The 72,089-nt window shown below is 39.0% G+C and overlaps 1 protein-coding gene across 1 annotated transcript; it reads right to left on the reverse strand.

The window, feature by feature from the left end:
• Positions 1 to 1,509: 1,509 nt before the first annotated feature.
• Positions 1,510 to 41,458, reverse strand: DBX2 (developing brain homeobox 2). The gene is made up of 4 exons (XM_036866361.1): positions 40,726 to 41,458; positions 26,015 to 26,110; positions 8,335 to 8,522; positions 1,510 to 2,175 (listed from the first exon to the last, which is right to left on the reverse strand). The coding sequence occupies exons 1-4, from the start codon at positions 41,123 to 41,125 to the stop codon at positions 1,843 to 1,845; spliced, it is 1,017 nt and encodes a 338-aa protein (XP_036722256.1). The 5' UTR covers positions 41,126 to 41,458; the 3' UTR covers positions 1,510 to 1,842.
• Between the last annotated feature and the right edge of the window lie 30,631 nt (positions 41,459 to 72,089).

Raw genomic sequence — 72,089 nt, forward strand, 5'->3', positions numbered from 1 at the left:
TCAAATCCCATTTATTACCCTCAGTACCTTGGGCAAATCACCCTAACCATACTGGTCTGGGTCCCTTGTCTGAGTAACAAGAATCCTAATAATAATAGTCTCTACACTTCATAGGGTTATTGTCATGAGGATTAAATGAGTTAATCCACATTAAAGGCTTATTAGCAGTCTCCAGCACACAGAAAGGACCTGATAAATGTAAATGAGGTTAACATTATACAAAGAAAAGAAACCGTATCATAAATCATTTTAAGACAGGTTTTAAAATTTAAATTGTTGTCAGCAGATCCCTGCCTCTGCTTCCCACAAAGAGGGACTGAGACAATCTTCTTCTGAGATGATTTTTGACCTTGTGATAAAGACATAAGCTAGCACACACCAAATCAAGTTCCATTCATACAAAATAATGCCCTGGTGTTGACAAAAACCATTATCATCTGAAATATTACCTTTGCTAAAACTCTAAACCCTCAAAGTCTATAGCTAAGAACATAAGCAAATTAGAAGCTACTCTCTTTATGCAGCTTTCTCACTAACAAAATTCCACATCATGAACTTCTACTAATGTTTCTTGCTCACAGATTAATAACAACCTAGTTCAAAACCACATCATTTCCTTTTTCTGCCTCATTTCCTTCAAAGTGAAACATAATTTTTTCTTGGACCTGGAATAAAAAATTCTAGATGAACTAAGCAAATCGTTACCAGAAATGCAATTTTATAATAATACTATTTCAGAATACTCAAAAAACATAAAACATCTGTGCTGATGTTTTTGTTAATACATAAAAAATAACCTAATATATATTGCATACCACCTAAATGGAAAATTGAGTCTATAACTAGAAGTGCAAACAGAAATCACTATAGATCTCATCAGTATCGGGTTTTGAAGCCCAGTTGGGAACATTTTAAGAACTGTGACACTTCTTTAAGTCTTGGCTGGAGGTCACAAACCGCTTGGCACAGATGTTTTGTTTGGCCAACACAGTATTTTAAAAATTATTAAACTCAAATATCTTTAGGTGAGTCATGCCCTCTATTTACCTGACAGGCCCTTAAAGGCATTTTATTTGGCAGACCCTGATTAAGGCCCATCCTTACAGAAAAGAGATCAAATGATAATCATTAGTTAAATGGGTCCCTCCCTCACTGATGGCCTGATAAAGTCCAGAGCCTTGGAAATTAAAGATACTAACAGTTACATTCAGAAATTCTTCTAGTTGCTTGTTGGATTAATTTTAAATATATACTTTCAGTGCATGTATCTAACAGTGGCTCATTTGATTAGGATCTCTGAGCTGAGCTGTTAAAAATCATTTACATCTGGATACTGAAAGAAACCAGAAAGTAGAGAGTTTTTAAAAAATGTTCTTTTGATATGAAAATTTGTACTGAAGTCCAAATTTCACATAATTTTCAAAAAATTAAAAACATTCAGTCATCGTTGGTTTTTCTTCATATAAAAGGAAGTGAATTTGCTCAATGCACTATTTAGAGAGAAACTAATTTCTACTAATGTATTTTGATGAATATTTATATATATACACATAGAGACACACGCATATATACACATATTCAGAGCAAGGACTGAGCTGACCATTATTCTCGTTCTTTTCAGTTCCATCGTACTTTCTGGGAGATTCTGTTCCACTTACAAATTAAGTCTGAGTCTAGGACCCAAATAAGAGAACACTGGAGAGGGTTTCCTAAAACATTAGTCCATGCTTCACTCCAAAGGTGTTAGGTTTTAGGCACTGATGAGACACAAGCTAGCAGGCTTAAGAGTCCAAACATTAATAGTTAACTGTTCTTTACGTTAACGTGGCAGAATGCTTCCATTCACACTGAGCCAGTAAGTACACCCTTGTCTCTGGCATCCTCTTCAGAACACAAATACAAGGCACCTTGCAGTGACTTTGCTTCTGGGGCCAATGCCCCTGGACTCTCCAGGATTAGTCTCTCTGAAGGTACTGGTGAATTCTCCCTCCATCTTGGACTCGAGTGCTGTTGGGAGATTTCCCAGAGTGAAGGACATGGAGAAGGGAAACCCAGAGCAGATCGTGAGAGGGGGTCCTCTTGAAGGACTACTTCTTGGATGCATCTGTTGGAAAGCACTTCCTTTTCTTTGGAATTCCGCCATTTCATCCTTCTGTTCTGAAACCAGATTTTCACCTATTGAGAAAGTAATTGGACAGAATGATCACTGACATCACGTTACTTCACTTTGGCATTTTAAACTGTAATTTCTTCCACTGTGCCTTCCATAGAATACCTTATCCTGAGAGCCAGCCTAGCAAAGTCCTTGTGGCTTTTTACTTCAGAAATATCTGAGAAATTACTTTAGTACAGCATCTCCACACACTTATGAAACAAAACAACTGTGGTAAGCTGGTGACATCCTGAAAGTCAGACATCTTTCAAGACTGATTTAACTCTCTTCGATATTTTAAAACCTCATTTAGTCTGTGCTAAATTATTTATCCAAAGGAAATGTTATTGACTAGTAATAGCATCTGAGCGTTTATTTTGTGCCAGGTGTCAGGCCAGGCACTCATCGTGGATTATACAATTTGATCCTCACAATGACTGCAAGAAGTCCTTATTTCACACATAAGAAAACTGAGGTTCAATGCAATGAACTAGTTCAAGGTCACATAGCTAGTAAAATAGAAGCATTTAGGCTAGAATCCGTGACAGTCCCACTCCAGCGCTGAGGCTCTTATAAACATTCAGACATCATCAGAAACTTCTGGAGACTAAATTAAGATTACATTTTATAATGCTTGGATAAATTGCAAGCTTTATACAATGTCCAAGTTCTAGTACTTCCAGGATTTATCAAACTCAAAGAATTAGGCTCAATAAATAACAATTGATTGTAATTAACATAAAAGTGCTTATGATGGTAGTTTCTAATTTGAGCCATACCTTCCCCCACCCCACTTGAGTCTCTCTTTACTACTAACCTCCCTCTGACTGTGTAGTCAACTGTGCCTGAGCAGGAAACTTCACAACTGGTTTCCTGATAGCTTAAAAGCCAATCACATTGCTTTCCTGTGCATTACATTGCACCCTTTTTTAGTAGCTTTCTATTTTTAAAACAAAAACTGGAAAATTTTTACCTAAAGAAGTAATTACTAAAGTGTACCAACCAGATATTTCTCCCAATGAAGTAAAAAATTCTACCTGAGATGGTCTTTCCAGATCGGGAGAACAATTCTTTCATTCTTTCAACGTGATGGGCAATGTCCAAAATGGCTACAAAAGAAACCTACCACAGGCAGTTGAGTCCGAAAGACTGCCATCTCAGCTGTAATCCTGTGATTCAGGCTTTTCACAAGAAACCAGTCCTAATGCATACATAGCAGAGCATTTGCTTCTGTTCACAAACTCATTTATTATTTGCAGTAGGCATTTACTCCCAGAATGCCTGCCAACTATTTCTAACGGGTTTTCACCAAGACAGTTATTTGTTGCCATTAGTGATTTTTGCCTTTCTCATCACATTAATTATTTTCTTCTCCTCTTAGCTTTTCTGTATATCTAGAAATTTTTTGAGTAATATCTCAATTTAAAAAAATCATGAAAGGAGTTTCTTCCTAATCAGTGGTATTGGGACAAACGTACATATTTGGGAAAAATCATAAAATAAAATTTCTGCCTCTCAACAAATACAAAAACAAATTCCAGATGGATTAAACAGCTGAACATAAATACAAAACTATAAAAATTCTAGAAGAAAATATAAGAGATGATCATTACAGTCTTGGGCAGATGAATGTTTTCTTAAGCATGACATAAAAAAATAAGGCTACAAAGGGAAAACTAGATCTGACTACATTAAAAAAAGAGAAATTTTTGTACAAATAAAGATGCCACAAGCATATGAAAAAGCCACAAACTACCCAAAAGAATTAAAAGCAGGGATTCAAGGAGATATTTGTACACACAATGCTCACAGTAGCATTATTCATATTAGTTAAAAGGTGGAAGCAACCCAACCCAAGTGTCCACTGATGGATGAATGAATAAACAAAATGTGGTATATACATACAATTGAATATTATTCAGTCTTAAAAAGGAAGGAAATTCTGACACATGCTACACCATGGATGAAACTTGAAGACATTATGCCTTGTGAGATATTCCAGTCACAGAAGGACAAATACAGTATGATTCCACTCGTATGAGGTGCCTGGAGTAGTCAAATTCACAGAGACAGAAAGTAGGATGGTGGTTGCCTCATGCCTGGGGGGAGGGAGGAATGGGGAGTCATTGTTTAACGGGTGCAGAGTTTCAGTTTCGAGAAATGAAAAAAGTTCTGGAGAGGGATGGTGGTGATGGCTGCTTAACAAGGTGAATGTACTTAATGCCACTGAATCGTACACTTCAAAAAGGTTAAAACGGTAAGTTTTATGTTATGTGTATTTTACCACAATAAAAAAAAGCCACAAACTTGGAGGGGATTTTTGTGACAGCTGTTAACAGGAAAATGTTACAAACCATAATATTCCAAATATTTTGATTAACAGCCAAAATAATTGCTGCATATCTATCAACAAAAAGACAATAGAAAAAAAAATGGTGCAGCCATGAAAAGGTTAAATTCAGATGAAAAATGACCAGTAAAGTGATTAAAAGATTCCCAAGTTCTGATAATTAGGAAAAAATAACAAATACAACTGCCCATGAGGTTGGCAACATTTTCAAAAATTTAAATAGTGGAGGGATTGCAAAAAAAGGACTGTTTTATTAGTAAGAGTAAAATTTGATATAATTCAATATCTTGATACAATATTTGGAAAGGAATTTTTAAATTGATCACAACTTAAAATGTACATAAACTTTAATTTATAAATCCGACTCCTAGTTCCCTATCTTACAGAAATATTTTTAAAGTGCATAAAGATATGCAACAGTAAAAACTAGGAAGTAACTTAAAGCTGAGGATGGCTAAGTGAATTACAGTATATCCATGTAACAGTCTGCTCTGAGACACTCACTAAAAAAGAATGAAGTAAATGTGTATGCAGACATGGAAGGATGTATCCCATGACATTTGAGTGGGGGAAAAAAAAGCAAAGTGCAAAACAATACTCATTGTCAGCAGCATTCATCATAATAGCCAAAAAATGGGAACAATCCAAACGCCCACCATTAGAACGGATAAACCCTGGTACACCACGTAATCCTACACAGCAATGAATGTAAATGAGCTACTGCTACAACACAGCCACATGGATGAATCTCGCAAACATATGGTAAGTGAAAGAAGCCATATACCAAAGAAAATGTACTGAGTGATCCTATCTATATAAAGCACAAAAACAGGCAAAACTAATCTATGCTGTTCAAAGTCAGGAAGGAGCAGGTATTGACTGGGAGGGGGCACGCAGGGGGCTCTCGGCCCGGCGGTAATGTTCTACCTCTTGAGCTGCGTGCTGGTTACACAAGTGATTTGTATTATCCTTCAGAAAATGTTAAAATATATGCAGAGTGTGATGCCATTTTTATTTAAAATTATATACACGATTCTAGGTCTCAGCTTCTTCATTTGTAAAACAGAAATAGCAAAAGTCGCTACTTTTATTATCTGTAAATAACATCAAATGTAAGGGCACAGAGTAATCATTATTAAAGTATCTGTGTTTTTATACGTTTGTGCATATATGACACACATATAAGTTTATTTTAAAAATAATACATGATATGTCAATAAACTCAAACAAGAGCCATATATAAATGACAGTAGTAACGAGGGAGTTGGATTGGAAAGGGAACAGATATGTTTTCATTTTTAACTTTACCAATCTCCCTTTTGTTTGAATTTACCGTAATAAATACCATGTAGTAACTGTGTAATTAGATATAGTGTACACGCAAATAAGAAAACGTTAAATTACTTCCGAGCTGTTCGCCAAATTCAATAAGGTAAAAAGCGTTCATTCCTGCGGCACTTGACTTTTAAAAACGATATAATCGACTATGTAAAACCATGTGCCTATGGAAAACAACTGGGAGATAACATACAAATATGGAAACAGTTTGTTATCTCAGAGTGGAAATAATGGTCATGCCCTCATAAATACTCCTTAATAGGCTTGCTGCATTCCCTTTTCAACAGTTCATTTTAAAGAAGATGCTATGTACTATCACGGACTTTCACACTTTCTCAGAGCACTGTCAGATCAATCCTAGCCACTTTTTTTTTTTTTAATTAATTAATTTATTTATTTTTGGCTGTGTTGGGTCTTCGTTTCTGTGCGAGGGCTTTCTCTAGTTGCGGCAAGCGGGGGCCACTCTTCATCGCGGTGCGCGGGCCTCTCACTATCGTGGCCTCTCTTGTTGCAAAGCACAGGCTCCAGATGTGCAGGCTCAGTAATTGTGGCTCACGGGCCTATTTGCTCCGCAGCATATGGGATCTTCCCGGACCAGGGCTCGAATCCGTGTCCCCTGCATTAGCAGGCGGATTCTCAACCACTGCGCCACCAGGGAAGCCCCCTAGCCACTTTTGATCTTTTAACACCTACCTCAAGTTCCAACTCAACCAGAAGCCCCCAGCCTCCCAAACCTGCACACTTTCTCCCCTCTGACTCTGGTGTGTCTTATCCATACCAATGCGATGCAGGCCAGGCCCACTGAGCCCCCCACGTGATCCTCTCTCAGGCCCAGCAATTCCTCTGAGGATCAGGTAATTCCCATCACTAGACTCCCCAGGGGCATAGGAACCAGTCCTATGACCATCCTTTCCAGAGATGGGGATTAGTGTAAGGCTCCAGAGAGATACATAAGTTCTAGGAGAACCACTGATCTAGCTCCTTTATTTGGCAGTATATCTAACCTACCAGGGGCTGTTTCCTATATTAATGTCTTATATTGTTATCTAACTGTTCATGAGCTTCTGCTTTGTTTTCCCAGTTGGTTGTATAAATTCCTGGGGTGCAAGGAGTGTTATCTTAATCAGTATTCATCAATATTCCCTCTTACCTAGCACAGTGTCTTACACACAATAGACCATCAAGATATACCTATTGATTTGTCTGTCACAGACACAAAACTGCTCTGTGACATAGACAGAATTCCTATATTTGTCCCTGTTTTTAAAGTGAGAAACTGAGGCACAGAGCAGTCAATTAAGGATATGGGCTCATTAGTCCCACACACGAGGAAAGCACAGACTGGCTGATCTAGGCCAATTATCCTCTACCACACCTTGTACTGCTTCCTACGACTATAAAAAGTCAGGGGACAGGGGGACAGATCACTTCCCTAGGGAAAGGAAGCAAGGTTAAGAAGGGTTTCATCCAAAAATAACTGGTTTAATAACATCCAAAGTTAGAAACCAGGTCATTTGTATTGAGGGAAGTATAGTAGAGCATGGTGGTTAACACAGAGCCTCTGCTAGCCCTTCAATGCCTTTATGCCGATTCAAAAATTCCAGGTGGAAGGAGCCTTGCACCTGGAAAGTCAGTTTGACAAGCAGAGTACCTGCTGCATTTCAGTTGCTGCCATCCCTCTTAGCCAAATGCCCTTGTGCAGTGAACATCCTGCACAACTGTACGTGGTGGCTCCAGGTTAAAGAGAATGCAAACTCCAGAGTCAGATTACCTGGGGTGGGAGCCCAGTTCCAAAGCAGCTTCACTCTGTGACACTGGACCTCTGTTTACCTCTCTACATTTCCTCATCTAGAAAATGGGGATATTTCATATGGTGATTTTAAGAATAGGAAAATGCTAGTGCCTTATACTGTTAATTGTTTATAAGTAGGCCAATCTTTAAATGGAGTATGCTGCACTTCCCAAAAGGCCAGAAAGTCTCTTTCAAAATTATATGAAATATCATTGTACAAGAAAGGTTTGTAAAGGTTGCAAATGTGAAACTACTTGACTGTACTTGACATAAGCCCACAGTGCAAAATAATGAAATCTATTAAGAGGTATTTATGAGTCACTCATTCATGCCTTGATTTTGGACTGGAAATGAAGAAAAAGACAGGAAAATTGGTTCCTGCTTTTGAAGGCAATTATGTAACCTGTTTCCCTGAAAACAGAGCAAACAATGTAATGATGTAAATGCCACAAGCCTTTGCTTTTCTCTTCATTTGGGAAGAATTAATCAGGCGAAAACCTAGACTTCTTCAGCAAAGGGACCGATTTCCAAATAGGAATTGTGACATATATTTCCACCCACTAAAAAAATTATGAAAGTCATTTCAATAATGCTTCAGGGTCCAGTGCTATGCCTACTACAACAAATAGTTACCAAACGAATGCATATCATTGGATTCCTTCAGAAATCAGGAGCAGTAGATATCTTCCTGCTCATTAGTACCTGTGATTCCTTTAGTCCCAAGTTGACGGCAAGTTTCTTTCGGTCTGTTTTGCTGATATATTTCTGCTTCTGAAACATTTTCTCCAGAGCCTTTCTCTGGTCCTCAGAAAAGACAGCTCTTCTTAAAATACCCCTCCGAGCTTTGGAATTAGATTCCTGTGTCAGAAGAGGAAGCACACTCTCTTCTCCTAGAGGGGAGAAAAGATACAAAAGGCCCCATTAGCTGTATGGAGAATTCCATCTGTCTTTTCCATGACAATATCCTCCTTCTCTGTACCATGGCCAAATTATCTCATCTCTGAACTCTGCACATTTAGAGAGCTTCTTAACCTTTTTCTGGTCATGGACTCCACTGAGAATCTGATAAATGTTCTTTGCTCCCCATTGGGAAAAAAAAGTACATATGCTTGCCTTCCCAATTTTGCATGCCATGTCAGAAAGTCCATGGTCCCAGGTTACAAAGCTCTAATGCAGAACTAGTAGGTGGTTTAAATACTTAATTTTTCTCTAATTCTTCATTTATTTATTCATTCATTTATTGTCTCAAACTGTTGAACACTTACCATATGCCAGGCACTCCTCTCAATACTACACACTGAGAAATAAGACATATGTTTTATCATACTCATTACCTATAAAATCAAGTGGGAGGCATTTATTGAACCAGCATCACAAGTGTGATGAAGGATTCCTAAGGAGAGGGTGCACTGGGAGCACAGAACGATGGGCTTAATCTTCATCTGGGATGTCAGGGAAAGCTTGCAAGAGTCAGAGATGTTTAAACTGAGAAGGAAGGTTTGGAAGACCTCCAATCACCCCCTCCCTGATTCAGTTGATCATCAACTCCTTCAGGGCAGAGACATTTACTACTTTTTCTGCCTTTCTACGGCTAGCACAACACTGGTTCCCACCCTCTGTGAGTTTCATTCATCATTCGCTATTCATTTATTCAGCTTCCAAGCTGTGGTAGGAAGAATAATGTCCTTTCCAAAGATGCCCATGTCCTAATCCCCAGAGCCTGTGAACATATTACATTATATGGCAAGGGGTAATTAAGGTTGCAAATGGAATTACAGTTGCTAATCAGCTGAACTTGAGGTTAGGAGAGTATCCTGGAGTATCCAAGTAGGCCCAATGTAATCACAAGGGTCCTTATAACTGGAAGAGGGAGACCAAAAAAGGAAGTCATAGTGATAGTTTTGAAGATGCTACACTTCTTCCTTTGAAGATGGAGGAAGGGGCCATGAGCCAAGAAAAATGCACTAGAAACTGGAAAGGCAAGGAAACAGATTCTCCCCTAGAGCCTCCAGAAGAAATGTAGTCCTGTTGACACATTGATTTTAGTTCAGTGAGACCCATTTCAGGCTTCTGACCTCTATAACTGTACGATAATAAGCTTGTATTGTTTTAAGACATGAGGTTTGTGGACATTTGTTACAGCAGCAAGAGGACACTAATATGCTGGGTATCTGCTGAGGAAACCAGACAAACAGCACATGGTCCCTGCCCTCAAGGAGTTCACCTTCTCATGGGAGGTCCAATACATGAACATCACTCCAGAATACAGGCACCAGGGGAGCAGGGACTCCAGTTTATGACTGTATCTGGTATGCATTTTGGTGCTTAATAATTATTTCTAAATAAAGAAGCAAATGCATGTCTTGAGTACTGAAATAGAATGATCCCTACAATGCTCTGGCATCACAAAAAAGGAAGTGATGAGTTCGAGAAAATAGTTAGGTTGAGTCAAGTCTAAAAGGACAATTCAGTTCCAGAGAGAAAGAACCAAGGCCAATCCAGGCAGAGTGACTAGCATGTCTCAAAGCACTAAAGCACAAAGGAATAAAGTCTCTCCAAGGAAAAGTAAGCAGTCTGCAAGGCCTTGGAAGGGCATGAAACAGAGGATGCAAGCTGGCAACTGTATCCAGCCTGCAGACGGGTTTTGTTTAGAATGTTGGTTAAAAATTCTGATTTAGTTGTTCACATTTAGTAACTGGGAGGTTTCATATGAAGTCCAGGTTTCTAACATCTCTTCAAAGGTAACCACACTAGGCTCACCTTCCCATAAAGCAAAGAGCTACCAGAGTGAGTGGCAGGTACCCCCTTTAGATGGAGCATGTGGTCCCCAGTTTGCCATAGCCTCACCTAACTTGCTTCTTATCTGACAGGCTCTTGAAGACATCTAGACCTCTGGCACAGAGATTATGGAGTAGAATCGAGCCAGACCATAGAGGACTACAAGGGTTTGGAACATTACCCAATAGTTAGTGAAGACCAATAGAATATGTTTAAGCAGGGTGTGACATGATAAGAATAAACCTACACTGAGCACTTCCTCTGTACTCATACTTACTATGTTAAGCCGCTGACATGCATTATTTCATTTAATCCTCCCAACCTATCTATGCCATGAATGCTACTATTATTCTTCCCATTTCACAGATGAATAGAAAGAAGCTTAGGTAGCTTACGGAACTTTGTCCAAGGTCACATGGCTAGGGCTTCAAACCCAGGAATACTGATTCCAAAACAAATGCTCTTAACCCTACAGTGGACTGACACAATCTGACTTGTATTTTAGAAGAAAAATGTCAATAAGTGGATAAATCTCATCAATTTTACCTCTGTAATATAATAGCTTCCCTTCCTATTTGTTTAAAAGATTGTAAACATCTCCCAGCTAGTCTCTCAGCTCTGGGTTGTGCCTCATTCTGATTCATCCTGACATTCCCAGAACTACTGGCCTCTCCCTCTTTCTTCCAGGTCTGTAACACCTGCATCTCCGTAGAAATGCCAGAGCCCCTGGGATGTAATCAAGCCCAGTTCTTTACAAAAGTCTACTTTTACTGATGCCCTTCCCATTCATCCTCTCATAGGATCTTGGTTAATTCTCCATCTACAGAACCAATTATTTTTGCCTCTCTCACACCGAGGTCATATCTTGAAATCAGGCTTTGGTACCTGGATTCACTATTTCTTTCTTAGAGATTTGAATAGTTTTATGCAATATTTGTCAATAATAAAAATAGTATAAACATCTCAATATGTTCATATCTTTCTAAATGCTTTTCTTCTCTGAACTATCCTTTGTAGAGAGACCATGGAATTGGCCCTTCTGCACTATTTCAGATCACAGAGATTCATCTGCTGAGATGGTGTCTCTCTAGGAAGCCTCAGGACAGAAGTCTCTGAAGGATGGAAGAACTGGGTTTGGATCTCAGCACTTGGAGTGAGTTACTCTTTCAGTTTATTTTACAAAGTTTCTTTAAGGATTTGATGAAATAGCACAAAAAATTTCCAGTGCCTAGCCCACAATAAGGATCCCTCAAATCTATTTCACTTGCCCCTGTTGGATTTCAGTTTATTCTTATAAGAATCATATGCCACAGACATCCTCTGTACAGACGGAGAAGTGTTCAGAGCAGTGAAGATCCAAAGCAGCACAAAGGACACAGATCTCAGGGGTAGCAAGACCTTCTGAATCCAAATTCTTAGCTCCTTCTTATGCTTCCCCACACTGTTTCTAGGTGGGTCAAGAATGGGAAGAAAGAAACATTTATAAGCATAGCCAGAGCTCCTGTCTGTGTCTATGGGCTTCTGCTCCCTGTCCTGGGTCAGTCTGTGAGCCTGGACCATATAGCATCTCCTATACAGCCTGCTAACAGCATCCTCAGATTCCAGCACGCCCTTCTCACTTCATATTTTGATCTGGAATTCTTAATTTGTAACTGTATATGATCTACCATTATTACAGCCATATGTATTAAAAGTTAGGAAAGAAATATCCAAAGGTAAAGAAATGCATAAGCACATTACGCTATATCTACTAGGTGAAATTTTAAAGAACCACTAAAGATCAGGACTAGGAAGATCAGGCAGCAGCAAAACAAACAAACAAACAAACAAAAACCATTATAATACATATGATATTTAAGATACATACTATGCTCACAACTAAGTAAAAATGCAGAGAAAAAAGACTGAAAGGCAAAAAAACCCCACTAAGATAGGCTACTGTTGTAGAGTTATGGACAAATAATTCACCTCCACTCTACATTTTAAGTCTGGCTCAGTCTTCTAAGGAAGACAAGCAAACGTTGTAGTAACCTTTTGGGGAGTAATCTGGCCAAGTGATTGAGTCGTCACTGAGTGACAACTGAAAATGAATCCACTCCATCCTTCACGGATGCTCACAGCTGATAAGGAGAGGTCCGAGAAGAATAGAGACAGCCAGGGTACAAGTGAGATAAACACCCGCAGACCACCACATAGGAAACTTTTAAGCACCAGATGAGAAGCCACTTAGTCTTGGAGGCCAACAGAGTGGGTCCTGAGAGAGAAGACCTGCCAGAAGACTAGCAATTCCTTTTGCTGGCAATCTTGACAAAGGCGGGCAGAGAGAGGGACTGACATTTGCAGACGCATGAGTGGGGTGAGGACAAGTGTGAAACGTGGTAAATCTAGGAATCTCACACAGCGTGGAACTTCCAGACTGCAGGGGATGAGCGGGAAGAACACCCGACGTTAGCTGGGAGGTAGATTAGGGCCAGGGGTGACTGAAACAAATCTAAGGGATAATTTGCCACAGAGGAAAGCCTTTCAAGGACTTGACCAGCTTAGTATTTTAGAAAGGCCAATACTTTTTGAGCTAATACAACTTTTTACTTTTTTAAATAATTTTATTTTGTTCTTATTGAAGTATAGTTCATTTACAATGTTGTGTTAGTTTCAGGTGTACAGCACAGTGATTCAGTTATATATATAGTCTTTTTCAGATTCTTTTCCCTTATAGGTTATTACAAAATACTGAGTATATATAGTCCCCTGTGCTATACAGTAGGTCCTTGTGGGTTATCTATTTTATAATATAACTTTTTAAATCTGTATAGAAATACAAACAAATTTTTGGACCAATAAAGCTAGTTTTTTAAAAAAAAAAAATCTGCCTACATTTTTTTCTAGGCCGAGGTTTTATAAATTGGAATCATGATTTTACTCATTTTCACCCCTTCTTCACCAAGATCTACATGTTTACATAAAACAACGGGGTAACACATTTAAATGCCTCTAAGACTTTTAATAGGAACCTACAGGTTTTCCTATTGAGTTATGTTTAAGTGAAGAGAAAGAAGAGTCCCATCAAGGGGATCTACAGATAAATAATTCTCACCAACATGGTAAAAGCTAACATTGAAGGGTCATGCACACAAAGCAGACCTCAATCTCTGAAAGACACAGCTGGAGTGGTTGTGAGGGTCAGAGGGTTAACTCCTGGGTCTGATCTTCGGGATTCGGTGCCCTATAACAAACACGAATACAACCACTGAACAAGCAAAAACCATGGCAAAGATAAAGAATATTCCGTTCTTCCTTTCTTTGCTAGTTGCCTGGTTTCTCTTAGCATTGCTCTCAATACACAAATTGCGCTTGTTTTCATAAACAGATGTGGCTCAGTTTCCTACAAGAAGCACGTGACAAGATGTTACTTCTACCACTGATGCTCCTCTCCTTGTCCCCCCCATGCGCCTTCTGTGGGCTGTCTCTGGATCTAACCATAAACTACTGATGAACCTACACCATCTTCCTACCTTCTAAATCTAGGAATATGGGCTCAATTACACCTGCAAAACAAACATAGTGACTTCAAGAACTTGTTGGTAATTCAAAAATCTCTCAGAAGCTACTGAAAAGTTATAAGCAACAAACACCTCTGATTATTCCTAAATTCATGACAAAAGTCTGATTTATATGGAAACTTACAGGGGACAAAAATAAATAAATAAATAATATTAAAATAACAATGAACAGGGACAGAGTTTAAGGCATGCAGTAGAAAAGGCACTTTAAAATCCAGGGCCGCCAATTCAAGGTGCTATAGGCTGTGCTAATTTGCGAATATCATTATTTTATAATGTGGCTTCCATATATATTTGGGGCTCAACGTGTGCTGATGTATGTGCCAACGACAGGCAGCATGGCATGAAACCTTTACCACAATCCCCAGAGGTACATATTATCATCCCCATTTTCCACAGGAAGAAACTGAGGCTCTGGAAAGATAAGTTGTGCAATTGAGGTCATACACCCAAGCAGAGTGAGGCCAATCAATGCTCTTTAAAATTATACCAAAGACTGTCAAAATTACCAATGTGCCGGGAAAGAGGTTGGGAGGTGGGGAGAGTCATTAAAATGGCAGAATGACCTAGTATAGAAAAGTTTACAAAGGCCTAATTCCCTGCATCCTGAGACAGCTCCCATGTACCACACCCCCCTGGGAATCCCTGTGTGCAGTGAGCCTTGTGAAGGGCATTTTGAACGGAGGTGTGCTGTGTGTGAATGATACAGTACGGGGTGGGGGGCAGCGAAGAGCAACAGAGAAACACAGCAGTAGACAGGCCTCTGTCTACCCCAGGGTAGGCTACTACTACTACTTATGAACATTTGGGGAGAAAGGGAACCCCATTCCAGGAACGACCCTCGAATACTTTCACTGCCTCTGTGGAACTGCTGAATAGAGCCATCAACTTGGAAAATCTATTGTCTTCGAGTCTCTGACTCCTTTAAACTTTCTTCCTGGTTGACCAAGTGTCATTTATCTCCCTTCACTATTGAGAAGTCAAAACCTATGTTCAACTTATCACACAAACACAATTATGTTTTCACCACAATAATTAGGCTTCTTTCTCTGTTAGCACAAAATGCTGCATCCCTCTGAAAATCTTAGAGTTCTAAAGATAAATCCTTATAAAAGAAGCTCTCAGGCAGCCTTTTATGGATTTCCATAGGTCTTGATCAGTTCCCTAAGCCCACTCACTGCTCCAGCTGAGAGCAGGAAATATCCAGGTCAGGTGGTAAGAAGACCCATCAGAGCACTGCCACCTTTGACAGTGTCACTCATAGGATGAACCTACAGTAATAAAAATAAGGTCCTTTCCCTGCTGCCTTCAACAAAATCCTAAATTCAAATTTGGAGAGTATTCTATGTTCTTTTAAGTTTTTTTTTTTTTAATAAATTTATTTATGTATTTATTTTTTGGTGTGTTGGGTCTTCGTTTCTGTGCGAGGGCTTTCTCTAGTTGCGGCAAGCGGGGGCCACTCTTCATCGTGGTGCGCGGGCCTCTCACTATCGCGGCCTCTCTTGTTGCGGAGCACAGGCTCCAGACGCGCAGGCTCAGTAGTCGTGGCTCACGGGCCTAGCCGCTCTGCGGCATGTGGGATCTTCCCAGACCAGGGCTTGAACCCGTGTCCCCTGCATTGGCAGGCAGATTCTTAACCACTGCGCCACCAGGGAAGCCCTCTTTTAAGTTTTAATGAGAAAGGGAAGACAGTAAAATGATCTCAAAATGAAGAATCTAAGTTCACCTCCCAAGAAAAAGGGAGAGCAATTTATCCCAGAAGAATATTTCCTCACTCATATTTTTATAATGCTGCTCCAAATTTAAACTTTGTCTTTTAATGCATAAAATTCTTGAAAGGTCAAATTCATGTTGGGTACTCAAAGACAAAACGAAATAATTATCTCATTAATTCAATTAGCTATTCTACAAAATTAAGACTCCTATACATTTTCATGTAGTCTTTTTCTTAAGGTCATTCTCTGCATAACTTCTACAACTTTCCATCTCATTTTATGAAGTATGTTATTTTGAAAAGAACCTTATGGACATACTATCAAAGATTTTCCTTACACTGCTTTGGGGGAGAGGAAAACTTTTACCACTGCCTTTAAATTTTTCCCCACTGTAAGGATTGTGCTTAAATAGCCTATTAAACTATTTATTATATGTGAGAAGGGCACTAGATGAATGATTGTTTCCACACTGCCACAAGTCAATCATAAATCTAAAAGGTTAACAAGAAAAACTAAATCAATTTTAAACAAGTGAATAATGTAAACAGTCAAAATGATATTTCACTTGCTAGCTATGGATGTGTTGCTCTAATCCTACACTTTTTAGAAAGAGTGAAGTCAATATTGTGAAACAATGATGAGGGCCACTGATTTCATCTATTAAAATTTTTAGTATAAACCATAATTTTGGCTATCCGAACTGAAATACAAAATAATACAAAATTACTTCAACAGTTCATTTTCCTTCTTTCGTACAAATGCAAAAAAACTTAAATGCTTGGGCATAAAATCATTCTTATTATTAAAAAAAAGAAGAAGAAAAGAAAATCTAGTAAATGCCTTAAATTAAAAAGCCTACCAGGCAGTTGTAAGTCTTATTAACTGTTCCTTGGTATCATGATTATTTATGTAATATTCTTAATGAAAGCCTAAATCCACCATTTCATTATTATTTGCTGCCAATACAGTGAACATCATAAATAAGAAAATAAGAAATTCATTTCAGATTTATCACTAATGAGACACCAACATTTATTAAGAACACTTGTGGCATCTCTATGCTGTTTTATTTTATTTATTTATTTATTTATTTATTTTTTCTAGTGTTCTTTTTTTTTAAACATCTTTATTGGAGTATAATTGCTTTACAATGTTGCATTAGTTTCTGCTGTATAACAAAGGGAATCAACTATATGCATACGTATATCCCCATATCCCCGCTCCCTTGCGTCTCCCTCCTACCCTCCCTATCCCACCCCTCTAGGTGTTCACAAGGCACAGAGCTCATCTCCCTGTGCTATGCGGCTGCTTCCCACTAGCTATGTGTTTTACATTTGGTGGTGTATATATGTCAATGTACTCTCTCACTTCGTCCCAGCTTACCCTTCCCCCTCTGCATGTCCTCATGTCCATTCTCTATATCTGTGTCTTTACTCCTGTCCTGCCCCTAGGTTCATCAAAACCTTTTTTATTTTCTTTAGATTCCATATATATGTGTGAATATACAGTATTTGTTTTTCTCTTTCTGACTTACTTCACTCTGTATGACAGACTCTAGGTCCATCCAACTCACTACAAATAACTCAATTTCGTTTCCTTTTATGGCTGAGTAATATTCCACTGTATATATGTGCCACATCTTCTTTATCCATTCACCTGTTGATGGACACTTTGGTTGCTTCCATGTCCTGGCTATTGTAAATAGAGCTGCAGTGAACATTGTGGTACATGACTCTTTTTGAATTACGGTTTTCTCAGGGTATATGTCCAGTAGTGGGATTGCTGTGTTGTATGGTAGTTCTATTTTTAGTTTTTTAAGGAACCTCCATGCTGTTCTCCATAGTGGCTGTATCAATTTACATTCACGCCAACAGTACAAGAGGGTTCCCTTTTCTCCACACCCTCTCCAGCATTGTTTGTAGATTTTTTGATGATGGCCATTCTGACCAGTGTGAAGTGATACCTCATTGTAGTTTTGATTTGCATTTCTCTAATGACTTGTGATGTTGAGCAGCTTTTCATGTGTTTGTTGGTAATCTGTATATCTTCTTTGGAGAAATGTCTATTTAGGTCTTCTGCCCATTTTTGGATTGGGTTGTTTGTTTTTTTGATATTGAGCTTCATGAGCTGATTGTACATTTTGGAGATTAATCCTTTGTCCGTTGATTCGTTGGCAAATATTTTCTCCCATTCTGAGGGTTGTCTTTTCGTCTTCTTTATGGTTTCCTTTGCTATGCAAAACCTTTTACATTTCATTAGGTCCCATTTGTTTATTTTTGTTTTTATTTCCATTTCTCTAGCAGGTGGGTCAAAAAGGATCTTGCTGTGATTTATGTCATAGAGTGTTCTGCCTATGTTTTCCTCTAAGAGTTTGATGGTGTCTGGCCTTGCATTTAGGTCTTTAATCCATTTTGAGTTTACTTTTGTGTATGGTGTTAGGAAGTGTTCTAATTTCACTCTTTTACATGTAGCTTGTCCAGTTTACCCAGCACCACTTATTGAAGAGGCTATCTTTTCTCCATTGCATACTCTTGCCTCCTTTATCAAAGATAAGGTGACCATATGTGCGTGGGCTTATCTCTGGGCTTTCTATCCCGTTCCATTGATCTATATTTCTATTTTTGTGCTAGTACCATACTGTCTTGATTACTGTAGCTTTGTAATATAGTCTGAAGTCAGGGAGCCTGATTCCTCCAGCTCCATTTTTCTTTCTCAAGATTGCTTTGGCTATTCGGGGTCTTTTGTGTTTCCATACAAATTGTATAATTTTTTGTTCTAGTTCTGTGAAAAATGCCTTGGTATTTTGATAAGGATTGCATTGAATCTGTAGATTGCTTTGGGTAGTAGAGTCATTTTCACAATGTTGATTCTTCCAATCCAAGAACATGGTATATCTCTCCATCTGTTTGTATCATCTTTAATTTCTTTCATCAGTGTCTTATAATTTTGCATACAGGTCTTTTCTCTCCCTAGGTAGGTTTATTCCAAGGTATTTTATTCTTTTTGTTGCAATGGTAAATGGGAGTGTTTCCTTAATTTCTCTTTCAGATTTTTCATCATTAGTGTATAGGAATACAAGAGATTTCTGTGCATTAGTTTTGTATCCTGCTACTTTACCAAATTCATTGATTAGCTCTAGGAGTTTTCTGGTAGCATCTTTAGGATTCTCTATGTATAGTATCATGTCATCTGAAAACAGTGACAGTTTTACTTCTTCTTTTCCAATTTGGATTCCTTTTATTTCTTTTTCTTCTCTGATTGCTGTGGCTAAAACCTCCAAAACTATGTTGAATAACAGTGGTGAGAGTGGGCAACCTTGTCTTGTTCCTGATCTTAGAGGAAGTGGTTTCAGTTTTTCACCATTGAGAACGATGTTGGCTGTGTGTTTGTCATATATGGCCTTTATTATGTTGAGGTAGGGTCCCTCTATGCCTACTTTCTGGAGGGTTATCATAAATGGGTGTTGAATTTTGTCAAAAGCCTTTTCTGCATCTATTGAGATTATCATATGATTTTTATCATTCAATGTGTTAATATGGTGTATCACACTGATTGATTTGCATATATTGAAGAATCCTTGCATCTCTGGGATAAACCCCACTTGATCATGGTGTATGATCCTTTTAATGTGTTGTTGGATTCTGATTGTTAGCATTTTGTTGAGGATTTTTGCATCTATGTTCATCAGAGATATTGGCCTGTAGTTTTCTTTGTTTGTGACATCTTTGTCTTGTTTTGGTATCAGGGTGATGGTGGCCTCGAAGAATGAGTTTGGGAGTGTTCCTCCCTCTGCTATATTTTGGAAGAGTTTGAGAAGGATAGGTGTTAACTCTTCTCTAAATGTTTGATAGAATTCACCTGTGAATCCATCTGGTCCTGGGTTTTTGTTTGTTGGAAGATTTTTAATCACAGCCTCAATTTCAGTGCTTGTGATTGGTCTGTTTATATTTTCTATTTCTTCCTGGTTCAGTTTCAGAAGGTTGTGCTTTTATACAAATTTGTCCATTTCTTCCAGGTTGTGCATTTTACTGGCATATAGTTGCGTCTAGTAATCTCTCATGATCCCTTGTATTTCTGCAGTGTCAGCTGTTACTTCTTTTTCATTTCTAATTCTGTTGATTTGAGTCTTCCCCTTTTTTTTCTTGATGAGTCTGGCTAATGGTTTATCAATTTTGTTTATCTTCTCAAAGAACCAGCTTTTAGTTTTGTTGATTTTTTTTTTAAACTTTGGGTTTATTTATTTATTTATTTATTTATTTATTTATTTATGGCTGTGTTGGGTCTTCGTTTCTGTGCGAGGGCTTTCTCTAGTTGCGGCAAGTGGTGGTCACTCTTCATCGCGGTGCGTGGGCCTCTCATTATCGCGGCCTCTCTTCTTGCGGAGCACAGGCTCCAGACGCACAGGCTCAGTAATTGTGGCTCACGGGCCCAGCTGCTCCACGGCATGTGGGATCTTCCCAGACCAGGGCTTGAACCCGTGTCCCCTGCATTGGCAGGCAGATTCTCAGCCACTGCGCCACCAGGGAAGCCCCAGTTTTATTGATCTTTGGTATTGTTTTATTCATTTCTTTTTCATTTATTTCTAATCTTTCTGATTTCTTTCCTTCTGCTAACTTTGGGTATTTTTTGTTCTTCTTGCTTTAATTGCTTTAGGTGTAAGGTTAGTTTGTTCACTTGAGATTTTTCTTGTTTCCTGAAGTTTGCTATAAACTTCCCTCTTAGAACTGCTTTTCTTGCATCCCACAGGTTTTGGGTCATCCCGTTTTCATTGTCATTTGTTTCTAGGTATTTTTTGATTTCCTGTTTGATTTCTTCAGTGATTTCTTGGTTATTTAGTAGCATATTGTTTAGCCTCCATGTGTTTGTATTTTTTAGTTTTTTTCCTGTAATTGATATTTAGTCTCATAGTGTTGGGGTTGGAAAAGATACTTGATACGATTTCAATTTTCTGAAGTTTACCGAGGCTTGATTTGTGACCCAAGATATGGTCTATCGTGGAGAGTGTTCCATGAGCACTTGAGAAGAAAGTGTATTCTGTTGTTTTTGGATGGAATGCCCTATAAATATCAATGAAGTCCATCTTGTTTAATGTATCATTTAAAGCTTGTGTTTCCTTATTTATTTTCATTTTGGATGAACGGTCCATTGGTGAAAGTGGGGTGTTAAAGTCCCCTACTATGACTGTGTTACTGTCAATTTCCCCTTTTACGGCTGTTAGCATTTGTCTTATGTATTGAGGTGCTCTTATATTGGGTGCATAAATATTTACAATTGTTTTATCTTCTTATTGGATTGATCCCTTGATCGTTATGTAGTGTCCTTCTTTGTCTCTTGTAATAGTCTTTATTTTAAAGTCTATTTTGTCTGATATGAGTATTGCTACTCCAGCTTTCTTGTGATTTCCACTTGCATGGAATATCTTTTTCCATCCCCTCACTTTCAGTCTGTATATGTCCTTAAGTCTGAAGTGGGTCTCTTGTAGACAGCATATATATGCATCTTGTTTTTGTATCTATTCAGCCAGTCTATGTCTTTTAGTTGGAGCATTTAATCCATTTACATTTAAGGTAATTATCGTATGTATGTTCCTATTACCATTTTCTTAATTGCTTTGGCTTTGTTTTTGTAGGTCTTTTCCTTCTCTTGTGTTTCCTGCCTAGAGAAGTTCCTTTTGCATTTGTTGTAAAGCTGGTTTGGAGGTGCTGAATTCTCTTAATTTTTGCTTGTCTGTAGAGGTTTTAATTTCTCCATCAAATCTGAATGAGATCCTTGCTGGGTAGAGTAAACTTGGTTGTAGGTTTTTCCCTTTCATCACTTTAAATATGTCCTAACACACCCTTCTGGCTTACAGAGTTTCTGCTGAAAGATCAGCTGTTAACCTTATGGGGATTCCCTTGTATGTTATTTGTTGCTTTTCCCTTGCTGCTTTTAATATTTTTTCTTTGTATTTTTTGATAGTTTGATTAATATGTGTCTTGGCGTGTTTCTCTTTGGGTTTATCCTGTATGGTACTCTCTGCGCTTCCTGGACTTGGTTGACTATTTCCTTTCCCATGTTAGGGAAGTTTTCGACTATAATCTCTTCAAATATTTTCTCAGACCCTTTCTTTTTCTCTTCTTCTTCTGGGACCCCTATAATTTGAATGTTCGTGCTTTTAATGTTGTCCCAGAGGTCTCTGAGACGACCCTCAATTCTTTTCATTATTTTTTCTTTATTCTGCTCCCTGGCAGTTATTTCCACCATTTTATCTTCCAGCTTATTTATCTGTTCTTCTGCCTTGGTTATTCTGCTACTGATTCCTTCTAGAGTATTTTTAATTTCAGTTATTGTGTTGTTCATAACTGTTTATTTGCTCTTTAGGTCTTCTAGATCCTTGTTAAATGTTTTTTTGTATTTTCTCCATTCTGTTTCCGAGATTTTGGATCATCTTTACTATCATTACTCTGAATTCTTTCTCAGGTAGGTTGCCTATTTTGTCTTCATTTATTTGGTCTTGTAGCTTTTTACCTTGCTCCTTTGTCTGTAACATAATTTTTTGTTGTTTCTTTTTTTTTTTTTTTTTTTGATGGGTGGTACTGTATTCCTGTCTTACTGGTTGTTTGGACTGAGACATCCAGCACTGGAGTTTGCAGGCAGTTGGATAAAGCCAGGTTTTGGAGCTTAGATGAGGACCTCTGGGTGGCCTCACTCTGATTAATATTCCCTGGGGTCTGAGGTTCTCTGTTAGTCCAGCGGTTTGGACTCAGAGCTCCCTCCACAGGAGCTCAGGTCCAACCTCTGGTCTGGGACCCGAGATCCCGCAAGCTTCGTAGCACAGTAAAAAAAAAGAAAGAAAGAAAGAAAGAAAGAAAGAAAAGAGCAGTACAATATCAAAGAATAATAAACAAAATAAAATTAGAATGATAAAAAATATATTAGGAAAAATAAAACTATAATTGAAACAACTACAACAAAGTAAAATAAAACCACACCAGAAAAAAGAAAAAAAAAAGGGGGAGGGGAACAAGCCAAAAGGAGAGAACAATAACAAAGTATAAAGAATAAAATAAAATTAGAAAAATAAAAGAATTGGAAAAGTAAAAATATAAAAGAATCAACCACAATGAATCAACAAGGTAAAATAATCCCAATCTAAAAGAGGAAAAAAGAAAAAGAAAAAAGCCTTGGCTATGGGGGCGGAGTTTAGGCAGGGGTGGAACTTAGGCAGGGGCGGGGTTTAGGGTGGGGTGGGACCTAGGTGGGTGGGGGGGTTACGTTTGAGCATGGGGTGGGACGTTCAAGTGTGGGGCGGGGCCTCTGCTTAGGACCTGCGTGGAATAGGAGAGGCAGCACGTCACAAGGAGGGCCTCTGGAGTGTGGAGTTCCAGAGTTTGGAAGTAGCGCCGAGTGAGGGTGTGTGGGTGGGGCTTGGGTTCTGCACGGCAGGAGCGAGGCTCCAAGGGCAGAGGATTAGGCCCGGGAGCCCAACAGGTTTCCCGGTGCCTAAGTGGACAGGGAAAGCACTGGCTGCGTTCCTCCACGCCACCCCCCATCTCCCCCAGGGTCTCCCCTGTCACCACTGCTGGACCTGTAACCGTGGGTCAGTCCCACTGGGTGTAGGAACTCCTCCCCTCCCCCAGCCACCCCTCAGGGTGCCGGTCCTGGAGGTCCGGCCTTAACTTTTGCTCCCCCTTCCCTCCCTCCCACTCCCTCAGGACCCGCATGGCTGGAGGGGCCCTCGGTGGGTAGAGGATCAGGCCTGGGATCTCAGCAGGTTCCTGGGGGTCCAAGTGGGCAGGGGAAACTTGGCCATGCTCCCTTTTGATCCTCTACCCTCCCAGTGGTTCCCCAATTTCCCCCTTCGGGTGTGGGATCCCTTCCCCTCACCCAGACGCACCTCAGGGGCGCCAGTCCCATCCCGCCTCCACTTCTCCTCCCCCTTCCTTCCCCCCCACTCCCCATGTCCTACCCGGTTGTTGGGGGCTCCTCCCATCCCCTTAGGTGTCCGTGGTTCCCCACCAGTGCCTGGTAGGTGCCCTACTTGTGCGGAGACACGAATTCCTCATCCTCCTAGTAGGCCATGTTGACTCCACCATTCTATGCTGTTTTAAAATGCCAACTTAGAAATGGAGACAAACCAAGTGCATTCTCATCCTCAATCTGAACTGTGCTGATTTTCCCCTTGTATGTTTTATTAAATAAAAAAGATAAACACAGGACTTTATAAGCCTCCAGGGATAGACACCACAATTTACAACAGCTACACAAAAGGCATAAAGTGGGAAGGGCTGAGAAGCAGATGGAGAAAAATGAGACGTGCTTTGGGTGATTTTTTTCAAGCAGTCAAGAAGATGAGGTTATCTAGGAAATGACTTTGGACTTACTTTTATGTGCTCTATTTAGTAAACTGGCCTGGGCATTAGTATACTTTTATGGCTTAGAAACTCATTAAAACACTACTATAAAATGAATACACACACACATTCACGCATACATGAATGTCCACCTGTTACATGGAATATTTTGGTACATTGCCCCTTACCTGTCTACATTTCCAGAGTTTCTAAAGTAAAAGACCAGTATTATACCAGGGTGAAAACACTGAAACTAGGGGTTGGACATCTTTCAATCTCCACCCCTGGAATACCACACTGAAGATTTAATTCCACAGAGATGCCACCATGCTGTGGTATCAGATATTTGGGGTTTAAGTCTCTACTCCAGGCGTCCTTTCCTGATACTCTAATATATGGTGATAAATGTCTCCTTAATCTGTACAACAGTTTTCAATTATCCTCATAGGAGACCACCTTGAAGGAGCGAGAAAAAGGTTTAGTCATGGTTTCTATTTTTCTATTTTAATCAATACATTCTAGTTAAATGGACAATTAATAGGTCACTTCCAAAATAGTGTATCAGTCCCGGTTAATAAACAATCCCCACAGTGGATAATGGGCCCTATGTATTCAGCAAGTCCTGTATGCACTCAGCTCATCCACTAAATCCCTTTTCAGGTGGACAGGGTTGTATGGGAAGATGAGCTAGAATGAGTCTATAAAAGTCAGTTTCATTCACTGCTTTATTTTTTAGCCAAGTGCTTTAAATGGTGTGCAGAAATTCACTTGGAATGCGAGACAGGAGAAAAGACTGACACACAGAGCCTTGCTTTATGACCATACAAAAGGCCAACTGACCCTTGCCCGAGCCTTTTCCCTGTGAAATGGTTCCGAAAGTTCATCTGCACAGTGAAAAATCATGGTGAGGTCGCGTGTGGATGAGTCAAGTGAAAGTGACGATTGGTCACGGGTCTGTCACCCATTGTGGCCGGGTCCCGGCCATGTAAAGTGCTCTGTGGGAAAGTATCAGCCCCCTAAAGAGATACTCAGAAGCTTGCAGCTCATTAAACGGCCAGCATTTGCTGCCTCACTTGTCAGGAATCATTCTGTTGAGCAACTGCTCTCCTGAAACATTCATAAAACACATGCAGAGAGGCAACGGGGAATCTGAATTCAACCGTGACACAGCTCTGGACTTCTGCCTGACCCTACCCCTATTTCACTTTTCACCTGACAGAGCTGTTAACCTGAATCAATGTTTTCTCTCGGGCAGCTGAAAAAAATGCACCCCTCCTCTGGACTTCTTTATCATAAACTCGAATCCTCTGTCTACAGATTCTTAGCTGACCTAGAAATCTCAAGATCAAGGTGAACTTAATTTCTTTTTATTTTCAGTTAGACATTTTTTTCTTTGTGCGTGTGAGCGTGTGTGGGCTCTTCAAGTTTTTGAAAGTTGTCATTCTCCCTCTACCTCCCACTATTACAATTGTGTAATGTTTGAAAAGTTCTCTTGAAAATATTTCCTACAACCCTGGTTGGTTTTCTTAAAGATCATAAGAGAAGGTATTTATCTCCTTTTACAATCTTGACAATTTTTGATTATTTTCCATGGATACCTAGTGACTTTCTGTGTCACATTTTCAGTTGAATGGAAATTTTACACAATTTCTTAGCTTTCTTTCCTTCCTTTCTTCTTCTTTAAATGAGCATTGCTACACGTTTCAGAAAGAGCCAAACGGGTCCCTCTGAGATCTTTTACATCAAATGGAAAACAAGTTGCTTTCCTTGGTGTGTCAGCCCTGGGTTTCAATGCCATTAGAAGCTGCTCACAATTGCTCAGTGTGCTGAAGTTCGATAAATCTCTGGAAACCTCCTGAATAGTATCGCTGTGATTTTTAGCGAGGAATTATCTCCTTGCCATTGCATTACCAATTAGTTTTCCAGAGCACATTAAATCCTGCTGCTCTGGTTTACAGAGTAACTGAGGCATTGCTGATGAAGTATAAAAACTTACTTGGAAAAGCAGTGGGGGAGGCAGGGCGCCGACAGGACCCACCACAGCACGACGAGTAGAATGGTGGGGCGCTCAGAAAAAAAGGCTTGGAAGGCGCTGCAGAGAAAGCGTTGATCACATTGATTAGCCATCTCTCTTAGACAGTATTCAAAATTCCAATTTCCCCAAAGTCATGGAGTAAAGCACTACATCTTCTGAGACTTAGTTAAACTTTTACTGGAATTAAAGTCATTTTAAAGCAGGCTTTACCTGTCAAAGAGCTTGCTAAATAATTTAATCAAGATTTGGAAGCTGTGGTGTAAACAATCAAATTATCAAAACCAAACTTAGTCATTCGTTTTCTGTGTGGTTATAAGTAGTAAACATCAAATAGTCCTTTATCTAATATAACCTCGAGCAACACTGCCCAGGAGAACTCTCTGTGATGATGGACACGTCCTCTACCTGCACTGTCCAATATGTATCCACTTGTCACATATGCCACTAAGCACTTGAAATGTGGCTAGTATGTCTGTGTAACTGAATTCTTACTTTAAGTTCTTCTTAAATTTAAATAGACTCATGTGTCTAGAGGCTTTCACATTGAACAGCACAGCTCTGGATATAATACTTACCAAGAAACAATCTGGATGTTATACACTTCAGTTTACTTTTTTAAGAGATGGTATTACTCTACTGCTTATTTTCAGAAGGTTCTTTGAAATACATAGATAGCTAGATTCCAAAGTTGATAATAGTTAATTTACTGAGCAATTCCATAATAAAAAGTGGTCTTTCTGATCACTTTTACATGTTTCAAAGTGTTTGAGAATAGTAACATTTACTCTCAAGAGGTATCTATTAACCTGAAAGCATTTGTGTTTATAGTATAGGGAGTTGCCATATAATTCTGCTCTTCTCATTTTATTAAACTATTCTATTCAGAACATTTTCAATTCATATACACGGAATAGTTATCATTACTCTTGTAAATAAAGAAACTTTACACTCTGTTCCTCAGTAGATGAAAAATAGCTATAAAGGATGTCACAGAATATTAATGGCTCTTCTTTATTGAGCACTTACTATATGCCAGGCTTTGGTTTAGTACCTTAGATACAACATGTCCTTTAGTACAGTGGGGTTTAATACAATATAAATATGGGTGATATTTCTTTAGGTGGGCAACTTGCTTTTACCATCACATACCCAGCAGAGTACATGGCACATTCTAAATAGTCAAAAAATGTTCAATAAATGAATGAATAATCTTAAAACTAAGAAATAGGAAATCAGGAATTAACCTCTTCCCTGCTCCCCTGACACACCCTGAAACACAGTATCTTCCATAACAGATGACCTTGAAATCTAGAACATGACTTGAAAATAAATATTTTTACTACCCTCCCTTCATTTTCAATGGAAACTTTTTTCTTTTCTTAATCATATACAGTCAATATTATTTTGCTACAAATACATGTCTTTTTAAGAACACAGTAATTTCAGACTCATATTTTAACCAACTGATAAGTATGTGTTTATTTTATTAGTATCTTTGAAGGATATATCAAAATAAGTATATATAAGAATTTTATGGTCTCATGGTCCTTAATGTCTTTGAATTGCAAATTAATCATAATGCAGGGTCTTTTCTATAATATGATGGAAAGTTGTCAATGTCAGTGTTTTTAGTTTTTAAACATCTGGATTTTCAAATAATAAAATGTCTTAATGCTACCTTGAAAATATGGCAACTAAGCAAAGTATGAAAAGGAGACCCACTTTGGTGCTCAATAAGTTCTATGAAACTTTTAAAAATTTCTCATTGTTATCATAAGTTGTTCTAATACTGACTGAAAAACCATCATAGAAATGATTAATCACTTTATATGAATTTGACATCTTAAATTATAAGAGTATGGCATTATTTAGGCAGAGTTACATTTTCTAATGTTTCTATGAATATATGAAGCACTTTGAAAAGTGGAAATATATTTCCCTGTATAAAAGTTACCTCATTATGTTTATTCTCAAGTATTTCTGTTAACTAACTTATTTCACCTCCGAACTAAACACTCCGTAGATAATTAAGTTATGGCTATTGTGCTGTTCGGCATTTTTTAAATTGAGGTAAAAGAAAAAGGCTGAGCCATGTTGCATTTACATACATGCGTGTAAGCATTTATCATGATAGTTGGAAATACACACACAAAAGAAATGTTTTTGCTCAATATCTAGTGTAGAAAATAAGCACATTAGTGATACTATTAAAATAACAATGCAGGACATGGACAAATTACAAATTTTACTATTCTAGCCAAAATGTTTCTCAGTCTAACCATATGGCCCTAAAATGAAAAAATAAAGAATTTTTTTTAAATTGCATGGTTCATTTGAGACAAGTGTTCAATTAAATTCATTTGTGATGATAAATGAGGTTCTGAGACATAGGATCTTAGTGTTAAATTTAACCAGAAAAAGTTTTAATCGAACAGTTTGTTATAGTGCTCTATATTATCCTATCTTAATATAGTAAAGCTGTAATCAAAATGACATTCTGCCTACAGTGGCAACTCTAGTGGCTAAAGAACTACATGTGACATGACCAGGCTTCAAGTTCCACCGTGTAGCATTTCTTCACCATTTAAAATCACCTCATTGACACAAATATATTTACACAGATTAGTCAATTCCTAATTTCTATACATAATACACCTTGTTTAAGCTGGTTTATGTAGAAATCACTGTGAAATTCCAATTAAGTGCTCCATTTTTTTATGTGCTCCTACTTGGACATAAGTCAAATGCTAATCCAGCTGAGCATGTGACCGCAGGGATGTTGAATGGTGTGAGGAAATAGCCATTTAAAACAATGTAGTGCGTTAAAAACATGTATAACACTTTTAAGTGTTTGTAAACCACATGGTTTTTAAAGTGGTGGGCAAAAACAGAAACTCAACTGTGATAAAAACGAAGTGACGAGTTAACAGATGCATTAAAACTTTTGTAAACCATTCAAGAACTACCTTGAAGAAGCTCTGAAAAGGGCAGAAAACAAGGCAATTTCAAGTAGATGATAGGCATTTCAAAGCCCATGAGTATAATCTAGATGCAGTCACTTTATCATTTATCCTGAGAGGAACAATTCATTTTAGGCGTACTGAACAATATTTATGATAATACTATTTAAGGAATACCTCCTATACACAGGCACTGGACTGGCTATGCATTTAACACTTGCTATTTCATTCATTAATATTCAACCTCAAATGGGCAAGCATCTGGAATGTGATGATGGCTGGTCTCAGCACATTTTTTAAAAGACCAGGGAAACGCAGATATTTTAGCACAGTATGTAGTTATTAGCCATGAGGGATAAGGATGTACACAGACTGCCCGTTATCCAGTAAGAGATGGAACCCAGAAAATGGACATCTCCACATCTCCCCAGCTTTCCATAAGAGAAAAACGAATGGCTTTCCCTGTGGCAAAAATGCGCGCTGTCAGGTTCTATAGCTCTATAGCATGATGTTAGGTTCCCTCAGCACAACACTTCAGGATACTCCAAATTGTGTATCCTGCCAACAAATCTGCCTTCTGGGTTCTGTGGGAATCTCTTACAAATTACAAACAAATGACTTAAAATTTCCGGAACAAGACTGTCTGAATCCAAATGACTAAAATCACCTGTTCACAGAAAACTTCATGAACTTTTCACTTCTTAATCAGATGTTCTGACTTATTTGAAGACACAGAATCAAACTATCTATTAATTATTTTGAATGTTTAATTAAGATGGGAACTTAGAGGCAACTTAATGGTGAACTGGCCTGGTTTGTTTGTTTTTTTAACTTAACTACACGGTTCTGTGACAAAAGCATCCCACAGTCAAGGATGGTTACAAGCCTAGCTACAGAAAAATTATTTTCAAAATTCTGTTGTCTAGAAAGCAAGCAAAACATTTTAAATTGTTTTTTATTATTTTCATTTTTCTTTACCAATGGAGAACAGAGTGTATCTACATGGGGTGAAACCACATTCTTTTTATTGTTATAGCAAACTGTGGTATTAACTGATTTGTGCTGACATTTCAAAGGACGGATCCTAAAGACCACTGATATAACCTTCAAATAAATTTCAGGAGCTACTGCAATGCTATGCCGACTGGGCAGCACATTCTAGAAGGATAAGGAGAAACGAGAAAAGGTTCCAAGGTGTCTTACAAAGGCAACCAGAAGGTCAAAAAAATACCTCTGGGAAAGAATAACAGGGAATTAAATAATTTCAAAAGGATGGTTTTAATGACCTCCTTCAAGTGCTGGGTACATGGCACCGGGAATAAAGAAATCTAAACTCCTGACCTTAAAATACTACACAGTTGAACTGACTATAAGTAGAGTGGACCCCCCCCAAAAGACTCTAAAGAATGACAACCAACTGTCTTGAGTAGTAAGACCTAAGAAATACCACTTACGAATAAGGTGTGATTTATTTTATCACACAACCTGGACAGAATTCATTTATGTGATTCACATGCAATCTTGCCTTCCATCAGAAGGCAAAGCAAGTAAAGTCATTCTTTACCTTTCTGCTCAACAGAAAACAAGAGAAGTCTGCATTTATTTTTGCCTTGAGTATTTCAGAGACAGCAAAACAAAGGTCTTAATGTTCTAGTACAGTTCATGAGAAGATAAACCAAATGCAGAGTCTACTTGTTTGATTCTGTCCTTTTAATTCCACGCAAATAATATTCATTGCATATCTACCAAGTGCCACATAATGCACCGTGTGCTGGGATGGCAAAGATTAAAAGAGGATAGCTTCCCTCCCTGGAAGAATTTCTACCTTTAAATGTTCCGTACCTTACAGGTCTGAATCTGCTGATCAAATAAATGAAATACAAATATCTTCATACTCCAAATTCAGTTTTGTCCTATAAAATCTGAGGCATTTTCCAAGGCCATGAGATCTAAACGCATAGTACTGTGTGTTCCCCTAGCCAATGTTTCTCAACCCTGAGTACACATCAGAATTATCTGGAGTGCTTTTCAAAGATACAGATGCCCAGGCCCCACACCAATTGGGTTATATCAGGCTGGCGAGGAGTGGGCCCCCTAGTATACCATTTTTTTTCAAAAGCTGCACTCGTGATTATAATGTATAATCAGGATGAGGCCACTGAAAAGAACAAAAAAAAATGCCTGACATGCAGCAGGCACTCAATAAATGTTAGCCTTTATTCCTACCATTATTATATAATTTGGGATCGATTCTAAGACAGCATATAAAAAGAAGCAGCATGGTCCAGAGTTCCACTAAAATATACTATCAAGAACAAAGAAAAGAATATTATTGTTAGGAAGTCTTTGTCAAAGAAGGCTTTAAGCAGGAAAAGCATCTTGATCTGGAAACTTGATTTGGAAAGTATTTGAATGGCAAAAGAAGAGAAAGAGGCATTCCAGGAAGGAAAGGTGGCATGAACAAAAGGAAAGAAGGCAAGGATGATGGTGACACCCAGGGCAGGTTAAGGAGACCAGCCTGACTGCTGGCCCAAGGCCAAAGATGTGAACATTAAGAATGTAGTTGGACACCCCAATGTTCACAGCAGCACTATTTACAATAGGCAAGACATAGAAGCAATCTAAATGTCCATCGACAGATGAATGGATAAAGAAGATGTGGTGTATACGTATATGTGTGTGTGTATACACACACACACACACAGACACAATGGAATATTACTCAGCCAAGAATGACATAATGCCATCTGCAGCAACATGGACGAACCTAGAGATTATCATACTAAGTGAAATAAGCCAGACAGAGAAAGACAAGTATCATATGATACCACTTATATGTGGAATCTAAAAAAAATAAGATACAAATGAACTTACTTACAAAACAGAAATAGACTCACAGACACAGAAAACAAACTTATGGTTACCAAAGGGGATAGCGGTGGGGAAGGATAAATTAGAAGACTGGGATTAACAGATACACACTACTATATATAAAATAGATAACCAACAAAGACCTATTGTATAGCACAGGGAACTATACTCAGTATCTTGCAATAACCTATAAGGGAAAAGAATCTGAAAAAGAATATATATATGTATAACTGAGAAATAAAAGAATGTGGCTGGAGGAGCTAAATGCAATTGATGGAATGAAGGTCTTGAAGGACAAACTGAATATTTTTATTTGATCTGATAGTCAAATGGGGATAATTAAGGTTTTCCTAAATAGCTTGATGATATGATGAAAGCTACATTTTAAAAACAGGGGTTAAACGGAAGGATTCTACTGTGGTCATACGCTGCGTGGCAAGAGGTAACAACCAGTTGTTTGGACACTCCCACCAGCATCTTCTCTTCTGTCCTCACAACACCAACAAGTGGGTGGAGTCTGGCTTTTCCTCAAGCTGTGGGGTTCTAGTTCATTGCAATTATCAAAGGTAGTCCCTACCTCTGCTGCCTCTCCCTTCAAGGAGTCTTCATTAGACAGCTTCCAAAAAATGAGCAAACTTTGAGGAAATCCCTTGCTCTTTTTATCATAAAGTCAGTGTCACAGAAGAGAATACCATGGCAGAACAGTACCTGTAGCTCTCAAAACTCTAAAATCCTCAATAAAGCCTCCTTGAGTTCCCAGCTCTACCACCATATCTGATTAATTCCTGCACTGGTCTCCTCCAGCAGGAGACAGACCTGGCAGAAATTGTGTCTGATGATGGTTATCCTAATTTTACCTTGTGGCAGACTTTAAATGGTTGCAAATTATTTGGCACTCCTCCCATTGACAGCCATCTCTATTTCCTCTTCTCTTGTATTTGGGATAGTCTTGCTGCCTTGCTTGACCAAGGGATATGGAAGAAGTGACATTCTGGAACTTCCAAGGCTAGGTTATAAGAAGACTTACAGCTATTGCCTGGGTTTCTGGGAATGTTGCTCTTAGAACTCTGCCTTTCAGAACCCAGGTGCCATGGTATAAGAAGCTCCAGGCCCTTGGAAAATCCAAGTGTGAATGCTGGAACAGCTCTAGTTGAGCACCCCATCAGCAGCCAGCAACCCTGTCAGCCAAGCGAGTCAATGGACGTCCCTCTTGGACATCCAGCCCAGCTGAGCCCTCAGATGATGGCAGCCCCAGCTGAACTCTAATTGCAATGAGATTCCAAGTGAGAACCACCCAGCTGCGCCCTGTCAGTCCACAAAACCGTGAGAGAAAATAATAAATTGTTCCTTTAAGCCTCTAAGTTGTGAGATGGTTTCTTCACAGCAATACCCCTTTTCCAGTATGTATTTTACTTATGGCGGAAGGGTGGAAAGCTGTCTTTCACATCTTTCCCCTGTATGTTGCCAATGGGCTCTTGAGGTATGTGGTTGAAAGTCAAATGGTGAGCCTAACATCCGTGCTCATTTTGAAATGAGGCTCAATGCAGTTACATGAACTGCTTAGGATTATATAATCAGTAATTTAAAGACCTTAGATTTGAATCTAGACTTTAAAATTAAAGAAATACTGCTAAAACCAGCTCAGAAAACTATACATTCTTTTAAAATTGACTCAATTTGCCATTTATGCTTTGGAAAAGGTTTTGGCAAACTTTTACTATAAAGGGCCAGACAGTAAATACATTAGGCTTTGCAGGCCATGTGGTCTCTGCTGCAGCTGTTCAATGTGTAGTGCGAAAGCACTTATAGAAAATACGTAGACAAACAGAAATGACTCTGCTCCCGCTTTGAAGAATCTGACTGCCTTTTGGTTTCAGACCCAATCTAACTCTAGGGTAGGTTCAACACACCTAAACTCAATCCAGTCCTAGGTTAGTCTAATAAAAAAATTCACCAGCAGTCATGGTTTTTATTCTCTTTTAATGTACATAAATCTTCTCAAAGAATAATTCCTCCACATATTTTAATTTTGAAAGTATTAGGGATTTAAATTTTTAAGGAAGAAGGAATTTTGAGTCCTCTCAAGAGGACTGGTATAAATGTATATATTGTATATTCTATTTCTGATGGCCACTTAGAACTAATGGAATCAAGGCTGTTATGGCATGCGTGGTGCCTGAACATGTGAAAGAAAAAGGAAAAACCTAGTTCATCTTCGGAATATCTACAAACAAGAAGGCAATTAAATATTCAGCAATATATAGAAAAAGACCTGATGGTTTATTTTCCTTTCCTTTTCCCCATGCTTTGTTTGATTCTGAAACAAAAGTCTAAAAACTTATAGAGGCTTTCTGACCTTTGACTTCAGAGAATTTTAGTGCCTTAAGTTTACTGTTCATATAACTTACAAAAAGAGTGTGCCCCTGAAATACTCCCGACTAATAGCTGGCTGACAAAATGAATAACGCTATTAAAGATAAAATCAGTTATGGTAACTTTATATAAAGTGATGAATCACTCAGCATTGCCAAATCAAGTATTGACTGGAGGCTAAAAAGAATGAAAGGGAGAGATTTCATTAAAAGTGGAAACATTACTGAAAGTAAAATAAAATATTTTTGGAATAAAATATACAAGGGTCTGGTAAGCATATTATATGTTAAGGCAAAAATCCAATTTCTTACTAAGAAAGTTGAAAATGGAAGCATGATCTAATGAAGTCTTTAAAGAAGGATTCTAGCAAGCATTCCTAGATAAAAATCATATTGCTTCTTTCTACAGTTTGCCTTTTTATTCCTGACAGACTCCAGGTGCATTTGAATGAAAACAAAGTGATTAAAAATTGTTTTTAATTTTAAATTAATTTTTAAAATTTTAAAAGTTTTAATTTTTAAAAGTTGTTTTTAATTTGACTTAAAAATTGTGTACCTTCACTGTGGAAAGAAAAATGACAGTAATTAAGGTAAAAGCTTTATTTAGGGCCTCTGTTAACCCAAGATTAAGTGGACAAACACTGTTTTAAGAGCTACGAATCAAGCCTCCCCAAAAGATATAAGATGGATTCTAAAATTCTGGGAGATATCAGCAAGAGAAATAGTGCAGTGGAAAGTAGGTTGAGGAGAAAATAAGGTATTTACCTCCCAACTCTAACATAAAAACACATTTCTTACGCAAAATATTTGATAATCCTATTGATTAATGACTTATAAGACTTTAGAAAAACCTTATAAAGCAAAGTTACATAGAAATATGAAATAATAGATAGCTAGTGGGAAGCAGTCGTATAGCACAGGGAGATCAGCTCGGTGCTTTGTGACCACCTAGAGGGGTGGGATAGGGAGGGTGGCAGGGAGGGAGACGCAAGAGGGAAGAGATATGGGAACATATGTATATATATATAACTGATTCACTTTGTTATAAAGCAGAAACTAACACACCACTGTAAAGCAATTATACTCCAATAAAGATGTTAAAAAAAAAAAAAAGAAATATGAAACAAATGGTAACTTATCAGTGACTTTTTTTATGAATCCAGCAAAAACTTTACATTATGACTTCAAATTATAGAAGTTAAAAACTAAATCAACATAAGCAGGATACCAAACAAATAAAATCTGCCTCAGGAATTCAGACACCTTATAAACCAATCTCACAACATGATCCAATGGCTGATTTGTTAACTCGTAGCATTTGAGAATAAAGAAATTTAGGACTCTAAAAAAAAAAACAAAAAACACATTTGTTTAAATATTTGAAAGACGATAACATTTTTGCTTCTGTAAAAAATTTCATAGCAATGAAGCTAAAAGTATTTTATGAACACAGCTATGACCTATGTTGCTTCCCTTACTTTCAACTTGATGCCATCTCTATCATTGTTCAGCAGCAAAACTAACCGTAAGATGTCTTCTTACAGCAAAAAGAGACTTTTTCTGGCGGGCACAAGAACAGGATGGAGGCGGCACACTCCAAAAGGAACACAACGGAGTCTAATGCACAGCATTGGGTCCCACATCTGAGCCACATTGATGGCAAACAAAAGTAGCTAAAAATCACTGTTGGCAATTCTTTTAAGTTGCCCACAACACATGACATCCTTTGGCTTCCTGACATGACCCTGAACCCTCTGGAGCCTACGTTTACTTCTGCATAAATCCGTACGCAATTTTCTGGGCATTCAAACCACTGTGCCTCTTAAAATAATCCTCAAATCCCTAAAGTGAGTAAGAGTTAAGGGAGAAATTCTAAAATGTTCCTACTTGCCTACTGGATTTACTCCTATTTGATTATTAAACCTCAGTAATAAAGCTTCAATACCTGTTAACAGATTGAAATTTCTTGCTGTTAAAGCAAAGTAGAGAAGCATGTTTTAGGGATTGAGAGAGGGATAGGTGCTAAAGTGAGAGGCAAATAAAATGCACATAAATTGCTACCCTTTTGTCATTCCAACTCAGACATTATTTTGGAGGGAGTGTGGTTTTCTCAATCTGAACCAGAAGTAAAAGGCCTGTCTCTTAGTCCTACTGGTTCTCTTCACTGCAAGAACTTCCTGAATCTGAAGTTTATGAACTTGGGGACCATATAACAATTTGTTCAGAGCTGATTCCTCATGAACTATGTAAAAGTTATTAATACGTTAATATAAATCCAAAGATATGTTGAGCAGATTATTTTAAAAAGTACAGGTATAGTAAGAATATTGTTTGGTATTATCTACAAATTCCACCAAAGGATGTTTGGGGTGATGGCCTGAGCAAGGAGCTACCAGCATGGGTCCCATCACTATCCTTTTCTGGATCCCCCATTCTCTTTGTCCTGGTTCTGGGTCAGTATCATCAATAGTCAAGATTCTGTGACTTTAATTTGCCAAAATACACCTAGAGCATAGCGTCAGCCAAAATAAATGACAAACTCCGGCTTCATAAATCAAAGCACAGTCTTCAGCTGGACTGGATTCCCCACCTGGGGCACAGATTCATCTTCTTCTCCCTCCCCAACATGCCTAAGATGTAAGAGGAGCTATTTTATGTCACACTTTCAGTGTATCTCAGTGAAAGCGGATAAAGCTACCAGTTGGAAAAAAAAAACATAAGTGCAAGTAGTTTAAGACAGAGTCAAGGATTAATAGGTCAAGAGTATCTGGGACTGTGAGGTGGACAAGAAAATCAGAGTGCACGTGACGCATTAATTAACAACCCTAAAGGGGTACCAGAAAACATACTGTGGATCCGTTTTCATTTCTGTACTACATGGCACAACCTACTCGACAAAATTACTTTAAAAAAAAAAGAACAGTTCAATTCAACTATTCAGAATAAACATTTGCTTTCTAATCCTCTTATATGCAGCACTAGGAGTAGATTTAATAATCACTAAAATTACATTCAGGAAATTATCTTCATTTCAAACACTTTCTAAAATGTTTAAAATAACAAATGTTACTGAAAAGCAAGGCTATTTTTTCCACTTACTTTGAAGAAAATTGGTGGCATAAGTAAGAGAAATTTAAAATTTTCAGCTTTTTACATTTCAGGACCCTCTTTAATATACAAAAACATGGATATTTAAATCTAGCACAATAGCCACCAAATAATGACATCAATGAACTTCTGGGGGAGGATCTCTGATGATTAGGATTTACTTGAAAAACCTGGTTTCCATTAATAAACTATAATATCCAAAATTCTTTTTTTCACATACAACCCCTGGAGGTGAATCTACTCAACTACCTGTTATCACACTCAACATGCTCCTTTCAAACTTTGAAGAATGCCCTCTGATTTTTTAAGTTTTTAAACTACTCTATATACACAACTTGACAACATACAGCTATGGAATGTTCCTTTGCTTGCTCTAAATACTTAAAGGCTTGCCAGTTTTCAGGGATGAAGTACTGACAGCTAAACTTTCATCCATAATCTGTAAACCTGTGTTACTAACTGTCACCACCTTTCAGACACGTGACAAGATGAAGGGGAAGGCCAATTTCTTTCCTTATGGGCTCAGATATAACATCCCCATCTGATTTATTATTGCGATACATGCAATTGGTTATCCCATAAGCCCTCGTTAGTTTTCTCACATTCAATGAAAGACTAATCCAAGGAATCTGGAGATTTGGGGCAATTTTCTTCTCTTTCACAAGACCACAGATGTTTAAACTGATACTTCAGACAAAAAACAAAATTAGGAAGTGGAATAATCTTTGTAGGAAAAAATTGGCCTATTATGCGAATTAAAGCAGCTAACAATTATGAAAATGCTTGGTAAACCATAAAGTAGGACAGAACATGGGCTATAAGCTTCACAGGGGCAGAGACAGTCATCTGTTTTGTTCACTGATTATCCCAATGGCCTGGAACAGTCTGAACACATGGGAGACAGTCAGTAAGCATTTGGTGAATGAATGAACTATATGGTATAATTAATAGTGGGTAACAAAAATAATGAAGCCGAAATGCATGCAGTGGCATAAATCCCCTAGTTAAATGGTGCTGTCTTTCACCAATGCCCTTAAAAAGAACTCCGGGGTTTTCTTATTCAACATCTAGACTGGTGCACTCAACAAATTAAGTTGAGAAAAAAATGAGTAGTCAAATACACCGAAATCATTAAAATCACATTTTGTGATCCACTCCTAAGTTAGTGTCTAAAGGATTAGAACTGGTTGTTCACTGACGTTTCAGAAAGAAGTATTTTATCGTTCTGAAAACAGTAGCTTTTCTAAATCTCCTTTCTACTCTTTACAGAACGTCAATCACTATTTCATCCTCCTCTAATTTTCAGGTGATAGCTAACATTGTCAGCACTCATTATAACTTCATAATTCTACACAGTACAAAAGAATTTCCACATTTGGTAGGGCAAGAATCTGTCATTTAAATAAAACTGGAGCACGGTTCAGAAGGCTATATTCTCTGTCAAAATTTTTTTAAAATGTTCTTAAGCAGCATATTTGTGGGCACAAATTTATGGGGTTCTAATCTTAAGATATTTTTTGAGTTTCAAAAATTAAATGCACTCTTCACAAGAATGATTTTTTTGAAATAAAAGTTATTTGTTCAAATAAAAATTAACCTAGGAAAACATCAAATCTTCAATAAGGACTGAAAAAAATATTAGGAAAAATATAGGCTTAAGCTATATGAAAATACTTCAAAGTGAAATTTAAGTTCTTATACTCTCAATTATTCCAAAACGCATTTTTGCATTTTGATACTTTAATAAGTGTACAAGAATGAATATGTTCTTGAAAATAAAAATAATGTAGTTAGGAAACCCTTTACCCAATAATTGTAACATTTTGAATGAAAATGAATAGGTATACAAAATTATTTTTCCGAGTTATTGGAATGTCTGCATTTGATTCGCATTTGGTTTACTTAAATTTAACCTGTAAAATCTACAAAGGTTAAAATTAACTTTTTTGAGGAGCCAGGCATGATCAAGAGCAACTTAAGAATTCTTGAAAAATAGCTTCTATGAACACAAACCACCAAAAGTTATACAAATCACCAAATTTTCTTGAAAATGTTATTTTTATGAGTCATTATTTACCAGCTCTTGTCTACACGAACCTGCTTTATACGTTTCTAATTTTCCTAATACTTCAAAAAGAACAGAGTGGCCCAGATTTCCAAGGCACATAAACTTTGTCTTCACTGTACTTGTTCCTCTCCCAGGGTGCAAAAAGGCTGCCTAGAATTTAGGTTTTACACTATGTGAATGAGACCGGTGCTCATATAATTATATTTGTTCCATTCTGTTAGTAACCATTTCAAACTGAAAGACCAGGACAGGTTCTAAACATGTTCAATTCTATAAAGCCATTAGCAATAAATTTGATTCGGCAGTTTGGTGGGACAATGAAATCTGCTGAAAAAGCGTCTATTAGTCATTCTGGACAAACCCACCGGGATTTAAAGAATGAGTTAAGATCGTCCAAGGACGCAAGCCAAAAAAAAAAAAAAAAAATTAATCCAACTGGATCTCAGTTTTTGAGTCTCTAAGAGGCTTTCCCTTTCTCACTGCCAATTTCGGCAGCCCCTCCGTAAGCTTTAGCTAATATATTGACTAAACTGTCCGCATCCTCTTCCCAGTCACAACACTTAGGTTTTATTCGGCAATTAAAACAAGCAAACCAAAACTGCCCTTCTTTTGGTAAATTCTCATTTATTGGTGAACTTCCTAATCCGGGTGCCAATTAGGCTGTTCCAGCTCAGCACGAAAAAAAAAGCCAGCCTCGATTTTATTGCGTCTTAGTGATCCAAAATGTAAGAGTGAAGAAAGCCAAAACTTTGCGCAACTCTTTTTCCAAAGATCTCTGCGAGCGTTCTGCAACCGCCTCGACCGTCACAACGGTTTGAAGAGGCAAAAGTCCCCAAAGCGGGCCGAGCGAGGCTCTCCGAGCCAAGAACTTTCCAGAGAACGGGTGTCGCGCGGCCTCCGGGACAGGAGCGGGCGGGTGGAGACGCTGAACTTGGGAAACCCCGTGAAACTGGTCCTGGGAACCCAGAGATCTCAGGACCGGGGCTGCCCTTTCGCCTAAAGCCAAGAGGTGCCTCCAGGGTTTCTTCAAAAAGGCCTTAAATTCAAGGCAGCCCTACCACTTGTAGAAAGAGGGGACGGAGAGGAAGCTGGTGGTACGCGAAGGGGAGGAAAATCACAATTAGTGGTGGTACCCTCCTCACCCCCGAGGCGGCATCTCCACCGAATCTCTAGGTGCTCTCGGAAGGTCCAGGCCCGGGCGGATCCCTGCGCACTAGGGCCGGCGAGCCCAGGTCTCGGGACCCGCAGGCCAAGAGGCGCCGCGCGCAGCTGGGGAGGGGAGAGCGGACTCACCTGGGGTTGATGGCTGGAAGGCACAGTCTCGGTCCCCCGGAACCCGGCCCGACAGCCTGGCGCCGTCCGCCGAGGGGCTGAGCACTTGAAACGCCCACCGCGTGCCGTAGGGCGCCCCGCTGGGGCTGACTGGTTCTGCCGCGGGGCACAGCTTGAGCGGAACCGGGCTGGCGGGCAGGGGCCGGACCTGAGCGCCCGCGGCGAGAGCTGCTGCCGGGCCGTGGGGCGGGGGCGGTGGTAGCCTGTGCGGCGGGGCGCTCCCAGCCCGCAGCAAGTTCTCGATCAGGAAACTCTTGCCCAGGTTGCCGAAGCCCGGCGCGGCGGGGAAGTTCAGCAGCGCGGAGGAAGCCACCACGTCCCAGTAGGCGCCGGCATGGGCCGCCACGGCGCTGGGGAGCATGGTGCGGCGCCCCGGACCGCTGCGCGCCCGCTTCCGGACCCGCGCCCCGCGCGCCGCCTCCCGCAACGCTGGAGCGCGCTCAGCCGGGAAAGGAGGCGAGAGCACCGCGGACGCCGGCGGGCTGGGAAAGATATTATTTTCTGGGCTGGGCGTTTTTTTAAAGGAGGGGAGGAGTGAGTGTGGGAGGGGGGAGCTGTGCGTTTCCCCTGCCCGCGGCGTTGGCTCTGGGGGCGCCGGGGGAGTCCCTCCCGCCCTCTGTGCAGATCCAGACTTTTTTTTTTTTTTTTTCTAGAAGGCTGAAAGGTGTGTCCAGCCCATCCATTCATGTCACCCGGCCCACAAAGTGACAGACGCGGCCAACAATAAGGGCAACTCCGAGAGTCCGAGCTTTGGTAAGGGGAGGGGACGCGTAGCCGCAGTAGACGGGAGTGGAGGCGACGGGAACCGGGCGCTCGCCCCCTCCCAGCAGCCCGGCCCCGGCCCTCGCTAGGGAGCCAGCGCTGCCCCGGGGGCGCCAGGGCGCCTGGACGCCCTCGCGGAGCGCCCTGAGCGCGGGCGGCGCTGGCACCTGGAGAGCGCTCGGCGGACCACCTGTTGGGCGACCCCTGGCTCTCCCGTGTTGGTGTCACTTAAGGGCATCCAGGGGAGGAGAATGGGAGTCACCAGTCTCTTGAAGGGATATAGTCATCAGAGAAAGCCACACGTGTTACTGAGACTTGTTGTGGTACAGATGAAAAGGTACCTTTTAAAGACTGGGTTTGTTCGCGTATTGAATGTGGCCCCTGTTTGTTTAAGAGGAAAAGAAATGTTTTTCTTGAAGACCTTTTAAGAAGTTTCTCAGTTTCCAGCAATTCATTTCCAGTGACTTTTTAGTAAGATTTGATTTAGGAAGCACTCAAGAAGAGGTGATCTAATAAATTTTGATCTAGAAAAGGGGATCTTGGTTGGAGTTGGTTAAGTGGCAAACGACAGATGCTTGAGTCCAAAACCCGGGAAGAAAGCCACCACCAAACCAAAGGTGGCTGGGGCCTCCTCAGAGACCCGGGTGTGAACACTGAACTCCTTAGAATTATAGTTGCTCTTTTTTCTTTTTTACCCTAGAATTGTGGGTATTTTCAATTTATTGACAGTCTGCCAAATAGAGACTGGACAGGTGAAAAAAGCATGTGTGTCATTAAAAGTTCTAGTTAACCACAAGGCAACCTCATTTTTAAAATTTATTTATTTAAAAAAGTATTTATTTAAAATTTATTTATTTATTTATTTATGGCTGCGTTGGGTCTTCGTTGCTGCGCGTGGGCTTTCTCTAGTTGTGGCGAGCAGCGGCTATGCTTCATTGTGGTGCACGGGCTTCTCATTGTGGTGGCTTCTCTTGTTGCGGAGCACAGGCTCTAGGCGTGTGGACTTCAGTAGTTGTGGGACGCAGGCTCAGTAGTCGTGGCTCACGGGTTCTAGAGCGCAGGCTCAGTAGTTGTGGCACATGGGCTTAGTTGCTCCGCGGCATGTGGGATCTTCCCAGACCAGGGCTCGAACCCGTGTCCCCTGCGTTCGCAGGCAGATTCTTAACCACTGCGCCACCAGGGAAGTCCCAGCAGCCTCATTTTGCTCATGACTGTCTATGTCAATGGAGTGTTTACACTGTGACTTCTCTGTCAGTTCACACTTCCCACTACCACTCTCCTGTGCAAATTTAGATGCGTTTATTTAGAGTACAGTTTTTAAAGGATGTCTGCAAAGTTTGGGGGTCACATGTATAGTTTTACTCTTTACCCTAAGAATAATTTTGTCCCTAACTTCCATTTACTTAAAAGCTGGCTGGAGTTGCCAGGTTTGTGAGATAAATTTCCTCTTGAAAATTCACCTGGTTGATCTGTGTTTCATTTACACTTGGTATGTCCAAAGATTTTTAAAGGTCCACCCTTCCCCGCTGCTGCCAAATGGGAGAGAAGTTTCTGGCAAGGCTGGTGCCTGTTACTAATATTCATTCACTTACTGATTTAATCAACATACCTTTACAGAGCATTTCATTGTATATTGAGCACTTGTGGTGGTCCTGGGAATATATAGAGTAAAGAAAGATCTTGTCCTTGCCTTGTAGTTCACAGCCTAGTGAGGGAGAAAAACAAGTAACATCTTGTAATTTGGAGAGAAAAGTGTGAGAAAGCTTCCAGAAGTCTCCCCTAAACTGAGTCTTAAAAAGTGGACCGTGGTTGAGGATAGGATGTGAAGTAGTCACCTTTGAGATTAGCAAGGAATAGAGAGATTACATCATCGCTGCCATTCCTGTATCATAGCCACCATTTATCCAGTGTTTACATTTAGACAGATACAGCACTAAGCACTTTACACATTTTAACTTGTTTATCTCCACAATAATCTTACAAGGTTGGTGCTATTGTTATCCCAGTGTTGCCATGGGGCCCAGAGACATTTAAGTAACTTTCCTAAAGCTGCACAACTACCAGAGTGTTAAGGCTGAGACACAATTTAAACTGGATGATTCCAAAGCCTTGGAACCTTTAAGTTCAACTGTCACCCTCTCCACAAACCTGATTTGCCACGCTAAATGGTGTTGCCTGGCCGTTCGAAGAGGGGCTGAAAAACAAGTATTCCTTTTTTTTTAGGGGAAGATGACAGTGAAGATTTGAGCAAAGAAACTATTGGGTCAGCCAACTTGCCGCAGACGGATAAGAGGCAACTGGAGAAATCCAGACACAAGATGATGTGGAACTTAATAAAGTTAATGGTAAGAAAATGGAATGGAGGAGATAAATATTGTAATGATTGAATCAATAAGACTGGATAATGCACTTCTCAGCGGGGGGTGACCCCCCCCTCCCTCCCCAGGGGACGTTTGGCAATATCACAACTATTGGTTGTCACAACTTGGCGGGGGCCAGCGGTTAGCTACTAGCACCTAGTAGCTGGAATCCAGGGATGCTGTTAAACATCTTGTAATGCACAGGACAGCTCCCAGCCTGAAATGTCAGTAGTGTGTGGTGGCTGAGAAAGCTCAGCTGTAGAGGATAAGGGAGGAATGTAGGAGCACTTCTCTGACTTCTCTGGTGTTCTGGTTCAGTGACTGAGCAGATGCCCACTTATGAAGATGGGGACTTGTAAGAGGAGGAGCAGTTTTACATGGGGGTATGAACAAAAAGATGGAGATGGATGTTCTGGTTGTTTATGAAATCTGCGAGGGAGAATGATGTAGTGAAAAGGGAAGTGAGTCAGGAGATAGATGCTGAGGGATACCAACATGGAGGGATGGAAAAAAGAAAGAGGAGCTGTGAAGGAGACTGAAAAAACAATCAGTCAAGATTTGAAGACAGAAACCAGGAGAGAATGGTAGACAAGGGAGAGACAGTTTCAGAAAACTGTGAATGGCAAGCTTTGGTAAAGAACTGCTGTATGCTAGGCAGTTTCTTCTTCCAGCTGGACAAAAGCCACAGTGCATTTCCCAGCCTCCCCTGCAGGCTGTGTATGGCCGATGGAGTAAGAGGGGAAGTGATCTATTTCTCCTCCAGGGCTGCCCCCTGGTAACAATGCACACAGTCCTCTGCACTCTTTGCTCTTCAGCCACCAGGTCAGAGGTCCAGCTGAGGACCCGAAGTCCCCAGGGCATGGTGGAGCCACAAGGTGAAAGGAGCCTAAGTCCCTGAATCACCCTGGAAGGCCAGTGACCATGAATATTTCCATGAGTAAGTTATGACATAAGCAAAAAGTAAACCTTTATTAACTAATGCCATTAAAATTTAAAGAGTTGATTTCCACAGCATATCCTCACTTACCTTAGTTAATATGCAACTCTGTAAATGCTTCAGACCAAAAAAGTAACTTGATTCTAAGTGACTAGGGCAAGAGGCTTTTCATGGGGAGCAAGAGAGGCAGAAATCAGTTAGTGGATGATTGAAGGTCAATAGAAGATAGGAAAGTAGAAATTGAAGAAACATGAGGGAAAAGCTAAAGGGAGTCATGGGTTAAAAGAAGAGATGAATATATCTATATGATGAGAAAAAAAGAGGTGCTACAGACAGGAGACTGAAGGTTCAAAAGAGGTGAGGCTGTTTGATGGAGCCAAGAGAGGCAATGAGCCCAGCCCAGGCTGGGTGGGCTCTTCCCTTCCTGGTAAAGCAGTGTTCCAGGCCCCAGGCCCATTCAGCCAAGTGGGGGATGATAAGACTGCCTTTCCCAACAGTTATCTTTATCTTCAATTAACACCAGACTTTTTTTAGTTAGTTCAATGAACGTTACAAATTATTTTTCAGGAGATCAATAAGTGGTGTTTAAGATGTGGAGGGAAGCATTCCACCTTTATGTGAACGCCTTTAACCTCCAGAATGGAGCCCAAGGCTTAATTCTGAACCAGGCCTGTGCTCAGCCACTGACTTAGAGAACTCATTTCCTAACCCAACTAGGATTAGCAGCATCCCAGGACTAGAACACTGTTACATTTCCTCAAGCAGATCTCTCTTAGAGGATGTGACCTTGAAAGGGCCAAGAGCTGGACATTACTGAGCTTCCAAAACCTATTATATGACTGTCTCTGTACCCGCCTGCACATAAATGTTTAAGTGCGTCATAGAATTCAGTCTGACACTTGCTTTCACACCTAGTGGTAGTGGGGTTATGGGAATGTCTCTATATCCCTTAATTTGCTTAACTAATTGTTAGAAGCTACTGATATTTATGAAAAAGAACCTAATAATTGAGAATGCACAAAGAGGCTCAGCCCATTTTGTTATATAGAGTTTTCATTCCTTAAAGAACCACCTTGGCCTATGCTAAGATCTGGTCCAAAAAAAAAAAGCATTATGACAAACTTAAATGACTTCAGGGTCAGATGGGTAAAACCTATGGGATAGCCTGGTATAAAATAATGAGTGCAAGTTAGCTAGTAAAGAAGGGTGGGAGGGGGAGAGGAGGCGAGGAGGGGAGAGAGCCTGTAGGGAAAAGTGTAGGCCGAGACCTATATTGTCATTAGGCTGGAGAAGTAGGCTGGGGCCAGATTGTGCCTTGTATGCAGCACTCAGGATTTTGGACTTTGTCATTAAAGCAATGAGATGTGCATAAGAAAAAAAATTGTAACTGTGTGTTGATGGATGTTAACTAATTTTATTTTGGTAATCATTTTGCAATATCAAATGGTTGTGTTGCATACCTAAAACTAATATAATGTATGTCAGTTGTATCTCAATAATGTCTGTCAGTTGTATCTCAGTCTCTGCATTGAGATATGATCTCCTATATGCATTTTAAAAGACCACTTCTGTGGTACGGAGGCTATGCTAAGATTTGGAGAAAACTGGGATTGGAGACCATTAAAGTAATCCAGATAAGAGGTCCCAGGAGTTTGGGCTGGGTTTGTGGCAATGATGATGGGGTGAAGCAGGAGAATTAGAAGGTATCTGTGAATTTTGAGTCTGAGGAAGTCTTGTCTCTCGTAAGGAACCAGTATGCTTAGTTTTATCAGACCGTGAGAACTATATAGCCATTGTGTTTCCTGATGTGTTTTGAATGCCAAGAAGTTGAGCTAATTTTAGAGTTCAATGGCAGTAACTCCCTTAGCCTGCCTTTCCCTCATCTCCATCCTCTCCTTAGCTCACTTTACATCTTTTATGTTTATTTTAATGTCTCTGTTATATGTGTATCCATTTAGTGTGTCTCCTCAAATCCTTTAAGTGGTAAACAGATACAACAAACAGTATATCTTTTTTGATCTTAAACTTGCATGCTTACAATAGCTCCATTAAGACCTGGACCTCTGTAATGGAGTCTGAAGAAGCTCTTCCCATCCCTCCATGATCAGCAGAATTCTTCCTTTTGAGCAGGAAAGTCTCTGTGCTTGGTGGAGAGAGAAGCCTTCTCATAGCCCCGGTAATACAAACACTGGATGAAGTCCAGGATGAATTGCTGACCTCTCTCTCATTGGCAGCCTCTGAGCACCTGCTCCAACAATCAGACATCTTTTAAAAGGAGATGCGATTGTGAGGAGCTAGGTTCTGTTCTCAACTTAAAGGACAAGATTCAGGAACCCTTTGTATCCCTTTTAGTAACCTTTAAGTCTGGCTGGTACAGGGTTACTCAGGGAGAAACAAATATTTCGCAATAACTGCTAACTGTGTAGATTCTCTCCATAGCCCAACACACACTCGCGACTCAGAGCCTTGAGCAGATTACATCCTAATCCTTGAATTAGAGGAAAACAATGTTTTAAAGAAAAATACAGGAATATGTTAAGAGTTAGGCATATTCAACCACTTCAGTAATCATTACTCAATTGATATCTATACAATTCTATTCTTTCCTAAACATTCTCCCACTCCCTCTACCCCATCTCATCCCATATACTCTCGGGTCTTTGAAATAAATTCTAAAAATCTGGCTCATCTCTGAAATATGTTTTCAGTGTTGATCTGGCAGGACTCTTGCTCTGATTGTCCTGCTTTTCCTGCACATGTCTTTCCTGGCTGGCTCTGTTGGCATTGGTGTATTATTTTGCCATGCCTCGGGCATTGTTCATCTCCGTGCCCTGCATTCAACCTTCAAGCTCTATTTTACTGACTTTCTTCTGTAACTGGGAGACTTCCCAGTTTCTTTCCAGGCCATTCAGTTTCTCTGGCATTCCTTGCTCATTGATCATTTCTAACCACGTCTCCCCTTGTACTGCTTGGCCCCAAGTGAAATGTGAGAACCACTGAAAGATTTTGAGGAAATTACCCTGGGTGCTGCTGAGCAGTAGCCTTTTCAACCGTTTCTCATTAGCTCAATGTCCTCAGAGTCACAGGTGCCTCTCATTCATATTGAAATCCTGCAAAGCTTTCTGGTTGGCCCTGAATGACTGCTTTGGACAAAAGGAAGGATACACATTGCATCGTGAATTTTGTCATGTTCCCCAATGTTTACACCAAAGTAGTCCCTTCTGATGAACATTAAGTTGTTTGCATTTACTGCCAAAATTATGAAGTACACACAGAGAAGTTAATCCCTTGTGCAGCTCCACTCTAAGGCTATGAATCCAGGCTCTCTGAACCAAATTTAGATGTGTTAATCGCCTTGCTTCAGAGTGTCCTTTCTCTGGTGAGACTTTGTTTCATGTAAAATACAACAAGTATTTTAGGCCAATAAACAAAAATTAATCTCTAGAGTTTTTTCTAGTCCCCCAGTCCTCTATTGAGTTTCACAGCTTTGATTTATTTGGAAACTAGAGTAACATTACAAAGCTTCTAAAGTAAGCATTGCTTGAAAGTCAACCATTTAAATTGTGGGGTGTAATTCTTCAGTGGCATTCCTTATGTCACTCCAATACCCTCCCTGTTTTTCAAGTTACTGCATATATTTCACTCTCTCCATCATTCCATCTAGTAATCACCCCCAGCCCCAATCCAACACTTCTGCTCTAGCTACACGTTCTTCATTTAGCCTACACACTTTGACCAGTCATTCAGCAATGAACTTGTGAAATGGCACACCATTTAATTGAATGACACACCAACATCTTTCATTTCTTCTTCCATTGCAATATTGCATTACAGACTGCAGTGTTTAATTAGATAGATTCTGCCAAAGTCTCACCTTTTTAATAGAGCATAACTACTAATTAGTCCTCTAATTAGGTTCTTGTTAGATTTGGAAATAATAAGTTTTGATTTCTTTAAAATATTCTACAACTCTGACTTCTTACTAATTCAAATGGCCTTCTCCTAGGCAACACTCTCTCAATGTAAGGTTTTACTCTACTTGTTCCAAATGTATGTAATGTTCAAAGATAGGGATAGGTTAGTTATGCTCTGGTAACACATGACTCCAAAATTGTAATGGCTTAAAGCAGTAAAGGTTTATGTCCATCTCTGTGAGCCATAACTCTCCTCCACATAGAATTTATTCCTGGATTCAAGCTGATGGAGTAGCCTCTATCTGAAGTATTTCTGGCCTTTTGGTAGAAGGAAAGGAAAGTATATCAAAGCACATACTAACTCTTAAAATTTCTGCCCAAAGAGGGCACGTGTCACTTCTGCTCACATTTCGCTGGCCAAAGCAAGTGACGTGGCCATGCTTGAGTTCAATAGGGTGAGGAATAAAATCTTCCCATAAGAAGGGACACTGTGCATGTGTGAACAGTTATAAAGTGCGCTACAGTATCCTAATCATATAATATTCTGCATTAATTAGAAATCAAAACATACATATAATACTACTGGGTTATAAAATCAAAGGAAAATATGATGATAGAAAACAATAAACTCGCTTGATCATATAAGGAATTGTCTTTGGTTTGCCTGAGTACTAACAACGCCTCATAGTAATGCTGTTAAATTATTGAGTTAGATACCTATGCAATTTTTTTCTTCATTTATTTCCATTAATTATCTGGATTTTTTCTTACTTTGCCTAATATAGCTATTAAACTGAGATAGCACTGAATAATTTCTAGTGATATTTTTGTATAGTACAGATCACTGATATCAGAGTTTTAGACATTTTAAACTGTAGTTTAATGTTTCTATATAAACCATAGTCTTCTTCAGTCATTAAAATAACATAACTATTTATTCTCTAAAAATATGTTGTTTAGTAAACTATTCCAGTTAAAAATAGAGGAACAGACTTCTCCCCTCATCACCCTTTTTTTTTTGAGTTGAAGATATTCTCTTGCTTCTATTAAATGTAGTTACAGTTAACCAAAAGATAAATACAGCTTTTTAAAGGTGAATTAATGCCCTTTTGAGCTATAGCTACTACCAAGCATCTCCCAGTTTATTTATTCAAAAATACTTATCAACTGCTCTAGTACTTACAGTGGGCAAGGTACTGGGGATACTGTAGTAAGTAAGACAGAGATGGTCTCTCCTCAGGGAGTTTAAACTCTAGTTAAAGAGATAGAAAATGCATTATTAAACAAGTAAAATAATTATATGCTGTTGATAAATGATAAGAAAAAATGAAATGGATGCTGTGTTTAGGGAACGAATTGAGACGGACTGAATATATTCCAAAATATTATATTTTGGAAATAGAATATATAGATCTTATTGATGGATTGCTTGTACAGGATGAGCAATAGGGAGAAATCCAGGCTCACTCAAATGTCTGGGTAGATCACCTGGGTAGATGATAGTATCATCAACTGAGATGGGGAAGAATAGAGGAAAATCAGGTTTTGGAGGTAGCTGGCAGCAGAGGGCTTCTGTGTTTGACACGTTAAGTTTGAGAAGCTTATTAGATATAGAAGCACAAAGATCAAATAGAAACCTATATAACATCTGATATGTGTAATATTGTACATAATGGTATTATATGTTAGAATGTGCATAACGTTTTATATATATGTGTATAGAAAGAGAGACGGAGATAGACTACATCATTTAGAGATAGAACAGAGGAGGCAGAGCCAGCAAAGAAGATGGAAAAAGAATGCAAAATTTCTTCTGTAAACGGTCAGATAGTAAATAGTTTAGGCTTTGCAAGTCATAAGGCCTCTGCTACAACTACTTAACTCTGCAGTTGCAGTACAAAAGCAACCATAGACAATACAGAAAGGAATGTATGTGGCTATATTCCAATAAAGCTTTATTTATGACCCATTTGAATTTCATATAACTTTTACATTAATGGAATATTATTATCCTTTTTATTTATAAAGTATTAAAAATGGCCACAAAGATTTGAAAATAGAACTTTTAAAATTAAAATTGAAAATGTAATCATTTAAGTAAAAATTCCACTAAATTAAATTAAATAGCAAATTGAACAGCTGAGGATAGAAATAGTGTCTGGAATATAGATATAAGGAAATTACCTGGAAGACTGAAGAGATGAAAAGATGAAAATGTAGATAAGAGATATGGAAGATCAAGCAAAAAATGTCTGGAATTGGTCTAATAGGATTTTAGAAGAGAGAGATTAAAGAATAGTTGGAAGAGAAGTAATATTTAATGAGATAATAGCTGAGAATTTTTTAGACTTGATCAAATATATGAATCATCATATCCAGGAAGCACTACACGTTCTGAGGAGGATTTCTCAAAAAGGGAAAAGAGTAATCATTGGATATATTATAGTGAAACCTTACAAGCAAGCAAGAAAGACTAGACAGATTATAAGCATACATTGGAGATATTGCAGGTTCAGTTCCAGACCACTGCAGTAATGCAAGTATTACAATAAAGCGAGTTGCATGAATTTTTTGGTTTCCCAGTGCATATAAATGTTATTTTTACACTACACACTGTAGTCTATTAAGTATAGAGTTACAAATTGAAGGTTTGTGGCAACCTTGCATGTCTACTGGCACCATTTTTAAAATAACATTTGCTCAGTTTTTGTCTCTGTGTCACATTTTGGTAAATTTTGCAGTTTTTTAGACAGTGCTATTGCACACTTAATAGACTACAGCATAGTGTAAATATAACTTTTATATGCACTGGGAAGCCAAAAAGTTTGTGTGACTTATTTTATTGCTTATTTGCTTTATTGTCACCACAATGGAACTGAATCCACAATATCTCCAAGGTGTGCCTGTAACCCTTTTAGTCTGGTAAAACAATCTATTTCTTAACTAAAATAAAAGGTAGCCTGGCTATTTAAGATGGACATAGGAAATTGTTGGGCATTATTTCCTTAATTAGGCCTAGTTTTGGAGAATCTTCTCGTCCCTTCTTAAATACTTTTACATATATTTATTTGTCTCATAGTTGCTTGATATCTTTGTGCAGAGTCTTAAATACTTCTGCATGTCTAGGTTGTCCAATTTGTTGGTGTATAACTGTTCATAGTATTCTCTTACGTTTCTTGTATTTCTGTGGTGTTGGTTGTAATTTCTCCTCTTTCTTTTCTTATTTTGTTTATTTGGGTCCTCTCTTTTGTTTTTCTTAATGAGCCTGACTATAGGCATATTAATTTTTCTTATCTTTTAAAAAAACAATTCTTGGTTTCATTGATCTTTTCTATTGTTTTTTGGTCTCTTTTATTTATTTCCTCTCTGATCTGTATTATTTCCTTCCTTCTGCTGACTTTGGGCTTTGTTTGTTCATCTTTTTCTGATTCCTTTAAAAGGTAGGTTAGGTCGTTTATTTGTAATTTTTCTTGTGTCTTGAGATAGGACTGTATTGCTATAAAATTCCCTCTTAGAACTGCTTTTGCTGCATCCCATAGATTTTGGAAAGTTGTGTTTTCATTTTAATTTGTCTTAAGGTAGTTTCTGACTTCCTCTTTGATTTTTTCATTGACCCACTAGTTTTTTAGTGAGATGTTGTTTAGCCTCCACATTTGTGTTTTTCCCATTTTTCTTTCTGTAATTGATTTCTAGTTTCACATCACTGTGGTCGGAAAAATGCTTGATATTATTTCTATCCTCTTAAATTTGTTGAGACTTGTTTTGTGACATAGCATGTGATCTATCGTGGAGAACATTCCATGTGCATTTGAAAACAATGTGTATTCTGCTGTTTTTGGATAGAATGTGCTGTAGATATCTATTAAGTTTAATTGGTCTTATGTGTCATTTAAGACCACTGTTTCCATATTGATTTTCTCTCAGGAGGATCTGTCCATTGATATAAGTAGAGTATTAAAGTCCCCTACTATTATTGTATTATTGTCAGTTTCTCCCTTTATGTCTATTAATATTTGCTTTATATATTTAGGTGCTCCTTTAATAGGTGAATATATGTTTACCAATGTTATATCCTCTTCTTGTATTCTTTCCTTTGTAATTATATAATGCTCTTCTTTGTCTTTTGTCATAGACTTTGTTTTAAAGTCTACTTTGTCTGAAGATGTGGCACATATATACAATGGAATATTTATTACTCAGCCATAAAAAGAAATGAAATTGAGTTATCTGTAGTGAGGTGGATGGACCTAGAGTCTGTCATACACAGTTAAGTAAATCAGAAAGAAAAAAACAAATACTGTATGCTAACACATATATATGGAATCTAAAAAAAAAAAAAAAAGTTCTGAAGAACCTAGGGGCAGGAGAGGAATAAAGACGCAGATGTAGAGAATGGACCTGAGGACACGGGGAGGGGGAAGGGTAAGCTGCGACAAAGAGAGAGAGTGGCATGGACATATATACACTACCAAATGTAAAATAGATAGCTAATGGGAAGCAGCCACATAGCACTGGGAGATCAGCTTGGTGCTTTGTGACCACCTAGAGGGGTGGGATAGGGAGGGTGGGAGGGAGATGCAAGAGAGAGGGGATATGGGGATATATATATATGTATAGTTGATTCACTTTGTTATAAAGCAGAAACTAACACACAATTGTAAAGCAATTATACTCCAATAAAGATATTTTAAAAATAAATAAATAAAGTCTCCTGTGTCTGATTTGAGTATTGCTATCATCTCAGCTTTCTTTTTGTTTCCATTTGCATGAAATATTTTTTTCTATCCTCTCACTTTCAGCCTAAATTTGTCTTTAGCTCTGAAGAGTCTCTTGTAAGCAGGACATAGATAAGTCTTGTTTTTTTATATCCAGTCAGCCACCATATGTCTTTTGAATGGAGCACTTATTCCATTGATATTTAAAGTGATTGTTGATAGGTATGTACTTAGTGTCATTTTGTTACTTGTTTTCTGGTTGTTTTTGTAGTTCTTTCTGTTCTTTTAGTTTCTGTCCTTATGGTCTGATGATTTTCTTTAGTGGTATGCTTGTGTTTCTTTCTCTCTGTTTTTGTGTCTATTGTAGGTTTTTGATCTGTGGTTACCATAGGGTTCATATATGTTGACATATAACAATATTTACTTGTTTTAAACTGATATTCATTTAAATTCAAACACATTCTAAAAGATCTACCTTTTTCCTCCCCCACATTTTGTGTTTTGGGTAATATTATACATCTTCAAATTTATCCCTTAACTATTTATTGCAGTTATAGTTGATTTTACAATTTTTATTTTTTGATCTTTGTACTAGCTTTTTAAAGTGGTTGATCCACAGCCTTTACTGTATATTTACCTTTACTAGTGGGATTTTTTCTTTCTTATAAATTCTTACTTCTTTTTTTAAAATTTTTTTATTTTTGTGAATTTAATTTTATTTATTTTTTATACAGCAGGTTCTTATTAGTCATCCATTTTATATACATCAGTGTATACATGTCAATCCCAATCGCCCAATTCATCACACCACCACCCCCACCTCCCACTGCTTTCCCCACTTAGTGTCCACACGTTTGTTCTCTACATCTGTGTCTCAATTTCTGCCCTGCAAACCCGTTCATCTGTACCATTTTTCTAGGTTCCACATATATGCGTTAATATATGATATTTGTTTTTCTCTTTCTGACTTACTTCACTCTGTATGACAGTCTCTAGATCCATCCACGTCTCCGCAAATGACCCAGTTTCGTTCCTTTTTATGGCTGAGTAATATTCCATTCTATATATGTACCACATCTTCTTTATCCATTCATCTGTCGATGGGCATTTAGGTTGCTTCCATGTCCTGGCTGTTGTACATAGTGCTGCAATGAACATTGGGGTGCATGCATCTTTTTGAATTATGGTTTTCTCTGGGTATATGCCCAGTGGTGGGATTGCTAGATCATATGGTAATTCTATTTTTAGTTTTTTAAGGAACCTCCATACTGTTCTCCATAGTGGCTGTATCAATTTACATTCCCACCAACAGCGCAAGAGGGTTCTGTTATCTCCACACCCTCTCCAGCATTTGTTGCTTGTAGATTTTCTGATGATGCCCATTCTAACTGGTGTGAGGTGATACCTCATTGTAGTTTTGATTTCATTTCTCTGATAATTAGTGATGCTGAGCAGCTTTTCGTATGCTTCTTAGACATCTGTATGTCTTCTTTGGAGTAATGTCTATTTAGGTCTTCTGCCCATTTTTGGATTGGGTTGTTTGTTTCTTTAATGTTGAGCTGCATGAGCTGTTTATATACTTTGGAGATTAATCCTTTGTCTGTTGATTCGTTTGCAAATATTTTCTCCCATTTTGAGGGTTGTCTTTTCGTCTTGTTTATGGTTTCCTTTGCTGTGCAAAAGCTTTGAAGTTTCATTAGGTCCCATTTGTTTATTTTTGTTTTTATTTCCATTACTCTAGGAGGTGGGTCAAAAAAGATCTTGCTGTGATTTATGTCAAAGCGTGTTCTTCCTATGTTTTCCTCTAAGAGTTTTATAGTGTCCAGTGTTACATTTAGGTCTTGAATCCATTTTGAGTTTATTTTTGTGTATGGTGTTAGGGAGTGTTCTACTTTCATTCTTTTACATGTAGCTGTCCAGTATTCCCAGCACTGCTTATTGAAGAGACTGTCTTTTCTCTATTGTATATCCTTGCCTCCTTTGTCACATAGGTGCGTGGGTTTATCTCTGGGCTTTCTATCTTGTTCCATTGATCTATGTTTCTGTTTTTGTGCTAATACCATATTGTCTTGATTACTGTAGCTTTATAGTATAGTCTGAAGTCAGGGAGTCTGATTCCTCCAGCTCCGTTTTTTTTCCCTCAAGACTGCTTTGGCTATTCGGGGTCTTCTGTGTTTCCATACAAATTTTAAGACATTTTGTTCTAGTTCCGTAAAAAATGCCATTGGTAATTTGATAGGGATTGCATTGAATCTGTAGATTGCTTTGGGTAGTATAGTCATTTTCACAATATTGATTCTTCCAATCCAAGAACATGGTATATCTCTCCATCTGTTGGTATCATCTTTAATTTCTTTCATCAGTGTCTTATACTTTTCTGCATACAGGTCTTTTCTCTCCCTAGGTAGGTTTATTCCTAGGTATTTTATTCTTTTTGTTGCAATGGTAAATGGAAGTGTTTCCTTAATTTCTCTTTCAGATTTTTCATCACTAATGTATAGGAATGCAAGAGATTTCTGTGCATTAATTTTGTATCCTGCAACTTTACCAAATTCATTGATTAGCTCTAGTAGTTTTCTGGTGGCATCTTTAGGATTCTCTATGTATACTATCATGTCATCTGCAAACAGTGACAGTTTTACTTCTTCTTTTCCAATTTGTATTCCTTTTATTTCTTTTTCTTGTCTGATTGCCATGGCTAGGACTTCCAAAACTATGTTGAATAATAATGGTGAGAGTGGACATCCTTGTCTAGTTCCTGATCTTAGAGGAAATGCTTTCAGTTTTTCACCATTGAGAATGATGTTTGCTGTGGGTTTGTCGTATATGGCCTTATTATGTTGAGGTAGGTTCCCTCTATGCCCACTTTCTGGCGAGTTTTTATCATAAATGGGTGTTGAATTTTGTCAAAAGCTTTTTCTGCATCTATTGAGATGATCATATGGTTTTTATTCTTCAATTTGTTAATATGGTGTATCACATTGATTGAGTTGCGGATATTGAAGAATCCTTGCCTCCCTGGGATAAATACCACTTCACTGTGTATGATCCTTTTAATGTGTTGTTGGATTCTGTTTGCTAGTATTTTGTTGAGGATTTTTGCGTCTATAACCATCAGTGATATTGGTCTGTAATTTTCTTTTTTTGTAGTATCTTTGTCTTGTTTTGGTATCAGGGTGATGGTGGCCTCATAGAATGAGTTTGGGAGTGTTCCTTCCTCTGCAATTTTTTGGAAGAGTTTGAGAAGGATGGGTGTTAGCTCTTCTCTAAATGTTTGATTGAATTCACCTGTGAAGCCATCTGGTCCTGGACTTTTGTTTGTTGGAAGATTTTTAATCACAGTTTCAATTTCATTGCTTGTGATTGGTCTGTTCATATTTTCTATTTCTTCCTGGTTCAGTCTTGGGAGGTTATACCTTTCTAAGAATTTGTCCATTTCTTCCAGGTTGTCCATTTTATTGGCATAGAGTTGCTTATAGTAATCTCTTAGGATGCTTTGTATTTCTGCAGTGTGTGTTGTAACTTCTCCTTTTTCATTTCTAATTTTATTGATTTGAGTCCTCTCCCTCTTTTTCTTGGTGAGTCTGGCTAATGGTTTATCAATTTTGTTTATCTTCTCCAAGAACTAGCTTTTAGCTTTATTGATCTTTGCTATTGTTTTCTTTGTTTCTATTTCATTTATTTCTGCTCTGATCTTTATGATTTCTTTCCTTCTGCTAACTGTGGTTTTTGTTTGTTCTTCTTTCTCTAGTTCCTTTAGGGGTAAGGTTAGATTGTTTATTTGAGATTTTTCTTGTTTGTTGAGGTAGGCTTGTATAGCTAGAAACTTCCCTCTTAGAACTGCTTTTGCTGCATCCCATAGGTTTTGGATTGCCGTGTTTTCATTGTCATTTGTCTCTAGGTATTTTTTGATTTCCTCTTTGATTTCTTCAGTGATCACTTGGTTATTTAGTAATGTATTGTTTAGCCTCCATGTGTTTGTGTTTCTTACGTTTTTTTCCCTGTTATTCATTTCTAATCTCATAGCGTTGTGGTCAGAAAAGATGCTTGATATGATTTCAATTTTCTTAAATTTACTGAGGCTTGATTTGTGACCCAAGATGTGATCTATCCTGGAGAATGTTCCATGTGCACTTGAGAAGAAAGTGTAATCTGCTGTTTTTGGATGCAATGTCATATAATTATCAATTAAATCTATCTGGTCTATTGTGTCATTTAAAGCTTGTGTTTCCTTGTTAATTTTCTGTTTGGATGGTCTGTCCATCGATGTAAGTGAGGTGTTAATGTCCCCCACTATTATTGTGTCACTGTCGATTTCCTCTTTTATAGCCGTTAGCAGTTGCCTTATGTATTGAGGTGCTCCTATGTTGGGTGCATATATATTTATAATTGTTATATCTTTTTCTTGGATTGATCCCTTGATCATTATGTAGTGTCCTTCCTTGTGTCTTGTAACATTCTTTATTTTAAAGTCTATTTTATCTGATATGAGTATAGCTACTCTGGCTTTCTTTTGATTTCCATTTGCATGGAATATCTTTTTCCATCCCCTCACTTTCAGTCTGTATGTGTCCCTAGGTCTGAAGTGGGTCTCTTGTAGACAGCATATATATGGGTCTTGTTTTTGTATCCATTCAGCAAGCCTGTGTCTTTTGGTTGGAGCATTTAATCCATTCACGTTTAAGGTAATTATCGATACGTATGTTCCTATTACCATTTTCTTAATCATTTTGGGTTTGTTTTTGTAGGTCCTTTCCTTCTCTTGTGTTTCCCACTTAGAGCAGTTCCTTTAGCATTTGTTGTAGAGCTGGTTTGGTGGTGCTGAATTCTCTTAGCTTTTGCTTGTCTGTAAAGCTTTTGAGTTCTCCATCGAATCTGAATGAGATCCTTGCCAGGTAGAGTAATCTTGGTTGTAGGTTCTTCCCTTTCATCACTTTAAGTATATCATGTCACTCCCTTCTGGCTTGTAGAGTTTCTGCTGATAAATCAGCTGTTAACCTTATGGGAGTTCCCTTGTATGTTATTTGTCGTTTTTCCCTTACTGCTTTCAATAATTTTTCTTTGTCTTTAATTTTTGCCAATTTGATTACTATGTGTCTTGGCGTGTTTCTCCTTGGGTTTATCCTGTATGGGGCTCTCTGTGCTTCCTGGACTTGGGTGGCTATTTCCTTTCCCATGTTAGGGAAGTTTTCAACTATAAATTCTTCAAATATTTTCTCGGGTCCTTTCTCTTTCTCTTCTCCTTCTGGTCCCCTATAATGCGAATGTTGTTGTGTTTAATGTTTTCCCAGACGTCTCTTAGGCTGTCTTCATTTCTTTTCATTCTTTTTTCTTTATTCTGTTCTGCAGCAGTGAATTCCACCATTCTGTCTTCCAGGTCACTTATCCATTCTTCTGCCTCAGTTATTCTGCTATTGATTTCTTCTAGTGTAGTTTTCATTCATTTATTGTATTGTTCATCTCTGTTTGTTTGTTCTTTAATTCTTCTAGGTCTTTGTTAAACATTTCTTGCATCTTCTCAATCTTTTCTTCCATTCTATTTCCGAGATCTTGGATCATCTTCACTTATCATTATTCTGAATTCTTTTTCTGGAAGGTTGCCTATCTCCACTTCATTTAGTTGTTTTTCTGGGGTTTTATCTTGTTCCTTCATCTGGTACATAGCCCTCTGCCTTTTCATCTTGTCTATCTTTATATGAATGTGGTTTTTGTTCCACAGGCTGCAGGATTGTAGTTCTTCTTGCTTCTGCTGTCTGCCCTCTGGTGGATGAGGCTATCTAAGAGGCTTGTGCAAGTTTGCTGATGGGAGGGACTGGTGGTGGGTAAAGCTGGCTGTTGCCCTGGTGGGCAGAGCTCAGTAAAACTTTAATCTGCTCGCCTGCTGATGGGTGGGGTTGGGTCCCCTCTCTGTTGCTTGTTTGGCCTGAGGTGACCCAACACTGGAGCCTACCCGGGGTCTTTGCTGGGGCTAATTGCGGACTCTGGGAGCGCTCAGGCCAAGGAGTACTTCCCAGAACTTTGCTGCCAGTGTCCTTGTCCTCACAGTGAGACAGAGCCACCCCCCGCCTCTGCAGGAGAACCCCCAACACTAGCAGGTAGGTCTGGTTCAGTCTCTATGGGGTCACTGCGCCTTCCCCTGGGTCCTGATGCGCACACTACTTTTTGTGTGCCCTCCAAGAGTGGAGTCTCTGTTTCCCCCAGTCCTGTTGAAGTCCTGCAATCAAATCCTGCTAGCCTTCAAAGTGTGATTCTCTAGGAATTCCTCCTCCCGTTGCTGGACCCCCAGGTTCAGAAGCCTGACGTGGGTCTCAGAACCTTCACTCCAGTGGGTTGACTTCTGTGGTGTAAGTGTTCTCCAGTTTGTGGGTGCCACCCAGCAGTTATGGGATTTGATTTTATTGTGATTGCACCCCTCCTACCGTCTCATTGTGGCTTCTCCTTTGTCTTTGGATGTGGGGTATCTTTTTTGGTGAGTTCCAGTGTCTTCCTGTCGATGATTGTTCAGCAGTTAGTTGTGATCAAATTCTTACTTCTTATTGCAGCCTTTTCTTTTCCACTTGGAGAAGATCCTTTAACACTTCTTCTTGCATTGGTTTAGTATTGATGAACTTTTTTGGTTTTTGTTTGTCTGAGATGTTCTTTATCTCTCCTTCAATTCTGAATGATAACCTTGCTGGGTGGACTATCCTAGTTTGTTGGTTTTTATCGTTCAGCACTTTAAATGTATCAAGTCACTCCCTTTTTTTTTTTAATTTTATTTATTTATTTAGTTTTGGCTGTGTTGGGTCTTCGTTGCTGCGTGTGGGGCTTTCTCTAGTTGAGGCGAGCCGGGGTTACTCTTCATTGCGGTATGCAGGCTTCTCATTGTGATGGCTTTTCTTGTTGTGGAGCACAGGCTCTAGGCGCGTGGGCTTCAGTAGTTGTGGCACGCAGGCTGAACTGTTCTGTGGCATGTGGGATCGTCCTGGACCAGGGCTTGAACCTGTGCCCCCTGCATTGGCAGGCAGATTGTTAACCACTGCGCCACCAGGGAAGCCCTCAAGTCACTCCCTTTTATCCTGCAAAGTTTTTGCAGAAAAATCAGCCGGTAGCCTTAGCGGGGTTCCCTTGTATGTGACTTCTTTTTTTGCCTTTAGACTTCTCTAACTCTTGGCATTTTAATTATGATATGTCTTGGTGTGGGTCTCCTTGGGTTCACCTTGTTTGGGACTCTCTGTGTCTCCTATACCTGAATATCTGTTTCCTTCTTCAGGTTTGGGATATTTTCAGCCATAATTTCATTTGAATACATTCTTGATCCTTTTCTCTCTTTCTCTCTCTTCTCCTTCTGGGACCCCTAAAATGCAAATGTTGGTATGCTTGATGCTGTCCAAGAGGCCCCTTAAACTTTCCTCATTTTGTAAAAGTTGTTTTTCTTTTTGCTGTTCTGATTGGGTGATTTCCATTATTCTATCTTCCAGATCATTTATTCATTCTTCTGTATCACCTAGCCTGATGTTAATTCTTCTAGTTTATTTCTCATTACAGCTATTATACTCTTCAACTCTGGTTCTTTTTTTTACATTTTCTAGTTCTTTATTAAAATTCTCACTGTGTTCATATATTCTTTTCCCAAGTTCAGTTAGCATTCTTGTTATTGATTTGAACTCTTTATCTGGTAAATTATTTCTGTCTCTTTCATTAGGGTTTTTTTCAGGATATTTTCTTTTTCTTTCATTTGAAACATATTCTCCTGTCTTCTCATTTTGTTTACATTTCTCTGTCTCTATGAAATTACATGAAACAGTTACCTATCCTAGTCTTGAAGGGGTGTCCCTGTGTGGCAGCTTTCTATGCAGTCTGTGTGTGCCCACTGGCTTTGGTGGGAAAGCTGGGTCTGAAGTGAGCACGGTCACATCTTCCCCCAGGGTGTGCTGTCAGCTATCACCTTGGTGGGAGACAGGGCTGGAGATGGAGGGGTTAGAGCTATAGCCAGGTGCAATCCAGGGCTTCTCTGATGCTCGTGGCAGTCCCTACCCTATCAGGTATGAGTGCAGGGCTCAAGGTGCTGAAGCAGAACCCCTGAAGGAGTTGGGTTTCTCTTGTGTGGGTGATGGCTGTCTCTACGTTGGTTGGTTTAGTGGCAGGGGCCTACGGGCTTGGGGCTTTACTTTTGTGTTGGTTTTTACTTTTTCCGTGTGTGCCTTGGTTAGAGGCTGGGTCAGGGACAGAGGGGTGGTTTCACACTACTGAGCTGGCTTTGCTCCTGCTGGCAATGTGGGTCTCTGTCCTGGAGCTAGTTTCCCTCCTCCTAAATGTAGGTAGGGATGTGTGTGCTGGCAATGGCTACCTTCACTCTGATCAGAGATAGGGTCATGTCCAAGCTGGCTCCATTCCCTCTAAGTGTGTGCATTGTCATTGGCAATGGCAGCCCCTGCTCTAGTGGAGAGCAGCACTGGAGCAATATGGGCAGGAGCGGGTGCCTGGTGCCAGCTTGGGAGTATACTGGGGCAGTCCTGGCAAGCCAGCTAGAGCCCCAAGCAGTTTTCAGTTTGCTGCCTTTGTGCTGTGACTGGGAGTAAGCAAGCATGTGCATGCTTTTCAAGAGCAGAGTCTCTGTTTCTTTCAGCCTTCAGTAAGCCCCACTAATTTTCAATCCAGCTAAGGGGATTTGCATTCCTGGTGTTGGATCCCAGTGCTGGGGTGCCTGATACGTGGCTTGAACCTCTTGCTCCCCAGGGAATATCCCTTAGCCTGTGATATCCCCCTCCTTTCCTGGGTCCTCCATCCAGGGTGCAGATCCCAATCAGATTGCTTCTCCTCCTTTCTTACCAAACTCCATGTGGATCTTTCTTTCTAATTTTTTAAAATTAATTAATTAATTTTTGGCTGCATTGGGTCTTCGTTGCTCAGCGCGGGCTTTCTCTAGTTGCAGTGAGCAGGGGCTACTCTTCGTTGCAGTGCACAAGCCTCTCATTGAGGTGGCTTCTCTTGTTGCAGAGCACGGGTTCTAGGCGCGCAGGCTCAGTAGTTGTGGCTCTCGGGCTCTAGAGTGCAGGCTCAGTAGTTGTGGCGCACGGGCTTAGTTGTTCCGTGGCATGTGGGATCTTCCTGGACTAGGGCTCGAACCCGTGTCCCCTGCATTGGCAGGTGGATTCGTAACCACTGCACCACCAGGGAAGTCCCTTTGTGGATCTTTCTTTACAGTCTTGGTCGTAGAAGAGCCTTTCTGCCAGTCTTCAGGTTGTTCCAGCAAGAGTTGCTCCACTTGTAGTCGTATTTTTGATGATGTGTTCATGGAGGGAGATGAGCTCAGTGTCCTCCTAACTCTGCCATCTGGATCTCTACCTGCCCTGACATTAAGCCTAAAGTATTTCATTATTAAGAAGAAAAAGAAACATCTTGGAGGGCCAAAAGTAAATAGGAGAAGGCTAGTTAGAATGGTTCTCATTCATTCATTCAACAAGGATTTATTGAGTACTTTTAAGTACAAGGTACTTTTCTCATCTCTGAGGATATAACAATGAACAAGAAACAAACACTCTGCTCTCAGGAAACATAAATTATAGTGGTTATTGTAGTAGAATGAGCAAAAATAATCAAGGCTTGGATTAGAGTATTGTCAGATGGTGATAAGATGAAATCAACAGATCAGGGAAATAGTTAAAAGATGAAAATCAACAAAATTTAGTGAGTGAATGGATATGCGTACAAAGGAGTGGGAAAAATATCAAGTATGACTTGAAGATTGTACCCTGAATGTGGGTGGATGGTGGTGCCATTTCCTGAAATGTGAAACATTGTTTGCCAATATTAATGGGATTTATAAACTGTACTTAAGTTTAGTCTTGAATGCTTATATTAAAAAGAAAGAATAAAAGTTAATTGGCTAAGCACTTTACCCTCAGATTAGGAAAAGTACATCATAATAAACCCAAAGAAAATAAAAATTAGAAAAGGATAAAAATACAACTAGCAAAAAATAGGAAACACATAAAATAGGATCAAAAATACCAATTTGATATTTTGTGAAAATTAATAAAGTTGACTAAGCAAACTTTAGCAAGACTAATCAAGAGAAAAAAGAAAAAGAACAAATAAATAATATTATGAATAAAAAAGAGATATAATTAGAAACTCCACAGAGCATAAACAGAAAAAGTATATTATATTTTTTTGCCTATAAATTTGAAGTTAATACATTTCTAGGAAAGGCAACTTACCAAAGGTGACTCAAGAAAAATATAGAAAACCAGTGTAATCTTTAATTTTTTTTAATGGAAAGGCATTTTATTTTAAATATAGCCATGTGTACATGTCAATCCCAAACTCCCAGTCTATTCCTCCCCCCGACCTTTCCCCCCCCAGTAACCATAAATTTGTTCTCTAAGTCTGTGAGTCTGTTTGTGTTTTGTAGATAAGTTCATTTGTATCAGTTTCTTTAGATGCCTCATATAAGCGATATATGATATTTGTCTTTCTCTGACTTACTTCACTTAGTAAGATAATATCTAGGTCCATCCATGTTGCTGCAAATGGCTGAGTAATATTCCACTGTACGTATGTACCACATCTTCTTTATCCATTCATCTGTCGATGGACATTTAGATTGCTTCCATGTCTTGGCTATTGTAAGCAGTGCTGCAATGAACATTGGGGTACATGCATCCTTTTGAACCATGTTTTTATCCAGATATATGCCCAAGAGTGGGATTGCTGGATCATATGGTAACTCTGTACCAATTTACATTCCCACCAACAGTGTAGGAGGATTTCCGTTTCTCCACACCCTCTCCAGCATTTATTGTTTGCAGATTTTTTGATGATGGCCATTCTGACTGAAAATCAGTGTAATCTTTAATCTTTAAAGAAATTGAATCAGTGGCTAAAATCTCCCTCCCCCCCAAAACACCTGATCTATTAAGTTATACAGGAAAGTCTTCACCAAACTTTCCTGAAACATAATTTCAATTTATATAATCTCCAGAAAATAGAAAAAAGAAAAGAGAACCTAAAAAGGACAGTAGAGGAATGCAAAATCATGGGCCAATCTGACTCATGAATATAGATGCAAAAATTCTGAACAAAGTATTTGCAAACTAAATCTAGCCATGTATATGACAGAGTTGAGTTTATCTCAGGAATTAAATGTAGTTTTGGTCTCATGGATCTCTTTATCAGTCTATCATAGATAAAGCCTATGGACCCCTTCTCAGAAAAATTTTTTAAAATCATAAAATAAAATATAGAGAGTAAAAAAGGAAAATAACTATATTGAAAAGCAGTTATCAAAATATAGAAAAGGAAATCTGTGACTTAGTAATATTTGAATTTTCCTATTAATATGTTAAATAATAAGAGGATCCAGTGATAGGTCTAATAACTACCAAAATTTTGAGGTGGCAATAAGTGTAAGTCATATTTCAAGATATCTGCAACAACTGCATTTTGATATAAAAGTATTTGTGGCTTCTATTGGTACAGGTACTAATTGTTCCATTGTGGTTTGTTGCCTACATTCATAATTGAAGGAAATGCTAAACTTCAGTTAAAGAATAATGAGAAGAAAGATATAATGTTTTCCCACCTAAGCTGTTCTGAATTCTGCACAGACCCCCAGTGGGTCTGTGAACCCCAGGTTAAGAATTCTAGTTCAGACAGAAATCTTGGCTAGAGATGTTTGAGGATTCTCATCATGGAGGTAGTGGTCGAAGCCACAGAGATGGATATTTAGAGCAACCAATGAGAGTTTGTAAAATATTAGAAAAGAAGTTCCTATGGAACACTAAAATTTAAGAGGTAGGCAGAGGAAGGGACACTGATAAATAGAATGAGATGTTCAAAAAGTAGGAGGAAAATTAGAAGAGACTGGAGCCAATGTTAAAGAAGGAACTGTTTCAAGGAAGAGGAAATTGCTATAGGCATCATCAGCTTAAGAGAAATCAAGAAGATTTCAAGAAGGACCAACTGTGACCACTGGGTTTAGCAAAAAAAAAAAAATCACTGATGACTCAGGCATGAGCAGGTCTCTGTAGGATGAGAGAGGAAGTCATGTTATAGTAGTTTGAGGAGTGAATGGGGAGGAGACACAGAAAGTAGACAACCCTTTCTAGAAGGTAAACTTGAAGGTAAAAAGAGAGAGAAATGCTAGAGAAGAATCTCTGGAGTTAAGAATGAGTTTTGCTTTGCCAGCTGGGAGAAAGAAACTTGAGCATGTTTAAATACAGATAGGGAAGACCCAAAGAGAGGGACATATTAATTGGATATCCAAGATGTCTCATTCATGTTTATTGCCTTTATGTGTCTTAGTGTCTGTCTGTCTATCTCTGATACTCCCCCTGTCAGCCCCCCTCTCTTTAAGTGGCACCTCATTTTCCAGAGCCTCTTCATGTGGCTTGAGCTTGTCTCAGCATGATGGTCTTTGGATAGATGCACTTCTATGGTGACTTGCTTCCAAGAAGCAGGAAGCAGAAGTTTCCATCCAGTTAAAGGCTACACTCAGCCCCACTGTCCATCAGCAACATCTGGCGTGATTGTTAAGGTTCTGATGCTAATTCTGAATCAGAAAGTGTTGAGTGGTGCCTGACATCTGATTTTCAGCAAGCTCTACACAGGTGATGCTTTTGCATATCCAGGCTTTGAAATGACAGGGTTAGGAAGCTACAGGAGAAACACTGATTGCTCCAGTTGGTTCATCAGCATCAACCCTCTCCTACCCTTCCTGGTCAAACCTCCCTTTCCTTTTAAAGATCACTCTCCTTCATTTTAGTGCCATATTTCTTAAAGGAGAAAAACCCCTTTCCATCTGAGTGATTTAAAATCACCAAATCAAACTAATTCAAAGTTGAACGTGGATTTCACCTGTCAAATATCCTCTTATTAAGGAGACTTTATTTATGAGAAGCATTTTTAAATGGTCAACTTCTCCTCTGAATCTCATTTTTCTGTAAAGAAGCATCCCCTCTATTCTATTATTTCACCACTCTCTCACTATCAGACTGGCCTGGTTTCACTTCTCTATGGACTCACCTTGATTCTCTGGTTTATTTACTCCTTTTAAATACAGTCGTTGCCTCTACTCCTCCTCCTCATTGTACATGTCAGCAAAACCTCAAACTATCCGTTTTCTCCTATGCAAACTTGAGCAGCTGAAAGGTACTGTAGAAAATCAAACCATCAGGATGACTGATTGACATTAAAAACATGAACACAAAGCTCAAACATGCCAGGCAATCTTAAAATGTGTTCCCAGTAAGTTTACTTCCCTACTTTCCAAAAAATAGTGTCCTATTTCATATCTACACCTCCATCCTCAAATCTCCTATACCAGTTTGCACCATCTCACACTTTTCTGAATGTATGAAGGCCATCCAGGAACTCCTTTGTCTTTCCACCACCAAATCAACAAACTGCTCGCATTGATATCTCTTCCCATGTTCTTCTATGCAGTTACAACAGAGGATGCACTCCTCCTCCCATCAGAGAACCATCCTTCCACGAGTAATCTGGATTCCATCACTTCTGTTCTTAAGGACAGTCCTCCAGTTTTTCTTCTCCCTTGCATCAAGAATTTCTCTTTTTCTACTGAACTATTCCTATCGGTATACAAGCATGCTCAAGAATTGCCTGCCTTATTTTCTTTTCTTAGCCCCTCTTTACTTCATGTACCTTTCTAGCAACTACTTCATTTTTAGACTCCTTCTAGCAAAAACTCTTGAAAGTGGCCTTTATAAAGTCTCCACTTAACTCTCCTGCAATTCATTCTTCGTATCATCTCCTTATACTTAATAAATACTTTTCCATTCTTATCTTTCTAACCCTTTAAGCAACACTGACTACAGTTGACCACTTCTGCATTCTGGAACCACTCTCCTTTCTCAGCTTCTGTGTGTAACACCACATTCTCCCAGCAGGGGGCAGCTTCTAAGATGACTCCCAATGATCCCCTCTCCTGGTAGTAATGCCCTTGTGTGATCCCCTCACCTTGAGCATGGGGTAAACCTAGCAACTTGCTTCTAAATGAATAGAATATGGCAAAAGTGATGGGTGATAACTTCTGAGATTAGATTACAAAAGACTCTGACTTCCATCTTGCCCACTCCCCCTTGCTTGCTCTTTTTTATTTCGATGGAAGTGTGTTGTGAACTTCCCTATGGAAAGGCCCATATGGTACAAAAACTAAAAGAGGTCTCTGGACAACAGGCAGGGAAGAACTGAATCCTGCCAGCTACCACCAGGTGAGCCTGGAAGCAGATCCACCCCAGTGGAGCCTTTTGGTGACTTAGTCCCAGCCAACACCTCAATGGCAGCCTGTGAATGACCCTGGGCCAAGGACTCAGTTAAGCTGAGCCCAGATTCCTGATCCACTGACCCTATGAGAAAATAAATATTTGTTGTTTTAAGCTGCTAAATTTTAGGGTAACTTGTTACACAGTCATAGATAACTAATACATGGGAGTTTCCCTCAGAGGTCAGCAAACTACAGCAATGGGCCAAATCTAGCCCACTGCTTGCTTTTGTCCTGCCTGTGATCTAAGGATTGTTCTCACCGTTTTAAATGGTTGAAAATGAATAAAAAGGATAATAATATTTCATTAATGTAAAAGTTTTGAAACAAACATACACGTTTTATTTAATATAAACTTGGTGCGAAAAGCTGTATCAGGAAATCAAACTCCTGTTTCAGATACAAGGAATTGCATGGAAGTTTTTAGAGTGTTGGAGACTGAAGAGCTTAATTCTAGGCAGGAAAGTAATTTTTATAAAGTAATTTATGTTAAATTCCATTGTTTCTGAAGTAACCATTCATTAGTTAGTCTAATTTATAGACTATTACTATTGCCTACAGTAACCTTTGTTATTACTTTTTCACTATTTATGTTTCTCAAGTTTTGGCATCTATTAAAAAACTAAGAACAACAGTTTATAAAAGACAAGCTCTGTTATAATGATGATAACATCTAATAAAAAAAGTTCCTTTTTCTTTACATTGAATGGCAGGAAATTCAGCAAAGAAATATGTCACTTATGATAAAGCACAGAGCATTCAAATTTAATCTTAAAATGTGATTAGTTAGCTAACCAAATTTAGCCTCCTTAATACATAGACATTTTATAAGAAAGTATCTGAATAAACAAGGTACTCTATGATTCAAGTAATTCTTTTCATCACCTCCTTTTAATTAAAGCTGATTTGCTTCTTAAAGGGAGACTCAGATTTCTGGTTTCCTGTTTTTTCTTTCTCAAAGAAGAAACTTATATTATTCTCTCCACATGTGCCACATTATAGAGGGTGATAAATATATGTTGAATAAAATGGTTAACAACTTGAATGTCATTTCATCATGATTGATTGAACCTCATTCAACTTGTTACTCCCAAGAGGGTATCAAAATGACTCTTCTTGGGTTTTCAAGCTTATATCCTTTTTCCTGCTTCCTTTTAAAAACTATTTCCAAGGCACTGTTTTAGCAATGATTCTTATCCCTGACCGGAATTATTGCAAAAAGCATCCCAGCTACATTCTTTGCTTCTTAACCTTATTTTCTCCAACCACACCACCATGCCAATGTATCATATAACATTTCTTCATTCCAAATTAACTAAACGAACATTTACTGAGCATCTGTAGCCTGGTATTGTTCTATGCACTAAGGACTTAGAAGTGAACAAAACAAGTGCTCCCCACGTCTCATAGAACTTACTTTCTCAAGGGAAGACAGACAACAAACAAAGAATAAATATAAATTGTGTTGGCAGGTAAAATTAACTGCTACTAAGAAAATAAAGCAGGGACTTCCCTGGGGGCCCAGTGGTTAAGGCTCCGCACTCCCAATGCAGGGGGGCACGGTTTCGATCCCTGGTTGGGGAAATAAAATCCCTCATGACTCACAGCAAGGCCCAAGAAGGAAAGAAAGAAAATGAAAATAAAGCAAAATGAGGGGATAGAGTGTCAAGCAAAGTTATTTTGGTTGGGATTTTTGAAAAGGCCAGTCTAAGGAGGTAATAATATTCAGGCAAAATTCTGAATGGACACAAGTCATGAAAATACCTAGGACAGAGGATTAGGAGCTGAGCAACAGCAAATACAAGGCCTGAGTGAGTGCACACTTGGTGGTTTTGAAGGACAGTAAGGAGAGACCAGTGTGGATGAGGCATGGTTAGCTGGGGAGAGAGAGGAATTGATGTTGGAGCAACAGCCTGGAACTAGATCGTGTATAGCTTAATAAGCCATCCAAAGTACTTTCAATTTTATTCTAAGTATGATGGGCAACCAATGGAAGGTCAAGAGCAGGGCAGTTAGGTTTTGGTTTACATTGTACAATAGTCACTCAAGCCTCTAAGTAGGGAAACTGGAAGGGAATTGCAGGGGTCCAAGTGAGGATAATGGTGGTGTGGACTAGGGTGAGGTAATGAAGGCAATGAGAAATGGTCATATTTGGGGACTATTTTGAATTTAGCTCCCAGATTTGCTGATGTACTGGGGAATCAAGGACTCCTCCTTTGTTCATTTTACCTGAATGCCATGAGGTGCTATGAGATCAATTTTTGGTATTTTTAGTTTGGGATGCCTGTATGTTAGGCATACAGGTGGAGATGTTGCTTAGGGAACTGGATGCAGGAGTTTGGAGTTCAGGGGAAAGTTGGGGCTGGAGATATAAATTTGGAAATCACCAATATATAAATGGTACTTAAAACTAAGCAATTGGGTGAGATCATATAGAACAGTGCTTTCCGATCATTTTCATGTTGTAGCCCACATTGAAAATCCTACTATTTGTACACTCAAAGAGGCAAGTAGACAAAACTGCCTGAAGCCAGAGGTGATGACCCAGAGCCTCCAGGAATCACATCTTGGGAATATTTACAATTTGTGTGTTCACAATGGTTAGGACAAGAGTGAAAAAGCATGCCATGGGCACTCCAACAATTACAGGTAAAGAAGTAGAAGAGTTTTTAGCAAAAGAGACTGACTAGGAGTTGCAGGTAAGAGGGAAACCAGGACCGTATGTCATCCCAGAAGCCAAGTAAAGAAAGCAGTTCAAGAAGGAAGGAGAATCAACTAGTCAGCTGCTGCAATAAGACTGAGTAACATGGGCATCAAGAATTGACTATTACCCATTTTAGGGGCTTCCCTGGTGGCGCAGTGATTGAGAATCTGCCTGCCAATGCAGGGGACACGGGTTTGCGCCCTGGTCTGGGAAGATCCCACATGCCGCGGAGCGACTGGGCCCGTGAGCCACAATTACTGAGCCTGCGCGTCTGGAGCCTGTGCTCTGCAACAAGAGAGGCCGCGATAGTGAGAGGCCCGCGCACTGCGATGAAGAGTGGCCCCCGCTTGCCGCAACTAGAGAAAGCCCTCGCACAGAAACGAAGACCCAACACAGCCATAAATAAATAAATAAATAAATAAAATATTAAAAAAAAAAAAAAAAAGAATTGACTATTACCCATTTTAGAGATAACTGATGCTCAGAGAGGTTGCCCAAGGTCTGGGATGGGACCCAAGAGTCTACATTTCTAATAAGATCCCAGGTAATGTAGATGCTGCTTATTCATGGATTGTGCTGAGTAGCAAGGCTCTTCTAGACCAAACTCTCCTGCCAAGTTCTTTTTTCTTTACTTTTTAAATTGGAAATACATTTTTAAAAGAACTGACTCTTAGATCTGGCAAAATTGAGATTTTTAGGGACCTTAACAATTATTATTTTAGTCTAGTCATGAAGACTAAAGCCTGATTGTAATGGGTTCAAAAGTGTATAGGAGCACTCTTTATAGTAGCCAAGACATGGAAGCAACCTAAATGTCCATCGACAGATGAATGTATAAAGAAGATGTGGTATATATGTACAATGGAATATTACTCAGCCATAAAGAAGAATGAAATAATGCCATTTTTCATTGGATGGACCTAGAGATTATCATACAAGGTGAAGTAAATCAGACAGAGAAAGACAAATATCGTATGGTATCATTTATATGTGAAATCTAAAAAAATGATACAAGTGAACTTATTTGCAAAACAGAAATAGACTCACAGATAGAAAACAAACTTATGGTTAACAAAGGAGAAAGGGAGAGAGGTAAATTAGGAGTGTGGGATTAACAGATACATACTACTACATATAAAATAGGTAACCAACAAGGCCCTACTGTGTAGCACAGGGAACTGTATTCAATATCTTGTAATAACCTATAATGGAAAAGAATCTGAAAAAGAATATAAAGAAACAAATCACTTTGCTGAACACCTGAAACTAACACAACATTGTAAATCAACGTTGTACTTCGATAAAAAAAGAATATAGGAGATGAAGAAGAAATGGCAATGAATTTAAGGAAATCTCCTGAAGAGTTTTATTTTAAAGGGGAGCAGAGTGATGGAGCAGTACCTGAATGGGAATGAGTGAGGTTTTTTGTTTTGCTGCATTTTCTAAGGGACTAACAAGAATAACCCAGTGTTAAGGAAAAAGTGATATTTCAGGAAAAAGAAGAGATAATTACAAGAGCTAAGTCCCAGGGTAGGTGAGAATATCCTCAGCTGCACAACTGGGCTACTGGGTCCATGTACGACCAGGTTACTTGGCCTTACATAGGAGTCTGGACAATTCATCTGTTTCAACAGGTGGAAAGGCAGAAACTATGAATACAGACATAA

Source organism: Balaenoptera musculus, chromosome 10 (assembly GCF_009873245.2).
Source record: "Balaenoptera musculus isolate JJ_BM4_2016_0621 chromosome 10, mBalMus1.pri.v3, whole genome shotgun sequence".
Lineage (NCBI taxonomy): Eukaryota > Metazoa > Chordata > Mammalia > Artiodactyla > Balaenopteridae > Balaenoptera > Balaenoptera musculus.

Bases quoted from the DNA above. Each gene is read 5' to 3' on its own strand.
- DBX2 (XM_036866361.1), bottom strand. From the start codon at position 41,125: ATGCTCCCCAGCGCCGTGGCGGCCCATGCCGGCGCCTACTGGGACGTG. The intron at 26,111-40,725 runs GTGAGTCCGCTC...CTTTCTCTGCAG, and splicing joins CTTCCAGCCATCAACCCCAG to CGCCTTCCAAGCCTTTTTTT. The intron at 2,176-8,334 runs GTACTAATGAGC...CTTTCTCAATAG, and splicing joins TGGGACTAAAGGAATCACAG to GTGAAAATCTGGTTTCAGAA.